Source organism: Meleagris gallopavo, chromosome 10 (assembly GCF_905368555.1).
Source record: "Meleagris gallopavo chromosome 10, MGAL_WU_HG_1.1, whole genome shotgun sequence".
Lineage (NCBI taxonomy): Eukaryota > Metazoa > Chordata > Aves > Galliformes > Phasianidae > Meleagris > Meleagris gallopavo.
Window position 1 is genome coordinate 1,714,244 of NC_139413.1, and position 71,050 is coordinate 1,785,293.

Here is a 71,050-nt window from a genome sequence, read left to right on the forward strand (position 1 = left end):
AGTTAGTGCTGGCAGTTAGTGCTGGCAGTGCAGTTAGTGATGGCAGTTACTGCTGGCAGTTACTGCTGGCAGTTACTGCTGGCAGAGCAGGCAGTGCAGGCAGTGCTGGCAGTTAGTGCTGGCAGTTAGTGCTGGCAGTGCTGGCAGTGTAGGCAGTTTCACCTCTGGGAGGTGCTCCCAGAGATTGCCTGGAGGACTCAGGGATGGCCATAGCTGTCTCTTCTCTTTCTCCTCTCTCGCATAATGAAAGGAAGAAGGGTGCTTCGTGGCCACCTCCAGAGAGTGCACTGTCATGGAACAGCCTGAGTTTTCTATGTCCTCAGGAACTGATGTGGGCAAAGGCTCCATCTGTCCTGCAGGCCCAGGACTTGCACCCAGAAGAGAAGCTGAATGCATTGCTTCTGCTTCATCAAACGGGGCAAGACGTGCACTCTGCAGGTCACTAGATGACCGTCCTGCAGGTCTTGTCTCAGCAATCTCTTCTACATCATGCTGTTCTTCCTGCACTCCAGCATCCGAGGACAGGAACTCTCCTGGCACAGGAAAGGGGCCCTCCACCCTCGATGTCGTGGTGCAGGTGTCCAGCATACCCTGAGCAGTGTCGGTAGCACTGGCACTGGCATTTGCTTCTTGGGGTCCTGCCTGCCTGAGCATGCTCACGTTGTTTGGCCAGGAGATGTTCCAGCTGGACAACATCTGCTCCTTTCTCGCCTCATCACAGATTCTCTGCTTGCAGAGCAGGCAGTTACTGCTGGCAGTTAGTACAGGCAGTGCAGTTAGTGCAGGCAGTTAGTGATGGCAATTTCTGCTGACAGAGCAATTAGTGTGATTAGTGCAGGCAGTGCAGGCAGTGCAGGCAGTTTCACCAGCGGAGGTTTAGGTTGGTTATCAGGAAATACTGTTTACAGAAGGGCTTGTTAGGCACTGGAACAGGCTCTCCAGGGAGATGGCTGAGTCACTGTCCCTGAATGTGTTTAAAATCCATTTGGATGTGGTGCTCGGGGACATGATTTCGAGGTGGGTTGTCAGAGTTAGGGTCGGATGGTTAGGTTGTGGTTGGACTTGATGTCTTGAAGGCCTTTTCCAACATGAGCAATCCTACGATTCTTCAATTTGCGTAACCTGAATAGCCCCACTGAGGGCTATAAGCTTTTCAGAAGGGAGAGGCAAAGTAAGAGGGGTGTGGGAATTGCTGCCTATAACAAAAAGACGACGGACTGCAAAGAGCTGCCTCTGAGAAATAGTCAGGCAAAGGTTGCGAGCCTGTGGGTTAAAATCAGGGTTGAGACCAACAAAAGACAGCTGGTGGTCGGGGTCTACTACAGGCCACCGAATCAAGGGGAGCCTGTAGATGTGACCTTCTTCCTTCAGCTGCAGGCTCTGATCCTACTGGGGGATTTTTAACCACCAAGATACCTGCTGGGAAACAAACATGGTGAGCTAGCTGCAAGTGATCCAGGAGACTCCTTGAGCCCAATAATGGTGACTTTCTGGTACAGGTCTTGGACAGGTTGACCAGAGGGGACCAGCTGGCCACCAATGGCTGCTGGACCTGGTGCTCAGCCATGCAGAGGAGGTGGTCAAAGAGGTTAAGATTGGAGGCAGTCTGAGCTGCAGCAACCGTGCCCTGGTTGAGTTTGTGATCTCCAGACACATGGGCCTGGCAAAGAGTGGAGTCAAGATGCTGAACTTCAGGGGAGTGAACTTCAGTGAACTGTTTGAGGAATGGTTGAATGAGATCTCCTAGGAAACTGTCCTTGGGCACAAAGGAATGGAACACAGCTGGCAGCACATTTAAGAACATGCTTCTGAGAGCACAAGAGCTCTCCATCCCCCAGAATAAGAAATCAGGCGAGGGGGCAGGAAACTAGCGTGGCTGAGCAGGGACCTGCTGGGAAGGCTGAGGGAAAAGAAGGAAGCAGTGGAAGTGGGGATATGTGGCCAGGGAGGAACAGAGGGATGTTGTTTGGATGTGCAGAGATGGCATCGGGAAGGCCAAGGCACGGACAGAATAAAGTTCAACAAGGGATGTGGGGAAAAAAAAAAAGAAAAAAGAGTTTGTTGAAGTACATTATGACATTATGAGTAGCTGGTGCTAAGCATGGAAGGAGAGATGGGCAATCCTAATAGCCCCAGAGCATATTCTGAAAATGTTGAGGAACCTTGATTCTTCTTGCTCCACTGGGCTCAGTTGGGCAAGACATAATTGGTATCTAAGACAGGTTTTTTATGGTCCCCTCGAGGAAGGTGGAGGACAATCAATTTGCATTTACTTGGAGGGAGTGCAATGCACATTCACCCGATTACCCCAGGGGTACAAACACTCGCGCCCACTCTGGCACTCGGAGCATAGGCACGGAGGCTGCAGAAGCTCACGTTGGACCACGGTGTCCGGGTTTATCTGTATATTGGTGACATCCGCATATGGGGGAATGATGATGTCCATGTAGGGAGGACCCAAGCCTGCGCAGTGTGACACCTGAGGAGCCCTGACCCAGCCGGGACACTCCTGGTCTCCTCTAGGCAGGTGCCTGGCCGTGCTCCCACCCCTACAGACACACCGGTGCTCTCCCACCAGGGCTGCCCCTTTCAGAGCCCCTCACCCCCTTCATCGCAGGCCACCTCACACACACACCGGCTCAGCCAGCTCACACCTTGCAAGCCAGAAATCACTCTGCCTGGCACGCCCACGCTCTCTGCACCTGCTGGCACCACGGACACACGGATTCATTGCCCCGTGCTCTGAGCCCAGAAGTTGCACTCAGAGACCAAATGCGCATGAGCGCACAGATCAAACAGCACTCAGCCAGGTTAGAATAAAGATAGCATTTAATCAGAATTCTATGTTGACGGGATGGAATGAGAATTCTACATTGGCGAGATGGAATCAGAATTCTACGTTGACGGGATGGAATCAGAATTGTACGCTGACGGGATGGAATCGGAATTCTACACTGACACGATGGAATCACACATCTCTGGGGAGCTGCCTGGTGTTGGCAGCCTCGTGCCTCTCCTCACGCTGTCCCCTGATGCAGCTGCAGGTGCAAACCCTGCGCAGAGCCCGGAGCACAGTCCTGATGACAGCTGGCATCCTGCGGCGAGACGCTGCGTGTGGTGCGGCAGCGGTACCTGTGGGGAACAGAGAGCTGTAGGCAAGGGGCAGAGGCAAGGCCCTGCTGCCACCCACCACCATGGAATTTCCCTGGGAGGACTGGCCGGAATATGGCAGTGCACAGAACGCTGCCGGTCTCTGTGCCACTTGGTGGGCATCTGAGCTTGACAGGTTCCTCTCTGGGATGGCTTTCTGCTCAGGGACGTACCTGGGCCATCCTCCGGTGCATCTCTGAAGCACACAGAGCTCTGTGCACTTTCTTCAGCCTCGGCAGAAACCTGTGTGGAGAGAACAAAACCACACCCCTGTATGCCACTGGCTGGTGATGGTGTGGGTGCCAGGGCCCCAGGGAAGGGATCCCCTTTCAAGGCCCCTTTGCTTGAAGGCAAGGCAGGGGTAACAGAGGGGCTGTCCACCCTAATGCGTGGAGCTGGCTGGAAAGGAGACAGCACCAGGAATCTCCCCACAGCGCACACTCCAGGCACCGCTTCTGCCTCTGCCTCCAATTCATGCCTGCTGCTGACCACGCACAGCTGGCTCACCTCATGCTGAGGGCCCACATCTTCTGCTTCCTCACAAGCTGACGCATGCTCCTCAGTCATGGGATCTGCAGCCACAGATGAAGCTGAAGACGTGGCCTCCACTTCACCAGATGACTCATCAGAGGTGCTGGATGTGATGCCGACTGCCTCTGCTTCAGCATCTTCCTCAGAGTCACATTCCCAGTCTTCCTCCACATTCTCCGGTGCTGAAGGGCAAGGACAAGAGGACGGGTGCATGCCCTCATCTCTCACCGCAATGTCTCTGGCATCCTGCATGTCCTCATCACTGTCGCTCTCATTACTGGACTCCTCTGGTATAACTGGCAGTCTAACAGGCCGCGTTCGGGTGTCACCAGAGTCAAGAAACCAGTCACTAGCCCATGATGTCTTGGGCCAGATGCCTGGCATGCCCGGAACAGTGCCAACATTATTGAATGTGTCACCTCTTGCCTGGAGCCTTTGCTGCCTGGGGCTTCTCACATCCCTTGGCCAGGAAATATTCCAGTGTGACAACATGAGGCCGTTTCTGTCCTTGTCACGAATTCTCCGCATTGCTGGGATCATGGGAGAGTGCCCATAGGGCTCCCTGTTGATCTCGCTGGGATCTGGGAGTCTCCGTGCTTCTCCCAGACCTTGTCCGGAGGATTCAGGTATGTCAGCTGATTCTTCTCTTTCGCCTCCCTCGCACACTGACAAGGGGAGAGATGCTGCATCGGCCTCCTCTGCGGGGCATGCGGCCTCGGAAGAATCTGAGCTTTCTGCATCTTCCAGCACTGATGCAGGCAGAGGCTCAAAGTGTCCTGCAGGCCCAGGATCAGCATCCAGAAGAGATGGTGAGCACACAGTGTCTGCCTCATCAGATGGGGCAAGAGAAGCAACCTGCAGGGTGCCAGATGACTGTCCTGCCCTTTCTATCTCTGCAGCCTCTTCCAACTCTAGCTGCAAGTCCTGGACTCTTACATCCCTGGCTGAGGAATCTGAGTTTTCCCCATCTTCAGGACCTGTTAGAGGCAAAGCCTCAAGGTGTCCTCCAGGCCCCGGGTCCGCAGCCAGAAGAGAAGCTGAAGGCATGCTGCCTGCCTCATGAGATGAGGCAAGAGATGCGCTCCACAGTTTGCCGGACGAACATCCTGCGGATTCCCTCTCAGCAGACTCTTCAAATTCTGGCAGCTCAACCTGCACTCCAACATCCCTGGTTCGGGAACCACCAGAGGCAGGAATCTGAGCCCTCGATGTCACGGAGCGTCCGCCCAGTTTTCCCTGAGCAGTGTTGGCAGCACGGGGCCTGGGCACGCTCACAGAGTTTGCCCGCCATGTGTTGCAACCGGACAACTTCTGCGGTGTTTGCGGAGGTCTCGGGGCAAGTACTGGGAGTCTGCTGCCTCTACCGCCCACGGCACACGCTCTGCCTCTTGAAGGTGTGGAAGAGGCTGCTGCTGGCAGAGCAGGCAGCTTACAGGCCCGAGAAGATGCTGCTGCTGCACACCTGGGTGCAGCTGCCGGCAGCCCTGGCTGCCTTAAGCGAGGCAGCAAGGGTGGTCGAGGCTGCCCGCTTCGCCCGCCGGCACCGCCGCAGGTCACCGCCGCCGGAAACTCCCGCCCGGCCGCCTGCAAGAGAAGCCGAGGAGAAAGGCCGAGTGAGCGCGGTGCTTCCCGCTCCCGCCGCACGCGGCACCGAGGGCAGCGCTCAGCCCGCGGGCGGCCGCCGCCCCGCTCCCCGCAGCCGCCCCGGCACAGGGCGGTCCCCGCGCGGCGCGGGAAGACGTCCGGCCCCGCCTCCCTCGGGCTCCCTACCTGTGCTCCGCGGCTCCCGGAGGTCCGCGAGCTCTCCGGGCCGGGCAGCGGCGGCAGACGGACGGAGCCGCGGAGGGACGAGCCCGGGCTCCGGCCGCCCGGCGGCACCACCTGTCGGGAGAAGGAGGCGCGGGACGGAGGCGGCGAAGTCGCCGCCGGCCGAGCCCGAGCGCCTCCCTCCCCGGCCCGGACCCGGCGCCGTTCCCGCACGCGCGGCAGCCCCGCGTCGGGCCGGCGCTCGTCCTTCTTCTCTCGCTCCTCGCTCATCGTCGCGTCCTCGCGCTGAGGCTCGGTCGCACGCACCCGGGGGAGCCGTCGCCTCCTCGCGGAGCCGCTCTCCCGAGAGTGAGCGGCACTCTCTCCGGGGGACTTCGGCCCCTCGAGGCGGCCCCGCGTCACAATGGCCTTCGGGCGCGACGCCGGCCCGCGTCACAAAGCCCCGGCGGGTACCGCAGCGCACTGCGGCAGCCCTCCACGCACGCCTGGGCGGCCGGCTGCCTGGGGCTCGGCGTCGTCCCGATGACGGCGGGCCAGGGGCGGCGAGTCGCCGTAGCGTGTGGGGGACAGAGAGCTGCAGGCAAGGGGCAGAGGCGAGGCCCTGCCTGCCCACCGCCGCTGCGGGTTTTCCCTGGGTCGGTGCGCCTGGATATGGCGGGGCATGCAGTGCTGCTGGCCTCCCTGCTGCTTCGTGGGCCATGTGAGCTGGGCAGGCCCTCCCTGGGATGGCTTGCACGCCCACGCTCTCTGCACTTGCTGGCACCACCGACACAGGGATCCATTGCCCCGTGCTCTGAGCCCAGTAGTCGACTCAGAGACCAAACGTACCTGAGCGCACCGATCAGGCAGCGCTCAGCCTGAACAGAATAAAGGTAACATTTGATCCGAATTCTACATCTACGGGATTGAGTTTTTCATCTCCAGGAGCTGCCTGGTCTTGGCAGCCTCATGCCTCTCCTCTCGCTGTCCCCTGATGCAGCTGCAGGTGCAAGCCCTGCGCAGAGCCCAAAGCACAGTTCTGATGACAGCTGGCATCTGGCAGTGAGCCACTGCGTGTGGTGCGGCAGCGGAACCTGTGGGGGACAGAGAGCTGCAGACAAGAGGCAGAGGCAAGGCCCTGCTGCACTGTACTCAGGTTTTCCCTGGGACAGTGAGCCTGGTTGTGGCAGGGCACGCACTCCTGCCTGCCTCCGTGCCAGTTGGTGGGACATCTGAGCTGGGCAGGCTCTCCCTGGGATGGCTCTCTGTCTGGGGACGTACCTGGGCCATCCTCCGGTGCATCTGCAAAGCACCTGGGGCTCTGTGCAGGTCCTCTGGCCTCTGCAGATTCCTTGCATGTGGTCTGGCAGCGGTTCCTGTGGGAGACAGACAGCTATAGGTAAGGGGCACGGTGGGCTCCAGGCAAGGACCTGCGTGCCCCCCCCCCACAGCTTTTCCCCAGGAGGGAAAGCTGTCCTGGGCACAGCAGGACGGTGTGCTTGGAGTGCTGCCAGCCTCCGAGCTGCTGACGGGGCTGGTCGGGCTCAGCAGGCCCTTCCTGGGAAGGCTCTCCATTTGGGGACATATCTGGGCCATCTTCTGACGTCTCTCTGATGCGACTGGAGTTCTGTGCACCTCTTCTGGCCTCTGCAGAAACCTGTGAGGCGAGAGGAAAACCAGCCCTGTAGGTTCCTTGCCAGCAACACTCCAAGTTCCAGGTTCTCTGCTCCTGGTTTGTCAACCATGCCTCTCACATGAAGGCAAGCCAGGGGTTATGGAGGGGATGTCCACCTTTCTGCATGGAGCTGGATGGAAAGTAGACAGTATCAGGCATCTCCCCACTGTGCACACTCCAGCATAGCTCCTGTCTGTGCCTTCATTTCACACGTGGTGCTGACCACAAGGACTTTCCTCACCTAGTGCTGATTGCCTTAATGCTCTTTGACATGCAGGTGAATGTCCCTCAGGTCTGGGTTCTGCAGCCACAGGGGAAGCTGAAGGCCTGGTCTTGGCCTCAGCAGATGAAGCATCAGGTATGCTTGGTAGGACCGTGGCTGCCTCAGCAGCTTCTTCCTCACGGTTGTCTTCCCATTCTTGCTGTACAGCCTGCAAGTATTGAGTTTACTACAGTAAAAACTGGAGAGTAAGGGCAGCCGTCAGTGCACTGTCTCTGGCATCCAGTTTGCTGCGATCTGTGCCAGCAGCATTGGAGTGTCGTCAGTGGACTCTCCCTGTGCATCCTGCACGCTGGGAATGTCCAGAGGCAGGAATCTGGCCATCAGTCTTGCTGTTGTGATGCAGATACCTAGCACGCCGCGTGCATTGTTGGCAGCATTGGCATCGTCATCTGCTGCTTGGAGCACGAGAAACCTGGGCGTGCTCACACTGCATGGCTCAGACAGGTTCCTACTGGACAACATCTGCTCCCTCCTTGCCTCGTCACGGATTCTCCGGATTGCCGGGTGAACTGGGGGACATCCATAAGCCTTCCAGTAGATCTCTCCGGGATCTTGCATTCTTGATGGTTCTCCCAGAGCTTGTGTGGAGGACTCAGGCATGGCCATAGCTGGTTCTTTTCTTTTCCCTCCCTCACGTGCCATCACGTGCATCGCTGGCCTCTTCTGGAGAGTGTGCAGTCTTGGGAGAAGTTGAGTGTTCGGCACCTTTGGTGTCTGAGGCACACGTAGGCTCAAGTTGTCCTGCAGGCCCAGGACCTGAGTCCAGAAAAGAATTTGAACTCATGGTTTCTGCCTCATCAGATGGGGCAAGAGCTGTGAAACAGCAAAGCACCAGGAACTGTCCTGCAGTTTTTCCCTCTGGAAGTGGGCTCTTCCAGCTCTCGCTGCACAGCCTGCACACTTGCATCCCAGGTTTGAAAATCACCAGAGGCAGGAAACTGGCCCCCAGCGTTTGCAATTGTAGTGCAGACGCCCCGCATGTCCTGAGCAGTGCCAGAAGCACTGGCACCATCATCTGCTGCTTGGGATCTTCGATGCCCCTGGCCCTTTTACACCGTTTGGCCAGGACACATTCCACCTGGACAACATCCGGTCCTTTCTCTCCGCATCACGAATTCTGCGGATTGCTGGGATCATGGGAGAGTATCCGCAGGCCATCCCTGTGATCCCTCTGGGATCTTGCAATCTTGGTGCTTCTCCCAGAGCTCGTGTGGAGGATTCAGGCATAGTGCTTGCTGTTGATTCACTTTCTTCTCCCTTGCACGCTCCCAAGAAGAATGGTGCATCGTTGGGCTCCTCTGGAGAGCTTGCAGCCTTGGAAGCAGCTGAGTTTTGTGCATCTTCAGGCACAGATGCAGGCAGTTACCTTGTTTGCTCTTTGCCAGGACATGCTTGCCTTCTTGAGCCCTTCTTTGTGGGAGGGGAACATGGGTGTAGAGGCTGCATCAGTGTCTGTGCAAGCCGTGGCCAGCACCTGGGCCATTCTTGCTGGTGTTCCCAGGCTGCTGGTGGGTGCATGGAGCTCTGGTACTGCCAGCTGCAATCCGACTGTCGGGCTTCTGGCTGCAGCACAGCCCAGGGACGCAGGGTAGCCTTGCTTGGGTCTGACATGCAGAGGCATAAAAATGGGTGATGAGTCTTGCAGGACTGGCACCCCGCTCTCAGCTCTTGGTGCCATCTCCTAGAGGTGTAAAGTTCCCGGAGGACTTGGAGAAACTTCTGGGAGTCAGCAGTGTCTAATGCCCATGGCATGCGCTCTTCCTCTTGGAGAAAATGTGGAGGCTGCTTCTTGCAAAGCGGGCAGCTTAGGGGCATTAGAAGATCCTGCTGCATGCCAGAGTGCAGCTGCCAGAATCATTGCCTACCTCAAGCGAGGCAGCAAGGCTGGAAGAGGCTGTCCACTTTGCCCACTGGCACTACTGCAGGTCAGCGACAGCGTAATCTCCCACCCGTCTGCCTGCAGGAGATGCCGAGAAGAAACACCAAGTGAGGTGAGCGTGGCCCTTCCCGCTCACGCTCCGCAGAACACCGAGGGCAGCACTCAGCCCAGGGGTGGCTGAGTGCAGAGGAGCTGAAGCGGAGGAGGGCTGGTCCCCACATGGCAGCCTCCACGGCCCGGCAGCCCATTGTGGCAGCTCTCCACACATGCCTGGGCAGCTGGCTGGGGGCCACCGGCGGCGAGTTGCAGCACATGGTGTAGCAGCGTGTGCAGGACAGAGAGCTGCAGGCCAGGGGCAGGGCGGGCCCAGGCAAGGCCACCAAGCCTGCCTGCCACCAAGCTCCGCAGCTTTCCCCTGGGAGGGGTGGCCCGGGCACAGCAGGACTCTGTACATGGAGCTGCTGGCTGGGCCGGTCGGGCTCAGCAGGCCCTCCCTGGGTTGGCTCTCACTTGGAGACAGAGATGGGCATGCTCAAGCTGTGTGGCCAGGATGCGTTCCTACTGGACAACATCTGCTCCTTTCTCGCCTCATCACGGATTCTCCGGATTGCTGGGTGATCTGGAGGATACCCAGAGGGCTCCCCGTTGTTCTCTCTGGGATACTGCCATCTCGGTGCATCTCCCAGATCGTGGGTGGACAATTCAGACATGGCCATAGCCGTTCCTTCTCCTTGTCCTCCCTCACACACTGACAGCAGGAATAGCGTTGCATTGACCTCCTCCGGACAGCGTCGATAGGATCTGAGCTTTCTGCATATCGAGGCACTGACACAGGCAAAGGCTCAAGATGTCCTGCAGCCCCAGGTTCTGCGGCCAGAAGAGATGCTGAACGCATGGTGTCTGCCTCACACATGGCACCGTGCGGCCCGACTGTGTGGAGAGGGAGGTGTGGTATGGAGGTGCCGAAGTTGCCAGCAGTGTCCCCTGCAGCAGTGACTTCAAAGGCCGCCAGCCTCCCGGCCAAACCCGGCCCTGCTCCTCTCCACCGTGGCCCTAGCAGTTAAGTGCAGTGCAGGCAGTTAGTGCAGGCAGTGCAGGCTGTGCAGGCAGTTATTGCTGGCAGGTGGTGCTGGCAGCGCAGTTAGTGCAGGCAGCGCAGGCTGTGCAGGCAGTTATTGCTGGTCTTTAGTGCAGGCAGTTACTGCTGGCAGTTACTGCTGGCAGCGCTGTTAGTGCTGGCAGTGCAGGCAGTGCTGGCAGTGCTGCAATGCAGGCAGAGCTGGCAGTGCTGGCAGTGCTGGCAGTTAGTGCAGGCAGTTAGTGCTGGCAGTTAGTGTTGGCAGTTAGTGCTGGCAGTGCCTGCAATGCAGGCAGTTCTGGCAGTTAGTGCTGGCAGTGCTAATAGTGCTGGCAGTGCAGGCAGTGCAGGCCATGAGTGCTGGCAGTTAGTGCTGGCAGTTAGTGCTGGCAATGCAGGCAGTGCAGGCAGTGCTGGCAGGTAGTGCTGGCAGTTAGTGCTGGCAATGCGGGCAGTGCAGGCCATGAGTGGTGGCAGTTAGTGCTGGCAGTTAGTGCTGGTAGTGCAGGCAGTGCAGGCAGTGCAGGCAGTGCAGGCAGAGCTGGCAGTTAGTGCAGGCAGTGCAGGCAGTGCAGGCAGTGCTGGCAGTTAGTGATGGCAGTTAGTGCTTGCAGTGCTGGCAGTGCAGGCAGTGCTGGCAGTTAGTGATGGCAGTTACTGCTGGCAGTTAGAGCAGGCAGTGCAGGCAGTGCTGGCAGTTAGTGATGGCAGTTACTGCTGGCAGTTAGTGCTGGCAGTGCAGGCAGTGCTGGCAATTAGTGCTGGCAGTTAGTGCTGGCAGTTAGTGCAGGCAGTGCAGGCAGTGCAGGCAGTGCTGGCAATTAGGTGCTGGCAATGCAGGCAGTGCAGGCAATGAGTGCTGGCAGTTAGTGCTGGCAGTTAGTGCTGGCAGTGCAGGCAGTGCAGGCAGTGCTGGCAGTTAGTGATGGCAGTTACTGCTGGCAGTGCAGGCAGTGCTGGCAGTTAGTGATGGCAGTTACTGCTGGCAGTTAGAGCAGGCAGTGCAGGCAGTGTGGCAGTTACTGCTGGCAGTTAGAGCAGGCAGTGCAGGCAGTGCTGGCAGTTAATGATGGCAGTTACTGCTGGCAGTGCAGGCAGTGCAGGCAGAGCTGGCAGTTAGTGATGGCAGTTACTGCTGGCAGTTAGTGCTGGCAGTGCAGGCAGTGCTGGCAATTAGTGCTGGCAGTTAGTGCTGGCAGTTAGTGCAGGCAGTGCAGGCAGTGCAGGCAGTGCTGGCAATTAGTGCTGGCAGTTAGTGATGGCAGTTACTGCTGGCAGTGCAGGCAGTGCTGGCAGTTAGTGGTGGCAATTAGTGCTGGCAGTTAGTGCTGGCAGTTAGTGCTGGCAATGCAGGCAGTGCAGGCAATGCAGGCAGAGCAGGCAGTTACTGCTGGCAGTGCAGGCAGTGCTGGCAGTTAGTGCTGGCAGTTAGTGCTGGCAGTGCAGGCAGTGCTGGCAGTTAGTGATGGCAGTTACTGCTGACAGTTAGTGCTGGCAGTGCAGGCAGTGCTGGCAGTTAGTGATGGCAGTTACTGCTGGCAGTTTAGTGCTGGCAGTTAGTGCTGGCAGTGCAGGCAGTGCAGGCAGTACTGGCAGTTAGTGCTGGCAATGCAGGCAGTGCAGGCAGTGCAGGCAGTGCTGGCAGTTAGTGCTGGCAGTTAGTGCTGGCAGTGCAGTTAGTGATGGCAGTTACTGCTGGCAGTTACTGCTGGCAGTTACTGCTGGCAGAGCAGGCAGTGCAGGCAGTGCTGGCAGTTAGTGCTGGCAGTTAGTGCTGGCAGTGCTGGCAGTGTAGGCAGTTTCACCTCTGGGAGGTGCTCCCAGAGATTGCCTGGAGGACTCAGGGATGGCCATAGCTGTCTCTTCTCTTTCTCCTCTCTCGCATAATGAAAGGAAGAAGGGTGCTTCGTGGCCACCTCCAGAGAGTGCACTGTCATGGAACAGCCTGAGTTTTCTATGTCCTCAGGAACTGATGTGGGCAAAGGCTCCATCTGTCCTGCAGGCCCAGGACTTGCACCCAGAAGAGAAGCTGAATGCATTGCTTCTGCTTCATCAAACGGGGCAAGACGTGCACTCTGCAGGTCACTAGATGACCGTCCTGCAGGTCTTGTCTCAGCAATCTCTTCTACATCATGCTGTTCTTCCTGCACTCCAGCATCCGAGGACAGGAACTCTCCTGGCACAGGAAAGGGGCCCTCCACCCTCGATGTCGTGGTGCAGGTGTCCAGCATACCCTGAGCAGTGTCGGTAGCACTGGCACTGGCATTTGCTTCTTGGGGTCCTGCCTGCCTGAGCATGCTCACGTTGTTTGGCCAGGAGATGTTCCAGCTGGACAACATCTGCTCCTTTCTCGCCTCATCACAGATTCTCTGCTTGCAGAGCAGGCAGTTACTGCTGGCAGTTAGTACAGGCAGTGCAGTTAGTGCAGGCAGTTAGTGATGGCAATTTCTGCTGACAGAGCAATTAGTGTGATTAGTGCAGGCAGTGCAGGCAGTGCAGGCAGTTTCACCAGCGGAGGTTTAGGTTGGTTATCAGGAAATACTGTTTACAGAAGGGCTTGTTAGGCACTGGAACAGGCTCTCCAGGGAGATGGCTGAGTCACTGTCCCTGAATGTGTTTAAAATCCATTTGGATGTGGTGCTCGGGGACATGATTTCGAGGTGGGTTGTCAGAGTTAGGGTCGGATGGTTAGGTTGTGGTTGGACTTGATGTCTTGAAGGCCTTTTCCAACATGAGCAATCCTACGATTCTTCAATTTGCGTAACCTGAATAGCCCCACTGAGGGCTATAAGCTTTTCAGAAGGGAGAGGCAAAGTAAGAGGGGTGTGGGAATTGCTGCCTATAACAAAAAGACGACGGACTGCAAAGAGCTGCCTCTGAGAAATAGTCAGGCAAAGGTTGCGAGCCTGTGGGTTAAAATCAGGGTTGAGACCAACAAAAGACAGCTGGTGGTCGGGGTCTACTACAGGCCACCGAATCAAGGGGAGCCTGTAGATGTGACCTTCTTCCTTCAGCTGCAGGCTCTGATCCTACTGGGGGATTTTTAACCACCAAGATACCTGCTGGGAAACAAACATGGCGAGCTAGCTGCAAGTGATCCAGGAGACTCCTTGAGCCCAATAATGGTGACTTTCTGGTACAGGTCTTGGACAGGTCGACCAGAGGGGTCGACCAGCTGGCCACCAATGGCTGCTGGACCTGGTGCTCAGCCATGCAGAGGAGGTGGTCAAAGAGGTTAAGATTGGAGGCAGTCTGAGCTGCAGCAACCGTGCCCTGGTTGAGTTTGTGATCTCCAGACACATGGGCCTGGCAAAGAGTGGAGTCAAGATGCTGAACTTCAGGGGAGTGAACTTCAGTGAACTGTTTGAGGAATGGTTGAATGAGATCTCCTAGGAAACTGTCCTTGGGCACAAAGGAATGGAACACAGCTGGCAGCACATTTAAGAACATGCTTCTGAGAGCACAAGAGCTCTCCATCCCCCAGAATAAGAAATCAGGCGAGGGGGCAGGAAACTAGCGTGGCTGAGCAGGGACCTGCTGGGAAGGCTGAGGGAAAAGAAGGAAGCAGTGGAAGTGGGGATATGTGGCCAGGGAGGAACAGAGGGATGTTGTTTGGATGTGCAGAGATGGCATCGGGAAGGCCAAGGCACGGACAGAATAAAGTTCAACAAGGGATGTGGGGAAAAAAAAAAAGAAAAAAGAGTTTGTTGAAGTACATTATGACATTATGAGTAGCTGGTGCTAAGCATGGAAGGAGAGATGGGCAATCCTAATAGCCCCAGAGCATATTCTGAAAATGTTGAGGAACCTTGATTCTTCTTGCTCCACTGGGCTCAGTTGGGCAAGACATAATTGGTATCTAAGACAGGTTTTTTATGGTCCCCTCGAGGAAGGTGGAGGACAATCAATTTGCATTTACTTGGAGGGAGTGCAATGCACATTCACCCGATTACCCCAGGGGTACAAACACTCGCGCCCACTCTGGCACTCGGAGCATAGGCACGGAGGCTGCAGAAGCTCACGTTGGACCACGGTGTCCGGGTTTATCTGTATATTGGTGACATCCGCATATGGGGGAATGATGATGTCCATGTAGGGAGGACCCAAGCCTGCGCAGTGTGACACCTGAGGAGCCCTGACCCAGCCGGGACACTCCTGGTCTCCTCTAGGCAGGTGCCTGGCCGTGCTCCCACCCCTACAGACACACCGGTGCTCTCCCACCAGGGCTGCCCCTTTCAGAGCCCCTCACCCCCTTCATCGCAGGCCACCTCACACACACACCGGCTCAGCCAGCTCACACCTTGCAAGCCAGAAATCACTCTGCCTGGCACGCCCACGCTCTCTGCACCTGCTGGCACCACGGACACACGGATCCATTGCCCCGTGCTCTGAGCCCAGAAGTTGCACTCAGAGACCAAATGCGCATGAGCGCACAGATCAAACAGCACTCAGCCAGGTTAGAATAAAGATAGCATTTAATCAGAATTCTATGTTGACGGGATGGAATGAGAATTCTACATTGGCGAGATGGAATCAGAATTCTACGTTGACGGGATGGAATCAGAATTGTACGCTGGCGGGATGGAATCGGAATTCTACACTGACACGATGGAATCACACATCTCTGGGGAGCTGCCTGGTGTTGGCAGCCTCGTGCCTCTCCTCACGCTGTCCCCTGATGCAGCTGCAGGTGCAAACCCTGCGCAGAGCCCGGAGCACAGTCCTGATGACAGCTGGCATCCGGCGGCGAGACGCTGCGTGTGGTGCGGCAGCGGTACCTGTGGGGGACAGAGAGCTGTAGGCAAGGGGCAGAGGCAAGGCCCTGCTGCCACCCACCACCATGGAATTTCCCTGGGAGGACTGGCCGGAATATGGCAGTGCACAGAACGCTGCCGGTCTCCGTGCCACTTGGTGGGCATCTGAGCTTGACAGGTTCCTCTCTGGGATGGCTTTCTGCTCAGGGACGTACCTGGGCCATCCTCCGGTGCATCTCTGAAGCACACAGAGCTCTGTGCACGTTCTTCAGCCTCGGCAGAAACCTGTGTGGAGAGAACAAAACCACACCCCTGTATGCCACTGGCTGGTGATGGTGTGGGTGCCAGGGCCCCAGGGAAGGGATCCCCTTTCAAGGCCCCTTTGCTTGAAGGCAAGGCAGGGGTAACAGAGGGGCTGTCCACCCTAATGCATGGAGCTGGCTGGAAAGGAGACAGCACCAGGAATCTCCCCACAGCGCACACTCCAGGCACCGCTTCTGCCTCTGCCTCCAATTCATGCCTGCTGCTGACCACGCACAGCTGGCTCACCTCATGCTGAGGGCCCACATCTTCTGCTTCCTCACAAGCTGACGCATGCTCCTCAGTCATGGGATCTGCAGCCACAGATGAAGCTGAAGACGTGGCCTCCACTTCACCAGATGACTCATCGGAGGTGCTGGATGTGATGCCGACTGCCTCTGCTTCAGCATCTTCCTCAGAGTCACATTCCCAATCTTCCTCCACATTCTCCGGTGCTGAAGGGCAAGGACAGGAGGACGGGTGCATGCCCTCATCTCTCACCGCAATGTCTCTGGCATCCTGCATGTCCTCATCACTGTCGCTCTCATTACTGGACTCCTCTGGTATAACTGGCAGTCTAACAGGCCGCGTTCGGGTGTCACCAGAGTCAAGAAACCAGTCACTAGCCCATGATGTCTTGGGCCAGATGCCTGGCATGCCCGGAACAGTGCCAACATTATTGAATGTGTCACCTCTTGCCTGGAGCCTTTGCTGCCTGGTGCTTCTCACATCCCTTGGCCAGGAAATATTCCAGTGTGACAACATGAGGTCGTTTCTGTCCTTGTCACGAATTCTCCGCATTGCTGGGATCATGGGAGAGTGCCCATAGGGCTCCCTGTTGATCTCGCTGGGATCTGGGAGTCTCCGTGCTTCTCCCAGACCTTGTCCGGAGGATTCAGGCATGTCAGCTGATTCTTCTCTTTCTCCTCCCTCGCACACTGACAAGGGGAGAGATGCTGCATCGGCCTCCTCTGCGGGGCATGCGGCCTCGGAAGAATCTGAGCTTTCTGCATCTTCCAGCACTGATGCAGGCAGAGGCTCAAAGTGTCCTGCAGGCCCAGGATCAGCATCCAGATGAGATGGTGAGCACACAGTGTCTGCCTCATCAGATGGGGCAAGAGAAGCAACCTGCAGGGTGCCAGATGACTGTCCTGCCCTTTCTATCTCTGCAGCCTCTTCCAACTCTAGCTGCAAGTCCTGGACTCTTACATCCCTGGCTGAGGAATCTGAGTTTTCCCCATCTTCAGGACCTGTTAGAGGCAAAGCCTCAAGGTGTCCTCCAGGCCCCGGGTCCGCAGCCAGAAGAGAAGCTGAAGGCATGCTGCCTGCCTCATGAGATGAGGCAAGAGATGCGCTCCACAGTTTGCCGGACGAACATCCTGCGGATTCCCTCTCAGCAGACTCTTCAAATTCTGGCAGCTCAACCTGCACTCCAACATCCCTGGTTCGGGAACCACCAGAGGCAGGAATCTGAGCCCTCGATGTCACGGAGCGTCCGCCCAGTTTTCCCTGAGCAGTGTTGGCAGCACGGGGCCTGGGCACGCTCACAGAGTTTGCCCGCCATGTGTTGCAACCGGACAACTTCTGCGGTGTTTGCGGAGGTCTCGGGGCAAGTACTGGGAGTCTGCTGCCTCTACCGCCCACGGCACACGCTCTGCCTCTTGAAGGTGTGGAAGAGGCTGCTGCTGGCAGAGCAGGCAGCTTACAGGCCCGAGAAGATGCTGCTGCTGCACACCTGGGTGCAGCTGCCGGCAGCCCTGGCTGCCTTAAGCGAGGCAGCAAGGGTGGTCGAGGCTGCCCGCTTCGCCCGCCGGCACCGCCGCAGGTCACCGCCGCCGGAAACTCCCGCCCGGCCGCCTGCAAGAGAAGCCGAGGAGAAAGGCCGAGTGAGCGCGGTGCTTCCCGCTCCCGCCGCACGCGGCACCGAGGGCAGCGCTCAGCCCGCGGGCGGCCGCCGCCCCGCTCCCCGCAGCCGCCCCGGCACAGGGCGGTCCCCGCGCGGCGCGGGAAGACGTCCGGCCCCGCCTCCCTCGGGCTCCCTACCTGTGCTCCGCGGTTCCCGGAGGCCCGCGAGCTCTCCGGGCCGGGCAGCGGCGGCAGACGGACGGAGCCGCGGAGGGACGAGCCCGGGCTCCGGCCGCCCGGCGGCACCACCTGTCGGGAGAAGGAGGCGCGGGACGGAGGCGGCGAAGTCGCCGCCGGCCGAGCCCGAGCGCCTCCCTCCCCGGCCCGGACCCGGCGCCGTTCCCGCACGCGCGGCAGCCCCGCGTCGGGCCGGCGCTCGTCCTTCTTCTCTCGCTCCTCGCTCATCGTCGCGTCCTCGCGCTGAGGCTCGGTCGCACGCACCCGGGGGAGCCGTCGCCTCCTCGCGGAGCCGCTCTCCCGAGAGTGAGCGGCACTCTCTCCGGGGGACTTCGGCCCCTCGAGGCGGCCCCGCGTCACAATGGCCTTCGGGCGCGACGCCGGCCCGCGTCACAAAGCCCCGGCGGGTACCGCAGCGCACTGCGGCAGCCCTCCACGCACGCCTGGGCGGCCGGCTGCCTGGGGCTCGGCGTCGTCCCGATGACGGCGGGCCAGGGGCGGCGAGTCGCCGTAGCGTGTGGGGGACAGAGAGCTGCAGGCAAGGGGCAGAGGCGAGGCCCTGCCTGCCCACCGCCGCTGCGGGTTTTCCCTGGGTCGGTGCGCCTGGATATGGCGGGGCATGCAGTGCTGCTGGCCTCCCTGCTGCTTCGTGGGCCATGTGAGCTGGGCAGGCCCTCCCTGGGATGGCTTGCACGCCCACGCTCTCTGCACTTGCTGGCACCACCGACACAGGGATCCATTGCCCCGTGCTCTGAGCCCAGTAGTCGACTCAGAGACCAAACGTACCTGAGCGCACCGATCAGGCAGCGCTCAGCCTGAACAGAATAAAGGTAACATTTGATCCAAATTCTACATCTACGGGATTGAGTTTTTCATCTCCAGGAGCTGCCTGGTCTTGGCAGCCTCATGCCTCTCCTCTCGCTGTCCCCTGATGCAGCTGCAGGTGCAAGCCCTGCGCAGAGCCCAAAGCACAGTTCTGATGACAGCTGGCATCTGGCAGTGAGCCGCTGCGTGTGGTGCGGCAGCGGAACCTGTGGGGGACAGAGAGCTGCAGACAAGAGGCAGAGGCAAGGCCCTGCTGCACTGTACTCAGGTTTTCCCTGGGACAGTGAGCCTGGTTGTGGCAGGGCACGCACTCCTGCCTGCCTCCGTGCCAGTTGGTGGGACATCTGAGCTGGGCAGGCTCTCCCTGGGATGGCTCTCTGTCTGGGGACGTACCTGGGCCATCCTCCGGTGCATCTGCAAAGCACCTGGGGCTCTGTGCAGGTCCTCTGGCCTCTGCAGATTCCTTGCATGTGGTCTGGCAGCGGTTCCTGTGGGAGACAGACAGCTATAGGTAAGGGGCACGGTGGGCTCCAGGCAAGGACCTGCGTGCCCCCCCCCCACAGCTTTTCCCCAGGAGGGAAAGCTGTCCTGGGCACAGCAGGACGGTGTGCTTGGAGTGCTGCCAGCCTCCGAGCTGCTGACGGGGCTGGTCGGGCTCAGCAGGCCCTTCCTGGGAAGGCTCTCCATTTGGGGACATATCTGGGCCATCTTCTGACGTCTCTCTGATGCGACTGGAGTTCTGTGCACCTCTTCTGGCCTCTGCAGAAACCTGTGAGGCGAGAGGAAAACCAGCCCTGTAGGTTCCTTGCCAGCAACACTCCAAGTTCCAGGTTCTCTGCTCCTGGTTTGTCAACCATGCCTCTCACATGAAGGCAAGCCAGGGGTTATGGAGGGGATGTCCACCTTTCTGCATGGAGCTGGATGGAAAGTAGACAGTATCAGGCATCTCCCCACTGTGCACACTCCAGCATAGCTCCTGTCTGTGCCTTCATTTCACACGTGGTGCTGACCACAAGGACTTTCCTCACCTAGTGCTGATTGCCTTAATGCTCTTTGACATGCAGGTGAATGTCCCTCAGGTCTGGGTTCTGCAGCCACAGGGGAAGCTGAAGGCCTGGTCTTGGCCTCAGCAGATGAAGCATCAGGTATGCTTGGTAGGACCGTGGCTGCCTCAGCAGCTTCTTCCTCACGGTTGTCTTCCCATTCTTGCTGTACAGCCTGCAAGTATTGAGTTTACTACAGTAAAAACTGGAGAGTAAGGGCAGCCGTCAGTGCACTGTCTCTGGCATCCAGTTTGCTGCGATCTGTGCCAGCAGCATTGGAGTGTCGTCAGTGGACTCTCCCTGTGCATCCTGCACGCTGGGAATGTCCAGAGGCAGGAATCTGGCCATCAGTCTTGCTGTTGTGATGCAGATACCTAGCACGCCGCGTGCATTGTTGGCAGCATTGGCATCGTCATCTGCTGCTTGGAGCACGAGAAACCTGGGCGTGCTCACACTGCATGGCTCAGACAGGTTCCTACTGGACAACATCTGCTCCCTCCTTGCCTCGTCACGGATTCTCCGGATTGCCGGGTGAACTGGGGGACATCCATAAGCCTTCCAGTAGATCTCTCCGGGATCTTGCATTCTTGATGGTTCTCCCAGAGCTTGTGTGGAGGACTCAGGCATGGCCATAGCTGGTTCTTTTCTTTTCCCTCCCTCACGTGCCATCACGTGCATCACTGGCCTCTTCTGGAGAGTGTGCAGTCTTGGGAGAAGTTGAGTGTTCGGCACCTTTGGTGTCTGAGGCACACGTAGGCTCAAGTTGTCCTGCAGGCCCAGGACCTGAGTTCAGAAAAGAACCTGAACTCATGGTTTCTGCCTCATCAGATGGGGCAAGAGCTGTGAAACAACAAAGCACCAGGAACTGTCCTGCAGTTTTTCCCTCTGGAAGTGGGCTCTTCCAGCTCTCGCTGCACAGCCTGCACACTTGCATCCCAGGTTTGAAAATCACCAGAGGCAGGAAACTGGCCCCCAGCATTTGCAATTGTAGTGCAGACGCCCAGCATGTCCTGAGCAGTGCCAGAAGCACTGGCACCATCATCTGCTGCTTGGGATCTTCGATGCCCCTGGCCCTTTTACACCGTTTGGCCAGGACACATTCCACCTGGACAACATCCGGTCCTTTCTCTCCGCATCACGAATTCTGCGGATTGCTGGGATCATGGGAGAGTATCCGCAGGCCATCCCTGTGATCCCTCTGGGATCTTGCAATCTTGGTGCTTCTCCCAGAGCTCGTGTGGAGGATTCAGGCATAGTGCTTGCTGTTGATTCACTTTCTTCTCCCTTGCACGCTCCCAAGAAGAATGGTGCATCGTTGGGCTCCTCTGGAGAGCTTGCAGCCTTGGAAGCAGCTGAGTTTTGTGCATCTTCAGGCACAGATGCAGGCAGTTACCTTGTTTGCTCTTTGCCAGGACATGCTTGCCTTCTTGAGCCCTTCTTTGTGGGAGGGGAACATGGGTGTAGAGGCTGCATCAGTGTCTGTGCAAGCCGTGGCCAGCACCTGGGCCATTCTTGCTGGTGTTCCCAGGCTGCTGGTGGGTGCATGGAGCTCTGGTACTGCCAGCTGCAATCCGACTGTCGGGCTTCTGGCTGCAGCACAGCCCAGGGACGCAGGGTAGCCTTGCTTGGGTCTGACATGCAGAGGCATAAAAATGGGTGATGAGTCTTGCAGGACTGGCACCCCGCTCTCAGCTCTTGGTGCCATCTCCTAGAGGTGTAAAGTTCCCGGAGGACTTGGAGAAACTTCTGGGAGTCAGCAGTGTCTAATGCCCATGGCATGCACTCTTCCTCTTGGAGAAAATGTGGAGGCTGCTTCTTGCAAAGCGGGCAGCTTAGGGGCATTAGAAGATCCTGCTGCATGCCAGGGTGCAGCTGCCAGAATCATTGCCTACCTCAAGCGAGGCAGCAAGGCTGGAAGAGGCTGTCCACTTTGCCCACTGGCACTGTTGCAGGTCAGCGACAGCGTAATCTCCCACCCGTCTGCCTGCAGGAGATGCCGAGAAGAAACACCAAGTGAGGTGAGCGTGGCCCTTCCCGCTCACGCTCCGCAGAACACCGAGGGCAGCACTCAGCCCAGGGGTGGCTGAGTGCAGAGGAGCTGAAGCGGAGGAGGGCTGGTCCCCACATGGCAGCCTCCACGGCCCGGCAGCCCATTGTGGCAGCTCTCCACACATGCCTGGGCAGCTGGCTGGGGGCCACCGGCGGCGAGTTGCAGCACATGGTGTAGCAGCGTGTGCAGGACAGAGAGCTGCAGGCCAGGGGCAGGGCGGGCCCAGGCAAGGCCACCAAGCCTGCCTGCCACCAAGCTCCGCAGCTTTCCCCTGGGAGGGGTGGCCCGGGCACAGCAGGACTCTGTACATGGAGCTGCTGGCTGGGCCGGTCGGGCTCAGCAGGCCCTCCCTGGGTTGGCTCTCACTTGGAGACAGAGATGGGCATGCTCAAGCTGTGTGGCCAGGATGCGTTCCTACTGGACAACATCTGCTCCTTTCTCGCCTCATCACGGATTCTCCGGATTGCTGGGTGATCTGGAGGATACCCAGAGGGCTCCCCGTTGTTCTCTCTGGGATACTGCCATCTCGGTGCATCTCCCAGATCGTGGGTGGACAATTCAGACATGGCCATAGCCGTTCCTTCTCCTTGTCCTCCCTCACACACTGACAGCAGGAATAGCGTTGCATTGACCTCCTCCGGACAGCGTCGATAGGATCTGAGCTTTCTGCATATCGAGGCACTGACACAGGCAAAGGCTCAAGATGTCCTGCAGCCCCAGGTTCTGCGGCCAGAAGAGATGCTGAACGCATGGTGTCTGCCTCACACATGGCACCGTGCGGCCCGACTGTGTGGAGAGGGAGGTGTGGTATGGAGGTGCCGAAGTTGCCAGCAGTGTCCCCTGCAGCAGTGACTTCAAAGGCCGCCAGCCTCCCGGCCAAACCCGGCCCTGCTCCTCTCCACCGTGGCCCTAGCAGTTAAGTGCAGTGCAGGCAGTTAGTGCAGGCAGTGCAGGCTGTGCAGGCAGTTATTGCTGGCAGGTGGTGCTGGCAGCGCAGTTAGTGCAGGCAGTGCAGGCTGTGCAGGCAGTTATTGCTGGTCTTTAGTGCAGGCAGTTACTGCTGGCAGTTACTGCTGGCAGCGCTGTTAGTGCTGGCAGCGCAGGCAGTGCAGGCAGTGCAGGCAGTGCAGGCAGTGTTGCAATGCAGGCAGAGCTGGCAGTGCTGGCAGTGCAGGCAGTTAGTGCAGGCAGTTAGTGCAGGCAGTTAGTGCTGGCAGTGCAGGCAATGCAGGCAGTTCTGGCAGTTAGTGCAGGCAGTTAGTGCTGGCAGTGCAGGCAGTGCAGGCAGTGCAGGCCATGAGTGCTGGCAGTTAGTGCTGGCAGTTAGTGCTGGCAATGGAGGCAGTGCAGGCAGTGCTGGCAGTTAGTGATGGCAGTTAGTGCTGGCAATGCGGGCAGTGCAGGCCATGAGTGGTGGCAGTTAGTGCATGGCAGTCAGTGTTGCTAATGCAGGCAGTGCTGGCAGTGCTGGCAGTGCAGGCAGTTAGTGCAGGCAGTTAGTGCAGGCAGTGCTGGCAGTGCAGGCAGTGCTGGCAGTTACTGATGGCAGTTAGTGCTGGCAGTGCAGGCAGTGCAGGCAGTGCTGCAATGCAGGCAGAGATGGCAGTGCTGGCAGTGCTGGCAGTTAGTGCAGGCAGTTAGTGCAGTGGGCAGTTAGTGCTGGCAGTGCAGGCAATGCAGGCAGTTCTGGCAGTTAGTGCTGGCAGTTAGTGCTGGCAGTGCAGGCAGTGCAGGCAGTGCAGGCAGTGCTGGCAGTTAGTGATGGCAGTTAGTGCTGGCAATGCGGGCAGTGCAGGCCATGAGTGGTGGCAGTTAGTGCTGGCAGTTAGTGCTGGTAATGCAGGCAGTGCAGGCAGTGCAGGCAGTGCAGGCAGAGCAGGCAGTTAGTGCAGGCAGTGCAGGCAGTGCAGGCAGTGCTGGCAGTTAGTGATGGCAGTTAGTGCTTGCAGTGGCATGCGGCAGTGCAGGCAGTGCAGGCACACAGTGCTGGCAGTTAGTGATGGCAGTTACTGCTGGCAGTTAGGCAGGCAGTGCAGGCAGTGTGGCAGTTAGTGCTGGCAGTTAGGAGGCAGCAGTGCAGGCATGCAGCTGGCAGTTATGCTGGCAGTTAGTGCAGGCAGTGCAGCAGTGCTGGCAGTTAGTGCTGGCAGTTACTGCTGGCAGTGCAGGCAGTGCAGGCAGAGCAGGCAGTTACTGCTGGCAGTTAGTGCTGGCTAGTGCTGGCAGTTGCTGGCAGTTAGTGCTGGCAATGCAGGCAGTGCAGGCAGTGCAGGCAGTTAGTGCTGGCAGTTAGTGCTGGCAGTGCAGGCAGTGCAGGCAGTGAGTGGTGGGAGTTAGTGCTGGCAGTTAGTGCTGGCAGTGCAGGCAGTGCAGGCAATGTGCTGGCAGTTAGTGCTGGCAGTTACTGCTGGCAGTGCAGGCAGTGCTGGCAGTTAGTGATGGCAGTTACTGCTGACAGTTAGAGCAAGCAGTGCAGGCAGTGCTGGCAGTTACTGCTGGCAGTTAGAGCTGGCAGTTAGTGATGGCAGTTAGTGCTGGCAGCTAGTGCTGGCAGTGCAGCAGTACTGGCAGTTAGTGCTGGCAATGCTGGCAGTGCAGGCAGTGCAGGCAGTGCTGGCAGTTAGTGCTGGCAGTTAGTGCTGGCAGTGCAGTTAGTGATGGCAGTTACTGCTGGCAGTTACTGCTGGCAGTTACTGCTGGCAGAGCAGGCAGTGCAGGCAGTGCTGGCAGTTAGTGCTGGCAGTTAGTGCTGGCAGTGCTGGCAGTGTAGGCAGTTTCACCTCTGGGAGGTGCTCCCAGAGATTGCCTGGAGGACTCAGGGATGGCCATAGCTGTCTCTTCTCTTTCTCCTCTCTCGCATAATGAAAGGAAGAAGGGTGCTTCGTGGCCACCTCCAGAGAGTGCACTGTCATGGAACAGCCTGAGTTTTCTATGTCCTCAGGAACTGATGTGGGCAAAGGCTCCATCTGTCCTGCAGGCCCAGGACTTGCACCCAGAAGAGAAGCTGAATGCATTGCTTCTGCTTCATCAAACGGGGCAAGACGTGCACTCTGCAGGTCACTAGATGACCGTCCTGCAGGTCTTGTCTCAGCAATCTCTTCTACATCATGCTGTTCTTCCTGCACTCCAGCATCCGAGGACAGGAACTCTCCTGGCACAGGAAAGGGGCCCTCCACCCTCGATGTCGTGGTGCAGGTGTCCAGCATACCCTGAGCAGTGTCGGTAGCACTGGCACTGGCATTTGCTTCTTGGGGTCCTGCCTGCCTGAGCATGCTCACGTTGTTTGGCCAGGAGATGTTCCAGCTGGACAACATCTGCTCCTTTCTCGCCTCATCACAGATTCTCTGCTTGCAGAGCAGGCAGTTACTGCTGGCAGTTAGTACAGGCAGTGCAGTTAGTGCAGGCAGTTAGTGATGGCAATTTCTGCTGACAGAGCAATTAGTGTGATTAGTGCAGGCAGTGCAGGCAGTGCAGGCAGTTTCACCAGCGGAGGTTTAGGTTGGTTATCAGGAAATACTGTTTACAGAAGGGCTTGTTAGGCACTGGAACAGGCTCTCCAGGGAGGTGGCTGAGTCACTGTCCCTGAATGTGTTTAAAATCCATTTGGATGTGGTGCTCGGGGACATGATTTCGAGGTGGGTTGTCAGAGTTAGGGTCGGATGGTTAGGTTGTGGTTGGACTTGATGTCTTGAAGGCCTTTTCCAACATGAGCAATCCTACGATTCTTCAATTTGCGTAACCTGAATAGCCCCACTGAGGGCTATAAGCTTTTCAGAAGGGAGAGGCAAAGTAAGAGGGGTGTGGGAATTGCTGCCTATAACAAAAAGACGACGGACTGCAAAGAGCTGCCTCTGAGAAATAGTCAGGCAAAGGTTGCGAGCCTGTGGGTTAAAATCAGGGTTGAGACCAACAAAAGACAGCTGGTGGTCGGGGTCTACTACAGGCCACCGAATCAAGGGGAGCCTGTAGATGTGACCTTCTTCCTTCAGCTGCAGGCTCTGATCCTACTGGGGGATTTTTAACCACCAAGATACCTGCTGGGAAACAAACATGGCGAGCTAGCTGCAAGTGATCCAGGAGACTCCTTGAGCCCAATAATGGTGACTTTCTGGTACAGGTCTTGGACAGGTCGACCAGAGGGGTCGACCAGCTGGCCACCAATGGCTGCTGGACCTGGTGCTCAGCCATGCAGAGGAGGTGGTCAAAGAGGTTAAGATTGGAGGCAGTCTGAGCTGCAGCAACCGTGCCCTGGTTGAGTTTGTGATCTCCAGACACATGGGCCTGGCAAAGAGTGGAGTCAAGATGCTGAACTTCAGGGGAGTGAACTTCAGTGAACTGTTTGAGGAATGGTTGAATGAGATCTCCTAGGAAACTGTCCTTGGGCACAAAGGAATGGAACACAGCTGGCAGCACATTTAAGAACATGCTTCTGAGAGCACAAGAGCTCTCCATCCCCCAGAATAAGAAATCAGGCGAGGGGGCAGGAAACTAGCGTGGCTGAGCAGGGACCTGCTGGGAAGGCTGAGGGAAAAGAAGGAAGCAGTGGAAGTGGGGATATGTGGCCAGGGAGGAACAGAGGGATGTTGTTTGGATGTGCAGAGATGGCATCGGGAAGGCCAAGGCACGGACAGAATAAAGTTCAACAAGGGATGTGGGGAAAAAAAAAAAGAAAAAAGAGTTTGTTGAAGTACATTATGACATTATGAGTAGCTGGTGCTAAGCATGGAAGGAGAGATGGGCAATCCTAATAGCCCCAGAGCATATTCTGAAAATGTTGAGGAACCTTGATTCTTCTTGCTCCACTGGGCTCAGTTGGGCAAGACATAATTGGTATCTAAGACAGGTTTTTTATGGTCCCCTCGAGGAAGGTGGAGGACAATCAATTTGCATTTACTTGGAGGGAGTGCAATGCACATTCACCCGATTACCCCAGGGGTACAAACACTCGCGCCCACTCTGGCGCTCGGAGCATAGGCACGGAGGCTGCAGAAGCTCACGTTGGACCACGGTGTCCGGGTTTATCTGTATATTGGTGACATCCGCATATGGGGGAATGATGATGTCCATGTAGGGAGGACCCAAGCCTGCGCAGTGTGACACCTGAGGAGCCCTGACCCAGCCGGGACACTCCTGGTCTCCTCTAGGCAGGTGCCTGGCCGTGCTCCCACCCCTACAGACACACCGGTGCTCTCCCACCAGGGCTGCCCCTTTCAGAGCCCCTCACCCCCTTCATCGCAGGCCACCTCACACACACACCGGCTCAGCCAGCTCACACCTTGCAAGCCAGAAATCACTCTGCCTGGCACGCCCACGCTCTCTGCACCTGCTGGCACCACGGACACACGGATCCATTGCCCCGTGCTCTGAGCCCAGAAGTTGCACTCAGAGACCAAACGCGCATGAGCGCACAGATCAGACAGCACTCAGCCAGGTTAGAATAAAGATAGCATTTAATCAGAATTCTATGTTGACGGGATGGAATGAGAATTCTACATTGGCGAGATGGAATCAGAATTCTATGTTGATGGGATGGAATCAGAATTGTACGCTGACGGGATGGAATCGGAATTCTACACTGACACGATGGAATCACACATCTCTGGGGAGCTGCCTGGTGTTGGCAGCCTCGTGCCTCTCCTCACGCTGTCCCCTGATGCAGCTGCAGGTGCAAACTCTGCGCAGAGCCCGGAGCACAGTCCTGATGACAGCTGGCATCTGGCGGCGAGACGCTGCGTGTGGTGCGGCAGCGGTACCTGTGGGGGACAGAGAGCTGTAGGCAAGGGGCAGAGGCAAGGCCCTGCTGCCACCCACCACCATGGAATTTCCCTGGGAGGACTGGCCGGAATATGGCAGTGCACAGAACGCTGCCGGTCTCCGTGCCACTTGGTGGGCATCTGAGCTTGACAGGTTCCTCTCTGGGATGGCTTTCTGCTCAGGGACGTACCTGGGCCATCCTCCGGTGCATCTCTGAAGCACACAGAGCTCTGTGCACGTTCTTCAGCCTCGGCAGAAACCTGTGTGGAGAGAACAAAACCACACCCCTGTATGCCACTGGCTGGTGATGGTGTGGGTGCCAGGGCCCCAGGGAAGGGATCCCCTTTCAAGGCCCCTTTGCTTGAAGGCAAGGCAGGGGTAACAGAGGGGCTGTCCACCCTAATGCATGGAGCTGGCTGGAAAGGAGACAGCACCAGGAATCTCCCCACAGCGCACACTCCAGGCACCGCTTCTGCCTCTGCCTCCAATTCATGCCTGCTGCTGACCACGCACAGCTGGCTCACCTCATGCTGAGGGCCCACATCTTCTGCTTCCTCACAAGCTGACGCATGCTCCTCAGTCATGGGATCTGCAGCCACAGATGAAGCTGAAGACGTGGCCTCCACTTCACCAGATGACTCATCGGAGGTGCTGGATGTGATGCCGACTGCCTCTGCTTCAGCATCTTCCTCAGAGTCACATTCCCAATCTTCCTCCACATTCTCCGGTGCGGAAGGGCAAGGACAGGAGGACGGGTGCATGCCCTCATCTCTCACCGCAATGTCTCTGGCATCCTGCATGTCCTCATCACTGTCGCTCTCATTACTGGACTCCTCTGGTATAACTGGCAGTCTAACAGGCCGCGTTCGGGTGTCACCAGAGTCAAGAAACCAGTCACTAGCCCATGATGTCTTGGGCCAGATGCCTGGCATGCCCGGAACAGTGCCAACATTATTGAATGTGTCACCTCTTGCCTGGAGCCTTTGCTGCCTGGGGCTTCTCACATCCCTTGGCCAGGAAATATTCCAGTGTGACAACATGAGGTCGTTTCTGTCCTTGTCACGAATTCTCCGCATTGCTGGGATCATGGGAGAGTGCCCATAGGGCTCCCTGTTGATCTCGCTGGGATCTGGGAGTCTCCGTGCTTCTCCCAGACCTTGTCCGGAGGATTCAGGCATGTCAGCTGATTCTTCTCTTTCTCCTCCCTCGCACACTGACAAGGGGAGAGATGCTGCATCGGCCTCCTCTGTGGGGCATGCGGCCTCGGAAGAATCTGAGCTTTCTGCATCTTCCAGCACTGATGCAGGCAGAGGCTCAAAGTGTCCTGCAGGCCCAGGATCAGCATCCAGATGAGATGGTGAGCACACAGTGTCTGCCTCATCAGATGGGGCAAGAGAAGCAACCTGCAGGGTGCCAGATGACTGTCCTGCCCTTTCTATCTCTGCAGCCTCTTCCAACTCTAGCTGCAAGTCCTGGACTCTTACATCCCTGGCTGAGGAATCATCAGAAGCTGAAAACTGCCCCTCAGCCCTCGATGTCGCAGTGTGGACGCTCAGCGTGCCCTGAGCACTGTCAGCTGCATTGGCACTGTCTTCTGTTGCGTGGGGCCTTAGCAGCCTGGGCACGCTCATGTTATTTGGCCAGGAGATGTTCCAGTTGGACAGCAGCTGGTCCTTTTTCGCCTCATCCTGGATCCTCCTGATTGCTGGCTGAACTGGAGGATATCCATATGCCTCCCCATAGACCTCTCTGGGATCTTGCAACCTCCGTGATTCTCCCAGGGATTGGTGGGAGAACTCAGGCATGGTGGTAGCTGTTTCTTCTTCTCCCTCAACTGCTCTCCAGAAAAGAGGTGCTGCATTGGCCTCTCCTGGAAAGTATTCACCCTTGGAAGAAGTTGAGTTTTCCCCATCTTCAGGACCTGTTAGAGGCAAAGCCTCAAGGTGTCCTCCAGGCCCCGGGTCCGCAGCCAGAAGAGAAGCTGAAGGCATGCTGCCTGCCTCATGAGATGAGGCAAGAGATGCGCTCCACAGTTTGCCGGACGAACATCCTGCGGATTCCCTCTCAGCAGACTCTTCAAATTCTGGCAGCTCAACCTGCACTCCAACATCCCTGGTTCGGGAACCACCAGAGGCAGGAATCTGAGCCCTCGATGTCACGGAGCGTCCGCCCAGTTTTCCCTGAGCAGTGTTGGCAGCACGGGGCCTGGGCACGCTCACAGAGTTTGCCCGCCATGTGTTGCAACCGGACAACTTCTGCGGTGTTTGCGGAGGTCTCGGGGCAAGTACTGGGAGTCTGCTGCCTCTACCGCCCACGGCACACGCTCTGCCTCTTGAAGGTGTGGAAGAGGCTGCTGCTGGCAGAGCAGGCAGCTTACAGGCCCGAGAAGATGCTGCTGCTGCACACCTGGGTGCAGCTGCCGGCAGCCCTGGCTGCCTTAAGCGAGGCAGCAAGGGTGGTCGAGGCTGCCCGCTTCGCCCGCCGGCACCGCCGCAGGTCACCGCCGCCGGAAACTCCCGCCCGGCCGCCTGCAAGAGAAGCCGAGGAGAAAGGCCGAGTGAGCGCGGTGCTTCCCGTTCCCGCCGCACGCGGCACCGAGGGCAGCGCTCAGCCCGCGGGCGGCCGCCACCCCGCTCCCCGCAGCCGCCCCGCCACAGGGCGGTCCCCGCGCGGCGCGGGAAGACGTCCGGCCCCGCCTCCCTCGGGCTCCCTACCTGTGCTCCGCGGTTCCCGGAGGCCCGCGAGCTCTCCGGGCCGGGCAGCGGCGGCAGACGGACGGAGCCGCGGAGGGACGAGCCCGGGCTCCGGCCGCCCGGCGGCACCACCTGTCGGGAGAAGGAGGCGCGGGACGGAGGCGGCGAAGTCGCCGCCGGCCGAGCCCGAGCGCCTCCCTCCCCGGCCCGGACCCGGCGCCGTTCCCGCACGCGCGGCAGCCCCGCGTCGGGCCGGCGCTCGTCCTTCTTCTCTCGCTCCTCGCTCATCGTCGCGTCCTCGCGCTGAGGCTCGGTCGCACGCACCCGGGGGAGCCGTCGCCTCCTCGCGGAGCCGCTCTCCCGAGAGTGAGCGGCACTCTCTCCGGGGGACTTCGGCCCCTCGAGGCGGCCCCGCGTCACAATGGCCTTCGGGCGCGACGCCGGCCCGCGTCACAAAGCCCCGGCGCCGGGCTCCCCTCTTCCCGCTTCCCTCGGCCATCTCCGCGGCCGCCCCCGGACCTTTTCCGGCGGCGCCGTCGTCGCCGCTTACGGGCTCACCTTCGGCCGCGCCGTCCGGCGCGGAGCGGCCCCCGCCCTCGTCTCGTCGCTCAACCCGACTACACCCGGCCCGAGCGGCCCGTCCGCCCCTCGGTCCCGTCTTCGTGTTGCCGCTCTCCGGGCCCCGCTTAGAGCTCGGGTGTGCCGCGCTCTGTGGAGCGGTCCGCGCTGGAGTAGCTGGAGGCTGCAGGCCGTGGAGAACCGCCTGGGGAGCGGAGTGCGGGACACAGGTGAGCTGCCTCTAGAGAAGTGTTGCCAGTAGTGTACGTGATGTGGCTCTACTTGCCTCATTTGCACGTACATAATGGAACGATCTGTGCTGGAATGACTTTACTCCGTGGCTTTGATCCAGATTGCAATGAATTTTGACGAATTGCAGTCTGTGGGAAGTCCTCACTGGCACGCTTTGGGAGGTAGTACATCCCAGAGGAGCCGCTCTGTTCTGGAACTGGGGAAACAAGTGAGGATGTACCGGTGGCAGAGCTTCATAGCCTCACTGCAGTCCTTCAGTTCCCAGTTTCTGCAATCAGAATATTTCTTAAGCATCTCATGATTGCCACAAAGCACATACATTTCAGGATATTTTTGAAGAAGTTTCTTTGCCCATATAGACTGGTATTGAATAAAAAGTCATCAGCTAAGTGCTGGTAAGTGCTTGTAAGAGTACCTGCTTCTCACTGGAACTGTTTTTTCATTGTATCTCAACAGTCACATAGTTTCTTGTACTCAATTTTCTTTACTTTGGGCAGCTAGCATTATCTCAGCTGGTCTGCTTTTACCAACATGTACGTGCTGCACATCAGCCATGTTTTTGCAGTTATAAAAAGTTTATTTACCTTATGTTTCTAAACTCCCTTGAAATATTCATCACAATGAGATCTCCCTGCAGCCTTCTCTTTTCCAGGCTGAACAATCCTGGAAAATACATGTATGTGTGTATATATATTCAAGTACATATATATATATATATATTTACAAAACAAGTGGTGAGCCACTCAATTTCTCACCCCCCACCAAGCTATGCCCAGCCTGTCCTTGAGCATTGTCTGCCACCTCCCTGGCCAGATCCTCACAGTTCTGTTGGTTTTTTTTTTTTTTGCATGATGTCATATGGTATGAATGCACCTTCCTGTTCCTTGTCCCTTCCCAGCTCTCTTTCTGGCAGGACAGTAGGAGAAGGTGAGGAACTGAAACATCCTTGACTCTGTATAGCACTGCTCAGCAACAACCAAAAACCTTGATATGCTATCAACGTTTTTCTCCTGAAGCCAAAACATAGACACTATTAAGAAAATCAACTTTGTCCCAGCTGAACCCAGTACAGGTGTTGTAAATGGCTGTGCTGGTATCATGACCCTTGCACATAGCCGTCTCACCTTTGACTCTAATTCTAACAACACATCAGACAAGCGTGCATAGATATTCCTGATGAAGATTTACTGTTTTCACTGTTTTCCTGCATTGCTGTCACTGTCTCCTAGACCAGAAATGTTTCAAACCAAAACAGCTAATTTCTGAATCTATTACTCCCCTGCACATCCCTAAGTTACTGCAGCAATCATCCTATCATCCGTAGCTTTTTGATAATTTGTTCCATTGCAATTCTCTGTGCTTCTTTTTTCTCCCAATCTGTACTGGAATCATCCAGTTAGTAAGACTTGGGCAGACATAACTAAGATGTCACTTAATTGAGGTGGGTTTCAAGCCGTGGAGTTTATCTTCTCTTGGACAGTTAAAGATGGAGGGTTTTTATATAAAACTGATTACGTTATCTGTAGTTCTGTTTTTATTTTTCTTATGCAAATCTGGTGGTGCTGCTAACAGAAAATTTGACTTTTGTGGAGTATTGAGTGATAGGGGAATTAACATTGCAGGAAAAACAGAATCCATTTTTTTCAACACGAATAGCTTTAATTTGAAACGGGGAAAATTGGATAATGTTGAAATATTAGACAGATCTATAGATTTTATTTTGTGTTCTATTTCCTTGTAATCAGCAAGACAGTTTGTTTCTTTAATGAAATAGTAATTGCAAAGGCCTGATAGAAAAATAACTTTCAATTGTGATGGAAATACTGCATGCAAGAATTGGCTCACGTACAACAAGAACAGCAAAATGATATTTATTACTAATATCATCTTTAGCATGGAAAGACAACAAATAATAAGGTCCAGATTATGGACCCAGTGACGCTTTGCATTCTATGTAGATCCTTTAGCTTATCCCATATCTCAGCTGAGAAAGAGAACAATAATAGTTTAGCTTCTTTTTCTGCGTGTTAGCAAATATCAGAGTCAGGACAGACGGAAGCTTGGATTAACTGGAAGTTATCAGAAATAGCCTAGAACTCAGCTGGGCTTATGAAATTTTTACTATTGTTATACAGAGCACACAAATTTAGTTCTTACATAAAGTTTTTAATTTTGCTTAAAATATGTTCAGTATAACATTTTCAAACTACATATTAAAGGATTAGATAAATGCCATAATCGAGTATATGAGTCATATTACCTTGTACTCTATAAAATGATCAATTTTGTCAGCTGGAATGTCTTAGGAAAAGGTTCTTCTTAATTTTAGTCTAGACAAATCAATGGGAGGAAAGGAAAGTTTGCTTTTCCAGAATAACAGAGGGGAAAGTTCAAGAACAAAACAAATGAACAAAAAAGCAAGCTAAATCTATCAAATCCAAAAACATGATAAATTAAAACCTACACTACTGAAAACATGTGACATGAGACTGACTTCATCTCTGCACTGAAAAATTTACTCTTTTTCTACTTCCTTCTTAAATTCCTTATTTTCTTGTACCGTGTTCTCAGCCTTAAGCTCAAAAATTATTTTCTTTCTTAAGGGAAAATTATTTATACAAATTATATAGCAATAATGGCTTAGAAGTAGAAGTGTGGTCCTGCTCTGGTTCCTGGTAGAAGACTTTACTTGCTGAATAGTTTATTACAGATAAAAAGATAATTATTCATAATGTTGTTTGAGGGGAAAAAAAAAAAATCATTAGGAGTGAGAGAATAAATTACTTTGATTCAATTATAGAGCTGTTCTCCACTAAAAATTCTTATGTGACATAAATGTTGCTGAGCATGACCTGGGACTATTTTTGAAATATATATTAGTATGAAATTATTATTATACCATCTAATGAAGTTTCTTTTATGCTCTGTAGATCAAATATGTGCTGAAAAAAAATCACAAACATGCTAGAAATGGTCATCAGTTGAATGTTAAATCCTCTTAACAAAGTGTAGAACTGGAAAAGATTGGCAGATGACATCAGCAGTTTTGCTGTCAGTGGAGGTTATGATAAAACCATGCTAATGTTTGCTGCCATTTCATGTTTCCATTATATGAGGAACAGAGAAAGAAAAATTGAGTTGTTGCCAAGAATTTGCGTACAACCATTATTTTAAAAGTAATATCATAAGAGATTGAAAGTGGGAGGAGTTTGCAAAAAGTTGAACCAGTAACGAGATGCTGTGAAGGGAAAGAATAAAAAGAACAAAATATTTGCAGTATATATCTGTCATTGTCAGAGTGCAGTACTCTTTAAGGGTATGTTTATTTATTTGGTTGATTGTTGGGTTGTTTGGTTATAGGTAGGTGGTTTATTACCAAATTCATTCATTTGAGGTTATTGGACATTACATGTTGGAAGTTTTAAAGAAAGTTACTGTAGATTTTCTAAATCCTTATCTTTAAAATGTATTTTTCATATATTTCTTCCTAACTATGGTCATAATTCAGTCATTTAATCATATGTCTTACAGGAGGCCTTTTATTACTACCAGAGCCAACAGTAAAACTCCTAAGGGATATCTAACTTTAGTCATACAGAAGAGAGATATTTGTTATCAAAATTGTCTGGTTTGTAATTGTCTAAGCTTCATCTCCTTTTTATTGAGGAGTGTTGGAATCTTGACAGCACATTTCATCCTGTTTATCCTAGGCATATTCTCTCGGCAGCACAAACCACACTTGGGAGATTCTTGAATGTTCAGTTGAGCTCAGGAGTAGCTCTGATCACTGCTGTGAAGCAGATAATCAGAGAACCTGTGGCCCAAGGAAGCCCAGCACTGATTTCTGTATAGGGCCATTTACATTACTTCAGTGGTGAAAGAGTTTTCTAAAACTTGCTATTTTATGCATTAAGACTTTATAACATTAAGCATTTGAAGCAGTTTGATAAAGATGAAGGTCACTAATGGAATAGCATAGGCCCTGGTGTCATAAACAAAGCAATTTTCTTTTCCTTAATAGGCTGGTAAAAAAAAAAAAAAAAAAAAAAAAAAAAAAAAGAACTGAAAAGTAATAAAATTTAAGTGATATAAAGCCAGACAAAGAAGAGAAAGTAACAGGAAACATCAAAACCACGACTGCATTTCAGTGACATTCATGTTGGCTAGATTGGACTGAAAACATCATTAAAGATGTGGGCTTTATGATTCCTATTGGGAAATTTAAGATTGGTAATTTTAGTAGGAAAAATGTAAGAAATTAATTGTACTAAATGTTACTATGTGGTATAAAGAGCTGATATTAAGCATAAATTATACAACCGGATGAAGTATCCTCATATACATATTATATTTAGCAGTACTATATAATAGTAAACATAAGATAAGTAAATAATAGCATTTCTGTAGAATGTGTGATAAATTATTGTTCAGTATGTTTCAAGTTAAAAAGATTAAAAAAAAAAATAAATCAGCGTATAATAAGGTAGAAATTTGAAAGGTAATACATATTATTCCAGAAATAAATAATTGCCCCATTGAAGCCAACAGGGGAAGCCATCAGCAACGGTGCTTCCCTTGTTGCATCAGGAAGGGGTTCCTTTATCTGATCTCTGCTGAACAAATATTGTCACATTGCAAGTGAGAGACAGCTGCTTTTACTTCTACTGTTTAAGCAAAGGCATTGCATGGTGAGGGGGTTACATTTTATCCTTATTGAAAGCTACAAGAAGCAGTCTGCTTCAAGTAACCAGACTGAGTGTAAGAGATTATTTAATTTTCATTGTCTCAAAGCTTGCTGGTGACACAGATGGACTTGTTCAAGTCCAGGCAAGTCCTGGGCAAGGGTTGTGAAATCCTTTGTCTGGGGGACACAGATGGGCAAGGCCGGGGGCAACGAGAGAGAGATAAGCTGCAGCTTAACGGCCGTAAAGCGGTCTGTTGTGTGGACTCCAGGAAGATGGCCATCTCAGGAGGTGCTGCACATGACTCTTACCCAAGCTCCCAGGAATGCCACGTTGGCAGAAGAAGGATAAAAGAGGAATCAAAAACCATGAGGGTAGAGGTTTTTCTGGCAACAGATTCCTCATGAAGAAGAAGAGGTTTCTGCCATGAGAAGCCTCACGACCTGCCTCTCTCCCTCCTGGACTTGCTCTGTTCTCTACCATGATGCTGAAGGAGAACAAAGGTGTCTGCCATCAGATCCCTCACTACAGAATTCCTGCGTGCTGGCGGACACTGCTGAAACGTACCACCAACTCCTCACTGTGCTCACATCCACTGTTCTGGTCTCCATCAATGTTCAGCAAGCATCGATGCTATTTTTCCCACGTGGAGGAATGCAGCTCCACACCTTTTCTTCCTACACACTTCCACAACAGACATCATTCTGTCAGCTTCCCCCTCTGCTGCTCTTTCTTACACGGCAGTAAAATGTTGCAGAATTTTGGTGGGAAGGTTCAGCTTCTGCTGCTGTACCACTATCACCCACTTCTGACATTGCCAACCAACATCATAAAATAGGATACATTACTTTCAGAGCATCCCTTATATTTTTCTTTGACTATAAGCTGTGGTATGATTCTTCATGAGCCCCAATAATATTTTATACAAGGTGAGAATTTGAGCCAATGACTTCATTTAATTTCTTTTTTTTTTTCAAGGAGAAAAAAGAAATGATGAATCTTAAAAAAAATAAATAAATTGTAATGAAACTGCAAATTAATTTCATTTCAACTGTTTTACTGTTTATAAGTCATGGATGAAATAAGTCAGAAAAGCAAGATGTTCAATTATTATAATTATGTCCCATCCCTGGAGGTGTTCAAGGCCAGGTTGGATGGGGCCCTGGGCAGCCTGGGCTGGTATGAAATGTGGAGGTTGGTGGCCCTGCATGTGGCAGGGGGTTGGAGATTCATCATCCTTGAGGTCCCTTCCAACCCTGGCCATTCTGTGATTCTGTGATTCTATTATCATCTAGGATCTTTCAAATAGTAAGTACCTGTCAGACTGTATACTGTAATAGAATTTTCCATTAGCCAGCAAATCCCTCTTATGACTATTTTTCTTATTCTATTGTCCTGTGAGAAATGCATGCAAAATTTTTTTGTTATCCAATGCTTTCAGTAATATTGCCATATTAAGGGTACACAAAGTGAGAGAAAGGAGGGGTAGGTGAGAACTACAGTGGCTTTATAAATTTAGCTTTTCTAAGGCAAAAGTCTGGCAGAATTATTAGAAAACAAATGTATATATTTTATACATATCATCTTTTGAGATTGTGGGATCTTTTTTCTGTAAGTCTGCATCATGGCTGGTGTTTTCTATTTTATATTTATGTGCTTGACCACAATGTCAGAAATTAACTTGTAATAGTGAACTTGCAGTACAACTAAATCCTACGGATGGACAGAATCATGCTATTGTATATAAACGTCTTTGTAATTTTCCAGAGGTATGTTTTTAAATTAAAGATTTAGCAATATGCACACAGAAATCCTATTTCCTGCTTATATAGTGCTTAAGTCATACCAAAAATTCCATGCTTTATCCAGTCTTCCCACCAGAGGAGAGAAGAAAATTTGATTGCATCTGCTCTCTTGAATAGGTTGGTAGTATTGCTACTGTGTGGAAATGTGACTGATACTTCTTTAGCCCACGGTAGATCACGTTCAAGGATTAATGGGGTTAAATGAGGGTTAAAAACAGAGTATACCTCTGGAGATAGTTCTGTGGTTTTTTTCCCTACACAGCAATATGAAAGCTGGAAATGGCTAGGACTAAGCAACAGGTATGTGTGCCTAGAAAAAATTAAATAATACAAGTAAAAAACTGATCATTTTTAACAATTCTCTCCAGTAATTAACAACAATTTCAAAATTCCAGGCAATCAAATCACTAGATTGAGTTTCAAAAAAAAAAAAAAAAAAAAAGGAGAGGATGAGGAGGATGAGGATGAGAGGAAGGAGGAAACCAGGATGCAAGGAGGCAACAGCCAGTGAGCTGTCAGTAGAGGACATTTATTATCTGTGTGATGAGGGGCAACCTGTCAGGCAGCTCAGCAGCACCCTTTGCTCAGCTGGATGGGGCAGAGAATAGAGAGGAAAAAAAACAAAGTAGGGCTTGTGGGTTGAGACTAGCAATCCTATCAGCTGTGTAGAAAAGGAAGAGTAATGGAAAATAACAATAGTGATGATAATAATATGTATATGTGTATATTAACAAAACTAGTGATGTGCAGTGCAACTTCTCATCCCCACCCAGTTTAGGGCAGCTGTCAAGGTTCTGTCCCCTCCTGGTGTTCCCCCCAGCACCCTCACTGGCCAGATGGGAAGCTGAGAAACTGAAACGTCCTTGGCTCTGTACAGCACTGCTCAGCAACACCTAAACATCAGCATGTTACCAACATTGTTTTTCTCCTAAAGCCAGAACACAGCATCATACCAGACACCATCAAAAAATCATCTCTGTCCCAGCTGCAACCAGCCAGACTGACTGAAGTATAAAATCCAAACTACTGTCTTGGACAAATGTATCACTTGCTATTTCAAACTTCTTTCAAAGTTGGACACAATTCGTGCTGCTAAATCTGAGAAAGTCAACAGAAGCAGCAGTCTTAAGAGCAATTTTTAAAATTTTCCTAGCACTAATTTGTTATTTTTCATTATATCCTCTGGAAGCTAATTTTATTTTGCCCTATAATGTAGTACTCCTTAGTTCATGCTGTTCATGTTTTCTGTTGGTGGTGATTTTTTGGGGCATATGTGAGAGGATTGTCCTTGCTGTGAATGACAGCTATATTTTATTTTTGATTGTTAGAAAACATATTCTCCTTACACTCAATATAATAGAACATTATACACTACAATATAATAGAAAAGCAGTTTTCTTCCTTATTAGGTACAGCACTGTTTCCATTGACTGCAAAAGAAGGGAGAGAATAATAAAGGAAGAGACAAAAATAAGGAAGAGAGAGTGAACCAAAGCTTCAAGCAAAAATCAGTGCATCTTAAGTTGAATCGTAAGTGTGAATGCACTGAAAGCTAATTGCAGTGTGATTTCCTTGATAAAAGAGCATGCTGAAACTGTTGAGAGCAGACTAATTTAGGGCATTAAAATTCTGATTTTACTATTAAGATTGTCACTTTGATGTTTGACAGCAAGATTCAGGAATTTCCTACTAGCCTTATTTTGTAACACTATTAAGTACCTCAGCATTAGGGATGGTGTTCTATTAATACTATATAAGTAACATGACTTTTTTTGACAATACTTGATAGCTAATAAAGATGGAAAAATTTGGATTATTTCTCCCCATTCTGTATTCAAACCTGCCCATTTTGACACTAGATGTCTTCGTTCCAACCTCCTGCATCAGTATCTTCCTTCTTTCCTTTGTTTCTTTGTTCCTTCCTTTATTCGTTCATTCCTTCCCTGCCTCCTCTGAACAGTCTCAAAGTCAGCCTTCCTCTCCCTTTACTAAATGCAATGGCTATAAAGATTATATATATATATATATATGGTAATATGTATATATATGGCAACAATATGCTGCCATGGGACTGCTTTGCAAATTCCTTCACAAAGTTTATCTCTTTGTAAAATGTAAATATATCTGGTTGGTAGAGTATATCAGAAATATGTCTAATCTTCATCCCTTAAAATATTGCTCTCTTTGTTTATTGTTTGTTTTGTTTTTCCTCTAACAAGAAGGATATGCAATTCATTAATAACATCAGCTAGAGTTGTCAACCATATCATATAAAGGGCAATAAATATATAAATTTAAGAGGCTGTAAACATCCTATAATAGAAAAACTGGTCCAAACCATTCCTGCATCTATCTACATTGTATATATTCTAAAATTCTTTCTGCAGGGGATTTTTTTTCATCGATGTAGCAAAGAAACCATATTGTATATGGATATTAGAAAGATAATTAATACTGATAATGATTGCTAGCAACAGGATGGCTTTTCCACTGGCAAAAAATGTCCAAGTTTAACAATAACAAGGCCTAGTGGAAAAGACTATACAGCTATTTTCAGTACAGAAGGGCATCCACCACTGCTCTGGGCAGCCTCTATCCAGTGCCTCACCACCCTTATTGTAAAAAAAACTTCTTTCTGATATCCAATCTAAATCTCCTCTCTTTGAGTTTGAAACCATTTTCCATTGTCCCATGACAACAGAGCCTGATGAGGAATCTGTCTCCTTCTTCCATATAGCCCCCTTTTAGATACTGAAAGGCTGCTTTCAAATCTCCTCAGAGCCTCAGATTATGTGCAAGTAATCATAGCCAACAAGGAAAATTCTCAGCTGAGATGGTACTTGAACAGTATACAATTTTTACAGGCAATTTGGTTCGTATAAATTTAATTGGGAGATTTTTTATTCAGATTGTACTCTGCTATAGTCTTTCACATCCTTCCAATTAGAAAGTATTTCCTATCAATTAGTTCAAATGTTTATTGGTATAGTTCGATTATGTCACAGTTTGGCAATGGGTTATAGATTATTCCGTACTGTTTTACTCAGTCTTTTATGACCATTCCCATAGCCCAATTCTTAACTCTGAGCACCGTTTTTCTCTTACAGTTTCAAAAACCTTAGTTGATTTCTCCAAAACAGCAATTTTGTCAGTATTTTTATTTTTTAGCGACTTCTAAAAACTATTGTACTGAACATTTACAATTTAAAGATAAAAAGAACGTACTGAATCACGCATGGGATTCTGTATTAAAGGCACACTGCAAATTTCTGTGTTTGATTCAACACCTTATGCTTTCCATGGAAGTTTCATTGTTCCACACTGCAGTTCCACAGAACCTAGCCCCCAGGCTCAGCTGTGAAATCCATCTTTTCTGCAGAACACGTGTGATGTAAGGATGGATTTCACAAGCACGTGAACCATACCTCTGTCCTTCACAGAGGATTACTTCATGTAATTTCTGGACATGCAAACTAGAATCACGAAGTGACAGAATAGTTGAGAATGCCAGTCACCTCTGGAGGTCATCTTGTTTAATCCTGCTGAACACTTAGGGCCAACTGAGCAGGATGCCCAAGACCATGTTCAGTTCTGAATATCCGCACAGGCTGAGATTCCACATCCTGTCAGCACAACCTGTTCCAGTCTGACCTCACTCACAGTAGGAGAAAAGTTATCTTACGTTCAGAGGAAATGTTCTGAGCTTCAATTTGTGCCCACTGCCTCTTCTCCTGGTCACCGCTGACAACTGTGCTCCATCTTTTTCACATTCCACTCCTCCATTCTCCTGGTGATCTTTGTGGCCTTTTGCTGAACTCTCTCCAATAAATCAATCTCTCCCTTCTGCTGGTGAGCCCAGCATCCCAGATGTGTCTCAGCAGTGTTGAGTAGAGGAGAAGATCTCCTCCTCAACCTAGATCCCCCAGTTGCCCACTAGATGCCCCAGCTCCTCTTCTGCAAAGCTGCTTTCCATTCATGGGTCTTTCACCCTGTACTGGTGCATGAAACTATTCCTCCCTGGGTGCAGTATTATTCATTTCCCTCTGCTGAACCTCATTAAGTTCATAACCCATTTCTCCTGCCTTTCCTCTGAATGGCAGCACACTTACATAGTGTTTCAGCTGCTCCTCCCAGTTTTACCTCATCCGCAAATTGTCTGAAGGTGTATCCTGACCCATCATCAAGTTTTTGCCAAGAACTGACTGCTGGGGCATATGCTACCAGGGACTGGCTTCCAGATGAACTTCATGTCATTTATGACAACTCTTGGAGCCTGGCTGCTCAGTTAGTTTGCAGCCCACCTCAGTGCCCACTTATCTAGCTTGTAAAAAAAACTTCATGAGTTTGTCTGTACATAATGCATTGGTGGGAAATAGTGCAGGCACATTCTTAAAGGATCTGTACTGGTAAAATACTAAGGTCTGTGTTTCAGAGAGATCTGTACAGTATTACACTCACCAATCATACAGGAGTCCATGACAAAAGGTTGCAATAACGTTAGTTGGGATTCTACAGCTGAATTCATTCATTTCTGCTCAAGTCCTTAGAGTGACTACTTTCCACATAGCTTGGATTGTGATTATTAATGTCTATATTTAACCTCAAAAACAGTGATTACTTATAATTAACCTTTCTACATTACTACTTTTCCTTCCTTATGTTGTCAAGGAAGACAAGCATATCCTATACATGGATGATAATATTCTGTTTATGAACAAGCACTAGAACATTTTAATTAACTTCCTTCTAATTTAGATGGAGGAAAAATGGATTTTAGATGTCTACAAAATTCTGCTCTATTTAGCTGAAGAAAAAAAAATCAAAGACCAATACCATAGCTTTGGATATATATATCTAATACTTTAACAGATGTCGTCGATCTACTTTTTTTATGAGTTTCAGTGCATGCTTCCCTGAATTGATTATCTCTTGTCATCAGTTTTATTCTTCTATTCTGGATATTCACATTAATATATATATATATTACAATGTATAATTATAAAGTAAAGGGTATCCTTAGGTTCTGAATAGTACACTAGTTATAAACATCCCCGAACCTGGATCCAACTTTTCTTACATAACAGCAGCATTTCATTTTGAAGATCAATGTTCTCAGAAGCTCTACACAAAATATTAAACCAAACCGACACAACATGAAACAAGTACCAATGGCATTTTGCATATATATATAATCTGTATTTCTCTCCCTACTCCTAACTCATGATTATTATCTGAAACTAAAATGTAATTTATGTTGTAATTTATTAAATAACGGGCTCTTCTTTAAGAAAAAAAGAAAAGTGTTTTACAAAGAGAATTCACTCGGAATAATCTATATAATAATCTGCTACAAACTAATAATTCTGTGTATCAAAGAATCTCTCCCAAAACTTGGTGATGCCTTTACATATAATGATTCAGCTCACAAAAGCCATAATACTGTTCAAAGCTTTTCAGCTGATACTTCCTGGGAAAGTTCCTCTGAAAATGATATTTAGCTATGTGTAGAAGGAAAAGAAATGAAGACAACTTAGAAAAATGAAAAATTCATTACTTAGAATAAAGAAAAAAGAATTGCAGAATCTCCACTAGTAATAAGAAAATCTATCAAAGGAACTGGGACTGGATAAAGGGAGCCAAGGATGCCAATCATCAAATGGAGATTCAGAAGACAAAGATGTTTATTAATTTTTTACCCTAAAGTTGTATCTGTAGTCAGGAACCATTTTGCTTTCATATAACTCTATTTTCAACCTAATTTCTTTGTCAGTCATGTCTGTCTTATGGATTATACTTTTGTATAGAGGTATAATATTGCTACACTTAATGATCTTATAAATATATTTTTATATACTCTCAAATCAATACTTCAAATAATTTTTTCACTGCTGATGCACTTTGGGAGGAGCAAAATGCATGGACCACCGTGCATCAAGATAATATCATTTTTATCCAGCTGATCCTGCTCAATATATATCTCAATTAAGGAGTTTTTTCTCCAGGAAAAAATGAGCATGCTGATATGACATGATGAAACTGAAAGTTATTGCTGAATCCGCAACAAGTTAGATGTAAAACTGATAATTCTCTTTATTCTTGTTGCAGTTTTGTCTGATAGGAAGCTAAGTGCTCCCGGTGTGACAAGAAAGGGAAACAGAAAAGGGTAATACGCATAGGTTGAGAAAAAGACAGATTAGTAGGACAGAAAAGGGAGGAGGAATAATAATAATAATAGAAATTACAAAACAAGCCCAGTCCTGTCCCAAGCTGCAGCAGCCCCGTCAACCAACTCCCCCCAGTTTTATTGTTCAGCATGACTCCACATTTTATGGGATATCCCAGGTTCTGTCCTCTTCCAGTTCCTTGCATCCCTCCAGCTTCCTCACTAGTAGTACAGGACAAGGAGCTGATACATCCTTGATATGTCCTCCGAAATACTATATCTATTTTGTACCTACTTCATATATTGGAAAATTCTTTAAAAGCCTCAGTTCTCAAGTTGGTGAGAATCTTTTTAATAAGGTCCTCTCTAAAATAATTTAAAACCAATTGGTAGACCTCTTACTCGTACGAGAATTTCACTTATGTATGTCATTTATCTATGACACTTATTCCCAGAAAGAGTTTATAGGGTTATCTTTGCTCTTAATCATGCATTTCTGATAGGACAGACTTGTAAATTAATCCACTGCATTAGTAATTTTTAAGTTCAACTTCAAGTTCTGATTTTTGAACATTAGTGAGTAAATTTGAATTAGTATGAAAATGCTTGCATGTCGCCTTGCACAGCTCATCGTGATTTCTCTATTTTTACTAGTAACTACAAGCTGGATGCTTATTAGCTTAATACTCATTTGAAATATGTACTCAATATTATTAAACGGCCAATAATTGTAGAGGTTTCCCTGGGCAACTTGCTCTGGGTGTCCCTTCTTGTGGGAGTGCTGGGGGTTTAGAAAGGATGGACACAGAGTTCCCTTCAGACCTTAAGATTTTGTCCAGCACTCTGCTGTGCTGCACAAATGCACCACTGAGGAGATGGTGTCAGAAATTCTTTGCACTCGTCCTGAAGTATGCAGTTTAGAAGGAGAATAGTTCACTCCATTCCTGCGACCGCAGACCTGTCTCAACTGATCCTGCCATAGCTGTACGATATCCCCATCATCCACTCTGCTACAATCACCATCTTCATCACAGGGAATCCGGATCCATCTGACTTAAAGCAGCTTAAAGTAGTTGCTCAGTGTTTCAGGCAACATTCATGACAGCTGAGTGTCTTTTATTCCTTATCTGCTTTTGCCAGTGTGATAGAAGTAACTGTAAAAAGCTTTTGTTTTCATGTTGTCAACTCGGTGCATAGAGTTATCTCAATTTGGGCTTGTATTTCTTTTGAGCTCATGCATTTCTTTTGTCTGAGAATCCCAAAGTTCTGTTGGATTTATAATTACAGTCTTATGTAAAATAATCTTAAATACATAAATCTTTGCTGAAATGTTGGTCAGCCAGCCTGGCTGAAAAAAGAGAACATTTCATTCCAAGCATAAAAATATGTTTTAATTAAACCTTCTAAAGAATTGGTATGTGTGACAGTTTGTATATCTATTCTATTCTCTTAATAGAAACACAATATCACAAATAGTGGAGAAGTGAGGTTCTAAGCCGCACATATAACACATATGTTGTATTTTAAAATCACGCCTGTACAGTAAAAAGAAAGCTAATGATGGAATAAATATGGTGTTATATGACAAAATAAACAAAGCATGCCACTGCAGTGTTTCCCTTTTCTTCCCTTGCAGAATGCATGGAAGCTGTGTAAGGACTATGTGTGTTACAGCTGGTACATTTGGTAGCATGGCAGTGTTTCCCTTTTCTTCCCTTGCAGAATGCATGGAAGCTGTGTAAGGACTATGTGTGTTACAGCTGGTACATTTGGTAGCATGGCAGGGGTCCCCATGATTACTCCCCTCCACCCGTATGTGTGCAAGCATGTTTCATCAAAATTTTTGAGCTAGCCTTGTCTACTTTTAGCCTTTAAATTCTCCTTGGCTCAGATAACATATCCGCCTGTACTGAAACTCTTACTTGATCAGTCCATTTTATGAATGTTTTACTGTTGGATTACTTATCAATGAAGAAGCAACTCCTACAGTTGTATCCTAGCATCAGTAAATCCTCAGGATCTGTTGATCTTTCTGTTAAGGTAGATTTGTCTCTGAAAAGACACCGTCCTCTTTAAGCGTATGACTGTACACTTCTTCCTGTAAGGCTGGTTAGTGTCTCTTCATATGCATTTCCTCTACTGTAAGGAGGCTGTGCTGCATCCAGTCTGAGAAGAAAGCGGAAATATTGTGAGATCTAGGGGTACTGGTTAAGCTCAAATAGACAACTACACTACATACATGCACTCGTATCAGCTATTAAATCATAACAGGAGAAACATCAGAAACTCTGAGGAACAATGTGTAAGTCTCAGTTTTTTAGCACAGTAGATTTAGTGACAGAGCCAAAAGGTGCCCTTTCCCTTCCCTTCTTCTCTCCCCAGAACCAGCAGTGTGCGTTTCAGACACGCAGCTGCATAGCCTGCCTTTCCTTTCCCTATTTTATGATTTCTGAATTTGCCTGTACAGCAGAGCCCTCATGCACTGTCACAAATGGGGACATATCTAGTGTAACCATCAAATACCATTCTCTTTCTCTGTCTCTATTATATTCAAATCGCTGTGTGAAATTTTACAGTAACTCTAACGTATACTTCAGCATGGTGTGTTAAAAATTCCTTTCATTTCATTTCCGTTCGTTTTCTTTTTACACTGAGAAAATGAATGGGATTTATTTGAGGATGAATTTTTGATTACCAGATAAGATTTTCTGATGACAGAGCGCCTCTTCACTGAAATCGTAAAGTAAGCTAGATTAAAAGCACATGAGTCTGAAATGTCATAGTTCAGGATAAAGATTTGCTGGCTAAAATTATTCAAACTGCAATGAAGCAACCTTCATTTTAGTTGCAGAAATCTCTGAAGTCCTCTCCATAGTCTGAATTAGAGCATTTTTCAGAGTTGATGGCTGCTTTGGTCACAGCTAGGAAGTAGAATGGAGATATGCCTTTGAGTGAAAGGAGTGATGCCTCACTAATTCTTAATTTCATTTTTTTGGAAGAAGAAAGCGGACAAAAGGATCTAGAAAACAATTAAAGATCAATAATTATTAAAGATCAGTACTTTTCAACAGGCTTACAAGACAATGTGTCTGATGGCATTATTTTCCTCTTTGTTGCACAAATATTCAAACCAGAAAGCAAGGTTAGAAAAAAAGAATCAAAATAAATGGAGTTGATGATACTACAGATCTTTCTATTTCTTTGGTAGTCATTACCACAAGTAGCTTTTTTTTTCATTTTGATGATCACAGTAGTCCAAAAGTGTTACCAACAAAGTATAGAATATTTTTTTCACTCTATCTATGCTTATTTTTATATGTATGAGTAATTCTGTTGAATTCTATGAAACATTTGAGTTTTCCCTATATCACTTCAGCTTAGAACTTGTGAATATAAAATGTGGATTTACCTATTATGTTTAACCTGAAAAACAAACATTTTTTATATGGCTGCAGATCTTTACACCATGAACCTTGAATGGTTGAGTAAGCTAACTGTATCTAACAGTCTGAGTCTACTTAACTCTATGTAATGCAGCAATAATCCAGGGACAACTGCCCTTTTTCTCAAAAAATATAGTAGCAGTATCCTTTTGGCTTTTCATAATGGGAATGGGTATGGACTAAATTACTTCCTCTTGTCTTAGTTTTTTCCTCTCAATTCTTAAACCTGAAAGCATTATCTAATTTTATATGTGCATATATTTTAACATATGCATTGTACTGGATATGCCTGGCAAGGTTTCAGCAGCAAAGCAGCTGATCTCAGTCTCTGTGACAGCAAAGCAGGGCCTGCCCTATTTTAGACACAGCTGGTTCCAGGCAGCCCTGCAGCCACCCTTCCACAGCCACAGCTGAGGATATCTATGACAGTGTTGGTACTTCTGGAAAAATATGACTAAGAAAGGGCAAGACACTGCACAACAATGAGGAAAAAATGTATGAGGAACTGCTCTGAAATACCGAGGTGATAGAAGTAGTAAAAAATGAAGATGAAGAAGGAGAGGTAGCGCTCTAGATGGTGGAGAAGAGCCCTGAACTTTGGTCACAACAACCCCATGCATTGCTACAGCGGGACAGCTGCACAAAGGAAAAGGATCTGGGATGTTAGTTGACAGCTGCTGAACATGAACCAGCACTGTGCCCAGGTGGCTTGTGTCAGAAATGGTGTAGTCAGCAGGAGCAGGGAGGTGATCGTCCCTGTACTCAGCACTGGTGAGGCTGTACCTCGAGTGCTGTGTTCAGTTTTGGGCCCTTCGCTACAAGAAATAGGCCCTGGAGCGTGTCCAGAGACAGGCAATAAATCTGATGAATGGTCTGAGACACAAGTCTTATGAGGAGCGGCCGAGGGAACTGAGATTGTTCAGTCTGGAGAAGAGGAGGCTCAGAGGAGACTTTATTGCTCTCTGCAACTACCTCAAAGGAGGTCGTGGTGAGGTGGGGATCAGCCTCCTCTCTCAGATAGCTAGTGGTAGGATGAGAGGTTGTCTTAAGTTGTGCTAGGGGAGGCTCAGGTTGGATAATAAGAACGGTTTCGTCTCAGAAAGAGCAGTCAAGCTTTGGAACAGGCTGCCCAAGGAGGTTGTGGTGTCACCATCCATTGAGGTTTGCAAGAAAAGAGTAGATGTGGCACTTGGGGGAAAGTTCAGTGGGCATGGGGGAGATGGGTTGACAGTTAGAGTAGATGATCTTAGATGTCTTTTCCAACCTTAATTATTCTATGTTTCCCTGCAGACACACACTGGAAGGTGGAAAAAGTGTTAGGAGTAAGAAGTGGCAGAGAGGAGGTCAACTGGAGGAGGTCAACTGGAATGGCCATTTCCTGGTGAGTTCTGGGGCAGGAGGAGACAGAGGAGTTGGCAATATGGAATTTCATGTTTGTTTCTCAGCACCCGACTCTATTTTAATTAGCAATCAATTAAATTAATTTTTCCCAAGTCAAGTCAGTTTTGCCTGTGACAGTAGGCAATAACTGATCTTGTTCTTATTTCAGCCCATCAGCTTTCTCCTCTTACCTTCTCCACAGCCTGCCCTATTGTGGAGTTGGGAGCAGAGCAAGATAAGCTGAGTAGGTATCGGGCAGTCAATGAAGGTCCTAACACTGCAACCGTGGATAAAGGGTATTAATTAAAAGTTTCAAATATTTTACATGTTTTTTATATGGAATAAATTTTACAGTATACTTCTCTGGCCTGTATTAATCCTACAAGTGGAAGACACTTGATGTATAAGGAGAACTGCTTCCAGTTAAACACTAGATCTTTGTAAAGACAACAATCTCACTGAGTCTACTATTCTAATGCAGGCTGCAAACATTAGAAGACATAACTGTCTAATATAAAAGTACAAAAACAACAAATTAAAGCATCTGAATTTATGGCTTTTAATATAAGCTTCTTACCATCTAGACGAACAAAGCAGCACAAGCAAAATTCTTGGGTAGGCTGGCAGTTTGCTTTATATCTGAATTTTCAACATTTTCTCCTCCTTGTTATGTAAAATTATTAACTTTCTCCAGAAATTAGAAAATACAAACCTGTACAATGCAGCTAAACCTATGTGATGAGAGAAAAGTAAAAAAGAAAAAAAAAAGCTGTTACATGCACATTCATTTGTTCCAATTCTTCTTTAACAGGTAAAAATTTGAGATGCAATTGTCTACATGAATGTTATTGCCAGCATGGGCAAATTCTTGCATTCACAGGCTGCCTTTAGGATATCATATGTTAATTATAATTGATTTGCATATCACTGGCATTGCTATAGAAAAAAGAAGTAAAGTGGTGAAGTGGATCAAGTCACTTTGCTGGAGTGTGAAATTAGCCAAGCCAGAGCAGAAAAATAAAATAAAACTCAGCACAATCTAAATAAATAAACAAGGAAAGAGAAAGTAATTTCTAGAATAGTTTCTTTATTAGCAGAATATTGAGTATATTTTTAATCTAATGAAAACAAAGTGTTTTATTCAAAAAGGAGTAAACTCCTGTATCTGAGGTTCACAGTGTCATGGTGATGTTGCTTCCAGTATGTTCTTTCCATGGTCACTTTGGTAAGTTCAATGCCTGTTTTACTTTGCTATAGCTGTGTTTATACAGCGCAAGGATAAGGTGTTACTCATTATGACGTTACTTATCATGAGGAAGGTATCAAAGTCTAGTTCTCTGTGAGTACATTCATTCTCTTTATGGAGTAGATTTTAGGAAGAAAAAAAATCAAACCCACTGAAAGAACTAATTCTGATAATGTTTTACTTCATGATCGCTCCCCTATTGCTTTGAAAGTGAGGTGTTGTGATTTTTTTGTTTGTTTGTTTGAGTACGAGCTTCTTTTCACCATCTGTTTTTATTTTGAGGAATGTCTCACTACCTGACAATCATGGCTTTTTTAGTACTGGCTTACATTTCTTTTTGTAAAATAAATACATTGAGTCTGAACAAGCATAAAGATGATACTTAAGTAAGGATTTGCTCCATTTAAGCCAAACTTATCAGCTCTAAGAACATTTGAATTTTTATGCTACAGTTTATTGCAGTGGTGCCATTTGGACTGTTAAAGTTATTTCAACATTTCCATTACCAGGACCCTGTTATCTGATACTGGCAATTCAGCCAAAGAAACCTTCTACAAAAATATCCACAGTTCTGGGCTGGAACAGTTACCTAATTTCACTCTGCAGCAACACAGTTGGCTAAAATGAAGTCAAAATCAAAGTATTCAGAAGCTGTAAAACACATAGCATTTAATTATCTTTGTATTCTGTGCTTCTATTACTAAGACTCCTTTTCTCTGTAGAACAGGAATCCTTTAAATGAGTGAAGGTCACTGTAGGAATGCACACAAAATATATATCTTTTATTTATTTCTTTGTCCTATTGGGATCTACTGCTCATAACTTGAAAGACATATGAACACAATTAAAACTTCTGGTATATCAAACCTTATGCACCATAACACTATTATTACTGTTACTATAAAGTGAACAGTAAGAGGATAGTTGCATTTATTAACATATATGTTTCATATCTTAACATATACATATTATATATTAAAAATGACAATAGAAAAGTACAAAAGACATATTACAATTGTGTAGCTATGTCTGTGACAACAGGTATCAGATATATCACGGATAAATTATTAACTTAATAAAGATTTTTGTGTATCCACCTGATATGTTTGTCTGTTCCTTTGTTTTCTTTTGTTTTGTTTTCTACATGTATTATATATTTTTTTTCGTTGTTTTTCTTCCACTCGCAGTAGCAAGATATTTCTGGTGGGAGGCAGAGCTTTGGTCTATATTGTTGTGATGTTCCTTAGTCTCTTTTATCTTTCACATTGCCTTTGGGTAACATTGCCTCCTGGTCCTTTACTAAGAAATAAAAGGCATAGGAAACATAGCATCTTCCTTTTCACATCCCTTGTGCAGAGAATACACTTTTAGTTCAGCATGCCAGGCCGTTCTCAGAAGGTAATTTAAACACTGAAACTCAAAAAATCCTTGGAACCTGTTTTTGGTATGCATTGATATCATATTAAAGATCTAACATTGTAAGTTATAGCGATGATAACTGTTTATACATTCTAGAATGGATGTTCTCTGTGTTGCTTTCTAGAATCTTATTCCCTGTGTTTGTGTTGCCATGTTTTGTTTGCTGGAAGGACAAGACACAGGAAGGCATCATCATGCACTGATAACTACACAGAAAAAAAACACAGATTTATGAGCCCAAAAGTTGCTGCAAAAAATACTCCACAAAGTCCAAAGTCAGTCAGCCAGAAAAATCAAAAAAGATCAGGTTGAGCTCAGTATAGCCTCAGTGCCTTCAAAAGAAAAGAAAACATATAAAACTCCCAGCTGAAGGCAGACTCAGAAATGATCTGAAGTTGGTACTTTCTTTTAGGTTCTGCTTTGTTAGTGTAAAGCTCTTTGTCTTGTCAAATCTTTGGTATACCTCATTGTTTTTATGAACTTTTCCTGAAGCAACTGAAGAAAAATGGAAATAAATAATCACGTCCTTATGAGAACACATAAATGCTTAAAATTATGATGAAAATATTCTGTATTGAGAGCATCTGGGATATATAATGAGCCATGTGAGAATAAGAATAGTTCTGTTGGAAGGAACATTCAAGTGTAATTGAGTTCCACTATCTGACCTCTTCAGGTCTAACCAAAAGTTGAAGTGTGTTATTGAAGGTATTGTCCAAATAAATCTTGAATATTCACAGCTGTAGAGCATCAGCCACCTCTCTAAGAAGCCTGTGCTTCCCAGAGGAAAAAAAAATTTCCTACTTTCCAGTCTGAACCTCCCCTGGAACAGCATGGTGCTGTACCAGAGCATCCTATCAATGAGGGCACCTCTCAGCCTCCTTTTCTCCCAACCAGACAACCCAAGTGCCTCAACCCCTTCTTGCAGTACATGCTTTCAGCCCTGCCACCAGCTTTGCTGTCCCCCTCTGGATGCTTTCAAGTACCTTACCATCCTTTTTATGTTGTGGAGACCAGAACTGCACGCAGTACTCAAGGTGAGGCTGCACCAGTGCTAAATACAGCAGGAGAATCTCTTCTATCTCTTCTTTGACTGGCTGGCAATGCTGTGTTTAATGCACCCCGAGATGCAGTTTGCCCTCCTGGCTGCCCGGGCACACTGCTGGCTCATGCTGAGCTGCTGTCACCAGCACCCCCAGGTATCTTTCTGCTGAGCTGCCCTCCAGCCACGCATCTCACAATTTGCTCCTGTTTTCAGGTATTGTTCAATCCCTGGTGCAGAACCTGGCATTCTCCTCTGTTGAATGCCATACCATCGCTGATTGTCTGGTGCTCCAATGTATCTAGATATCTCTGCAAAGCTTCTCCAGAGAGTCAAAGCACCTCCTGATCCAGTATCATTAGCAAGCTTGCTAAGAAAGCATTCAATTCCTGCATCTTTCATATTCATCATGTCATTTGTCAGACTGTTACATATCACAGATTTCATCCACAAACTAAGGAAAAGCTGAAAAACATGAACTGGAGTATTTTTTGTCATTTATTAATATACAATGAATGAATTTGCCATTTTAATCGTAGCTTGATTATCATCATATTAAGAAATTAAAATAAAAATCCCAGCTGACAGATGATAGTGATTTCAGACCCCAACTGATACTTTTGTAGGATAAGAGTAACATCTTAAATCTAATGTGTGCATTGCATAGTTTTAATGTCTTCTTAGATGATACCTTAATTTCCTTTGATGAGAGGAGTGATTCTTATTCAAGGGATTTGCAATACAAAGTATTACTTAATTCATTCTTCATATCTAGATGTATCTGTATTAACTGTTCTCTGACATATGTAAAGAATATGAAGAGCTGATGATAATCCATCTTTATTACAGATATAGCAAGTATGGCAAGGAGTTATGCCAGTGTCTTGGTATACAAATGGAAGTGGTATTCCTAATGTATTTAGGAAACTTTTATACCTAGCTGATAAATCTTTTCAAAAAATCAGTATTTTTAATACTTTGTAAAAAATTTGATAATTTACTTTAGTAAAATAATAATTATGCACTTTTTCTTTTTTTTTTTTTTTTAATTGGAATAGGAAAATAATAGCTAAAGCAATGAAAATCTGAATGGTACCCAGATTTTATTTGACGACATTGCCACACCAGCCAATGTTCCTGAACACCCTGCTGAATCTGATGTGTGTTGTTTTACAACCAAGGATTAATACTAATGCTTTCTGTATTTGTTAACTTCAGCGAAGAATTAAGAGCAAAGAGTGCACAAGGATCTATGTATAGATTGCATTATATTTCTGCCTCTAAGCAAACTGGAAATGATTTGAATTAAGAATCATCACAAACTTTGTTTTCCCATTCCTTACTCCCTTTTACATTTACATAGCATAAAATAGAGTTTCAGAGGAATCGTAGAAAAGGAGAGACTTATGCTCCTTTCTCACCACCATATGCAGTTGTTTCTTTGCTGGTTTTCAGGTGGCTCTGGTGGAAGATGGATGGTGAGGGATTGCAAATACAATTTTTTAAAGACCTTGTTTCCTGCTGCCAAGTGAAATAGGAGTGTTAAATCAGTATGAGTTGGGCTACTTTAGTAGGTGGTCCTACTTTATTCCTAGGACAGAAATACAATAATTTAAATCATATGTACAGTACTTAATTTGTTTCTTGTAAATATTCAAGCTATAATTAATTTTTATTTTCTTGCTAGCCTACTGTTTATAATTGCACCTACTGTTTATAATTTTTGATTGTCGAGTTCTGTTTGTTTGTTCCTTGTTTTCTGAATATGGGGTTGATGGTGTTTGTTCCACATGATAGATAAGATCTGTGCTGAATGTATCCTAACATTGTGCTGGATGGATACAGCATCAGGCATGCTGTTCTGTAGTAGCAAAAATATTGAAGTTATTTGTTTAGGTGTTGATCCCAGTTGTACTGACGTAAAATCCACAATTTCATTAAAAGGGAACACAGAATATTCCATACAGTTTTTTATAAGAATAGCATAAACTCATTGCTTACTCCTTCATTTTGCTAGGCTGAAGCCTAAACAGCAGATTTTCTCTTTGAAAGAAGAGAATCATCGAGTCTTCAAAAAGTCCTGACTTTTTGAAGAGTCATACACAGTAATTGAACCTCTGTGGGATTATCCCATTGTTATCCAATGAAATGGGAATGCATGACGCTGGAGACCACTTCATTTTATTTTACTGTCAGAAGTCAATTTTATTTTATTTTACTTTTTATTGAAAACTTTCTGAACAGCTAAAGAAATGAACAGCTCCACATTTTATTGCAGAACAGTCTCAATGACTATTCCCGTCCGTAGAACATATGCTAGATACGAGCAGCTCAGGCAACCTCATTGAAGGAAAAATAATTATTTTGCTCAGTATTTTATTGCATTTTTTCTCTGTATTTAAGAGGAATGTGTTAAATCTAACTACTGCTTTAAAAGAAAACTGAAAGATTTTTTTTTTTTTAGAATGCTCATAGTATCATAGAACTGTAGAATCATAGAATGTCTTGAGTTAGAAGTGACTTCAAAGATCACGTAGTTCCAACACCCTGCCATGGGCAGGATTGCTGACCATGTTGCTCAGGGCTCCATCCAACCTGGCACTGAACACCTCCAGGGATGGAATTTTTCCCACTATTTGTTCCACTGTCTCACCACTCTCTGAGTGCAAATTTTCCCTCTGACAACTAGTCTAAATCTCCCTTAAGTTTAAAACCATTCCCCCTTGTCCTATCACTATCACACCATGTCAAAAGTTGGTCTGCCTCCGTTCTGTAAGCTCCCTTTAAATATAGAAAGGTGTCAGTGAAGTCTTCCTGGAGTTTTCTCTTCTCTGGGCTGAACAAGTCCAGCTCCCACAACTTTTCTTCATAGGAGAGGTGCTCCAGCCCTCTGATCATCTTCATGACTGTCCCCAAGACCCATTCCAACAACTTTACATCCTTCCTGTGCTGGAAGCCCAAGGCTTAGATGCAGTACCCCAGATGGGGTCTCACAAGGGCGAAGAGAGACAATCTCTTCCCTTGCCACCCCTCTTTTGGTGCAGCAAAGGATACACGTGGCCTTCTATCCTCTCTCTGCAAGATCCTAATACGTAGTCTTGTTATTTGCCTTGAAGTGATTTCTGTAATTCATACTGCTAGCAGTAGAATGGAAATTAATTACATAAATATGCACTGAATATTCTGCAAAGAAAAAAATGTGATGTGCATATATGTGCAGGAGTAACAGTACTTTTCAGGATGGAGTTTTGGTGGTGGTTGGGGTGTATTTCTGCCCTTTGTTCTTGACTAAGTATCATTCGTAGTTAAGAAATAACAGGTATTGTTCTATTGCTTTATTCTTAAATTGAAGTACATGTGTTTTTCATATAGCTCATAAAGAATTGTACAGAAAATACTGTCCTCTGACTACTCGTGATGCACCTGCCACATTTCTGCTTACTGCAGCAGGCACCACTTCACAAAAGCTCCCATAAAACTGTGTTTGTTATTTCAAGCATCCCGTGGGATAGATTAGGAGTCTGAAAGATCATGGTAGCTACTTGTGATGTTCCCAGCAAGTGTGGCATCTACATGCCTAATCCTCAGTGTCATTATCTGTAAAATGAGGCAGTGGGAGGCTCAGTAAGGCAGCAGCATTACTTCTTCCAGCACTTCTACAGGTAAGACAGAAAAACGTCTTGCAAAAAAAAAAAAAAAAAAAAAAAAAAAAGAATTGAACACAAAGGGTGACTTAGAAACTGGTACATTTCAGACATGAATTACAAATCTAGGACAGTGTCCAAGAGAGGCATATGCATCAACACAGCCTTATTTTTCAAATTGGTATTCAGATATTTTTAAACATATTTGCTGAAGTTCATAGTCCTCATTTCATTTTAGCACACTGTGAATAAGTTACTGCCTACCAAATTATTCAGTTTGATCTTTAAGTCCTTTTTACTGTCCTAAGGCTTAACTTCCAATCAGTGAGTCTGTGATTCTGTGATTCTGTGATAATGAGTATGACATTCTAAATAACAATGATTTGGAATTAAATGCATCATAAAAGAATAGTTACAAAAGTAAACAAGAGATGAGATAAGTAATTCACCATTATCAAGTTTGAAGATCTTGGAAAAAGTCTTCTGAAGTCCAGACTTACTTTTGTTATTTCCTGTCACGTAACAAAACTGTCTTTTATTTCGTATTTGCAGGTATAAGCAGTAGTCTGAAATTGATCTCTGACTTCTCAAAGAGTCCAAGCAATACATACAAGTGTACTAATGTGATATTCTGCTGGAGAACACACTCGGACTTTTCTATATATGGATTAGCAATTCTATTATTGAAGTGTTTGTTTTCTTTTCTTTTTAGTATTTCAAATATTTCATTTAGTATCAGTGATACCTTGGCCTCATTCCTGGGCTGGCTAAGCTACAACATCTGTACAGTCCCAAAGCCTTCAGTGTGGTGAGTGCTGAATAGCTGAATTTAAGGCATACATCTGAATTCAGAAAATGAACCCAAAAATGAAAATGAGATTTCTGCTGTGTAGGTGCCCTTAACGAGCTGACCAAGGAGGCCAAGAAACAGAAGAGCAAACAGAAGATGATGACATAGCACTAGTCAAGTGGAACCATCACCTAAATGTAGATTTTACCTCCTTTTAAAAATATAAGTTATTTAAATAATGAAGTATTCTTAGATTTAATATACCTTTGTATTATGTACCCCTTTGTATTAGGGGTGATTCATGCAATCCCTGTGTGAGGATGAAGATGAAAAAGAGGTATGTCTGAGGTGAGAGCAAACACTGATATACTATTTATGTTACTAAATATGCTGAAGAATGACCTTAAAGCAAAAGTTTCCAAACAGTTAAAAAATAATAATAATAATTAAAGCCAGTTGTATAGGACTTTTTTCTGCATGTTAGCCCAAGGAACACTGACTATGCTATTGTGAGACATTTAAATTCTGAAGGATAACTTTTGGCAAGAACTTATCATTAAGTTCCTGTGAAATTAAATACATCTGCATCTAAGTGAAGAAGAGAAGTCAATATTGGACAAATAGAAACTTGTTAGAAACATAAAATAACATTAATTTAGAATTACATCGCACTGCTGAAAGTCAAAACAATACGATTCACCAGATCCAGTAAGAGTAACTGCCATTTCATTACATTCTTAAGAGTCAGGCAACAGTAATTCTATATATCCATTTCTTAACATAGACTATGAAAGGAACATACTTAATAACGTTTTTGTGACAATTTCAATGCATTTTTCATGTAATGATTATAATTTCATTGGGAAAGTTTTAATGGATTATATGGAGTATATAAATTAATTTGAAATCATCTTAGATAAATGTAAAAGAATGGGATATATGTTAATTCTTCCATATCTTAATCGTGAAAATGTCCAGATAAGAAAAAAACCAACATGTGTATAATATCTAGCTGAAGTAATTCAACAATATTTTCATGCTCCTTATGTTTTTATTTCAAATATAATTCTTTTTGCTCCTCTGGGGAAGAAAAAAAAAAAAGTAATTTGCTTTTAATTCCATAAAAAGTGATATCAACAATATCTCCAAGCCTTAAAAAGATTTATCATATTGGAGAAAAAGATCTCGGAGCATTAAACTGAAAGCACCTTTGAAAGATAGTCCTGTAGTACAAAGTTAATTCAAGTTAAGTAGGAAAAGTGTACTGAGCATTACATTTTGCTTTGATAAAACTTTTCCTTTAATTAATTCATCAGTCATTCCATTAAGGAAAACAATTTGCTTAATTCTGAAGAAAAATACAAATACTGTTAGAGAGTAGTATTTATGCACCATGGAACCTTAAGCCTGTTGAGAATAAAAATCAATTTTTATTAGAGCATTCTTCCTTTGATGTCTCACCGCAAGAAGAAAGAGCTCAGGAAACCTTTTTGTTGAGCTCTGAATTCAGCCCAGTGGCAGTTTTTGTATGGTCTGGGTCAAACAAACAAACAAAGAAAACCCACTGGAGGGTCATAAAAAGTACTAAAGATAACATCCTGCAGCAACGGCACTGTCAGAGGGGCACCGAAATCATTTCAGTTCGGAAAGACAAAGGGAGAGGCACAGAGCGGTGCAGTGATCACAGCAAATGCAATTGCTGAGGAAGTGCGAATGTTCAGACGTTTAGCTGCTTTGTAGGATCCTTCACTGCTTGCGAAGACCTCTTTTTGACCAGCCCGTTTCAGACACTGTGTGACTGACTTGAAGTCAATACTAACCTAGATTTTATTGTCTCTGCATTGCCTACGTTTCAGTTGAGATTTTAAGTCGGCCTGTGTCAAACTGAAGATCATGAAGTCCTGGTATCAAATTATTAGTTGCTGTTAATAAAGAATAGCTTTTTCACATTACACTGAAACTGACTTTTTTTGTTGTGTCTTTTGCTTTGTTTTGTTTTACCTCAGGGTTTTTCTTCCGATGCAGCTCAGGTGCCCCTTGATGGCTGTTTTTGTGAGAGGCTGGAAGCCTTGTTTCTGCTCTTTTTACTTAAATGCCGTCCCTAGAGAGAATAAGGTGCTATGTTAGAGGTGAAAGGAAATCTTCTTAGCAATCATAGAATCATAGAATCACCAAGGTTGAAAAAGACCTAAAAGATCATCCAGTCCAACTGTTCACCTATTACTGATACCTCCCACTAAACCATGTCCCTCAACACAACATCCAGTCTTTCCTTGAACACCCCCAGGGTTGGTGACTCACCACCTCCCTGGGCAGTCCATTCCAGTGCTTGACCACCCTTTCTGAAAAGTAATACTTCCTAATGTCCAGCTTGAATCTCCCCTGCCGTAGCTTGAAACCATTCCCTCCGGTCCTATCACTAATGACACGAGAGAAGAGGCCGACCCCCAGCTCACTGCAACCTCCCTTCAGGTAGTTACAGAGAGCAATGATGTCTCCCCTGAGCCTCTTCTCCTCCAGGCTGAACATTCCCAGCTCCTTCAGCCTCTCCTCATCGGGCCTGTGCTCCAGACCCCTCACCAGCTTTGTTGCCCTCCTTTGAACACGTTCCAGGGCCTCAATGTCTTTCTTGCAGTGAGGGGCCCAAAACTGGACACAGTACTCGAGGTGTGGCCTCACCAGTGCTGAGTACAGGGGAACAACCACCTCTCTGCTCCTGCTGGCAACACCGTTTCTGATGCAAGCCAGGATGCCATTGGCCTTCTTGGCCACCTGGGCACACTGTCAGCTCATGTTCAGCTGAGCATCAATCAATACCCCCAGGTCCATTTCCTCTGTGCAGTCCTCTAGCCACACCGCCCCAAGCCTGTAGCGCTGCATGGGGTTGTTGTAGCCAAAGTGCAGGACCCAGCATTTGGTCTTGTTGAACCTCATCCCATTGGCTTCAGCCTGTCCAGATCCCTCTGTATGGCCTCGCTACTCCCAGGCAGATCCACACTTCCAGCCAATTTGGTGTCATCTGCGAATTTACTGAGGGTGCACTCGATGCCCTCATCCAAGTCATCAATAAAAATACTGAAGAGGATAGACCCCAGCACCCACCCCTGGGGAACACCACTCATGACTGGTTGCCAGCTGGATGTAACTCCATTCACCACCACTCTCTGAGCCCGGCCCTTCAGCCAGCTCCTTACCCAGCCAAGAATGTACCCATCCAAGCCTCGGGCTGCCATCTTCTGCAGGAGAATACTGTGGGATACAGTGTCAAAGGCTTTGCTGAAGTCTAGGTAGACCACATCAACAGCCTAAGTATCATTCACAGCTAAGTATTCATGTTAGCATTCCTCACAAGTACGTAATCCTGTGCGACATGTATCATTTTCTGTCACTGATCATGAGCTGCCTTTGGTAATTCATTGTAGGAACATACAAGGAGAGGAAGAATGTGCTTGCATTCAAAGATTTTTGCCATGTTTTTAAGTGGTGGCTAAGGAAACAAAATCAATACATTTAGAGTCACTATATGTGAAATTGATTTGTCTGTCATCCGAAATTTGGGAAGAAAATTCTCTAACCCCAGTGTGGTGTTAGAAAGAGACATTCCTTTATTTCTTATGACGCATACCAGGTGATTTGACAAATCAAGCAGACGCTCCCAGAATTTCCTGACTGTTCTGTGTTCCAGATGTGTCACTGACTGCTTCTGCACAGCGCTGCTGCAGCCTCATCCCAGACAGTGGGTGCAGTTTTGGGTGCCACAATACATGAAAGACATAAAACGATTAGTATCCAAACTGGGGCAACAAAGATGAAGAAGGGTCTGGAGGGAAAGATGTGTGAGGAGGGGCTGAGATCCTGTGGTTTGTTCAGCCCAGAGCAGAGAAGGCTGAGGAGAGGCCTCATGGCGGCCTACAGCTCCTTACAGATAGCAATGGGAACAGCGCTGAGCTCTGCCCTTCAGGACCCAAGGGAACAGCATGGAGCTGCAGGGGATTTAGAGATCTGTATGAGATGTTCCATTTTCATTTCCGCTTCCAGTGTAAAGCCAGTGGAAAATAGGCTGAAAGAAAAAAAAAAAAAATAAAAACAAAACACTGCACATTCGTTTGTTCAGGAACAACTTCTCAGAGAAAAATTAGTTGTGATGTGGCAAGCATGGTTAAAGCAAATGACAAAACACAGCGCATATGTTCACATTTTCCTCATTAGAATGAATTTGTGTGCAAAAAAGAGTTGAAGTAAAAAGCACAGAAACTATAAACCTTGTTCTAGGCAATTAGAAGTCAATAAGGTTAAAGTAGAAGCCTGTTACTGACATTCATGAAGTAAACGCACATCTCAGTTTTATACAGTTATTTTAGGTTGTTTTTCAAGATCATGCATTAAAGCATTTTTTTTTTTTAAGAGCTTAACTTTTAGCTTTTGAAAAAGCATTTATTTTATTGGGAAAATGCATTAGTCCTATTGAGTAAAACACATAGTTTCCTACAATGAAGAGTTACTGTCATCAGCAGAGACACGGTGTTCCATACATTTAGTAGTGAGGCACTGTTTTTATTTGAGAGATGTATGCTAGAAATTGTATGGTAAAATGCTCTAGGAAAGAGGGAAACTTTGGGCTGCAGTTTGGCAATCCATGTAGATGGAAAGAAATTATGCTCAACAACAATACATGTTGCTATAGACAAGTTTTAAGATTAAACACATCTGTAGACACTAAATTACTGCTGTGGAATTTCTGCTTTATCTGTGAAATAACAGTCAGTAATATGGAAGACAGCTTTTTTGAAAGATTTTCAAATATATTTCAAAAAAATAGGAAACAATTAATCCAGAAGTAGCGTATTAAGTTTGGTGGTTGTGACAAATGAATTATCTTTACTGCCAGTATGTGTTTCTTTGTCACAAAGATAATTTGTTTATATAGAGTCTTAAGATTCGGCTAGAAATACTCTTCATTGTACCAAACTGATATTTTCAACTTTTTTTCTAGCCCTGGTTTAAACTGATATGACACTAGCACTGTTTAAAACATTAGTATTGATTATGTCACTAATAGAGACACATATCCGATAATGCACCCAATTATAAAACAACATACTTGATATACAATCCTGATGCTCCACACGATGCAGTAGATGAATCATGATCTCCCAAAGTACAAACCAAGCAACTCCTGCATGCTTGAGAACTTGGCTTTTTTTTTTTTTTTTTTTTTTTTCCTCCCTCTGAACCTGAGTTATAATAGAGGATGTTATATAAATGAGATAGAGATGTGTCTTATTTGTGCAGCTGAAATGCTTGGAACAATTTAAGCCTCCACTGCAAAACTGATTGTAGTGTAATGAGATTTCTGATGTTGAAAATAGTTTCAGTAATGCTAGAAAATACATTGTCATTCTGCATTTATGCTGAAGAGGAAATTAAAATTGTAAGTGCTCACCAGATGCAATTTGTGACAGAAGAATGATGTGGCATGAAGTTCAAGAAGGCATGGCTGCAGAATGGGTTAAAGCGACTGGGATCTGGAGTGCCAGAAACAGAACGTGTAAGGGAGAGAAGATTCCTTCACTGATAAGATGAGAAATATCTTTTGTCTTGTAGAAATCAAGGCCCATCTCTAAATAGCAAAACTGAGCTGGAGGATGAACCCAAGGCCAAGCAAAGGGGATTCTTGCACACACAGAATCAGTAGTGGGAAAAGGAAATGGGTCATTTAATTTGCCTCAGGGAGTACAATAATTCCTCACCAGTTTGGTGTCAGAAGTGGTGTTGCTGCTCTTTGTATTCCATGTGCCACAAGTAGGGTGCATGACTGGGAAATAATAGGAGCAATGAATGTGCCCAAATTTCCCATAAATGAAAGGTGTGAACCTGTGCCAAGACAGAAATGCACTTTGCAGACCTGGATAAGTATTCCTTTGGCCTGGACAAATTACCTTTCTGTGAGTATAGTAAGAAGAATAATAAGATGAAAAAAAATCTTGATTTTGTGGGACAAGAAGATAAACTATCACTAGCAGAAATCTAATATCTCTAGCTTATAGGACCAATAATGCAAAAAATGAAAAAACAAATTGGAAAAGTGGAAAAACAAAAGTAAAAATCCTTCTAAAAATTCAGTTACAGCACCTAAATCCCTCCATTCAGCCAACCGTTGGGCTGAAACATTTTTTGGTCCCTAGCAGTTGAAGAGGCTGAAGGGGGTTTGGCTGTCTGTGCTCATGTTTGATGTCAATCCAGGGTGTGGACGCTACTGACAGCTGTGCCCCCAAGCTTGGGCAGAGACCCTGAGACCGCAGGCACTAGCTGGGCTCCATTGATTGAGCAGGAGAGGCCTGGGCTTGCTGGCTGGAGGAGGAGGCGGTGCTGCTGACATCCTTTAGCAGCTTCATAGCCAGCAGGATCTGATCGAGTTGAGTATTGCTGAAATTACGTGAGGAAATTGCACCCTCAGCAAGTTTGCAGATGACACCAAGCTGAGAGGTGCAGTCGATAGATTGGAGGGAAGGAAAGCCATCCAGAGGGATCTGGACAGGCTGGAGAAGTGGGCCCATGAAAATCTAATGAGTCTCTCTGGAGATGTTGAAGGCTGGGTTAGAGGGAACCCTGGGCAGCCTCGTCCTGTGACTGATTCATTGGTTAGCAACTCTGCCTGTGGCAGTTCCCTTAGCTCCATAAAACTGCTGGGGAAGTGGGGTTGCTCAAGCTCCTGTGATGTGCCCAGGGACTTCTAACTAGCTAATATTTCTGAGAAGATAATAAAAGAAACTCCTATAGCTTGAAAAACTTCCACCCTTGTTTCATGCTGTAGCTCACTTGATCATTTCACACTAATCATACTGTAAGAGCCCAAGAGACAGGAAACACCCTTTAGAGAACCTTTATTGCTGCAAATTTCAGACAAAGTGACCTTGGGAGTACAGCTAGAATGTAAGATTAACCTGCTTTTTCTCTTGTTGCTCATTCAGCAGTCCACATCAGAGAAGAATAATCACAGTAACACAATGGGATATATTTGCTCTTTTTTTTTTGTCCGTGTACATATTTTTAAGTTATTTGTCTCTTATTAACATTACTTTGGAATAGGATGAAAATAGTGGAATGCTTTAATGAAGTCAATGAGCGAATGACTACGTCATTAAATGCTGGTATTTCTGAAGGTACAGTGCAAAAAATTGCAGCTACTGACATTCATCTACATTTGCTGAACACTGATGGAGACCAAATAGTGGATGTGAGTACAGTAAGGCATTTCAGCAATGCCAGCAGTGCCAGTGTGTCACCTCCACTGGTGCAGATTTTTACAAGCATGGCACATGAAGGCTCTTATTCATATCCAGTGAAAATGCACAGCTAATGTTTTGTGACTATGTTGATAAACAGCATTTTGCAGCTGATTGCTTGCTCTATCAAATAGTGTTACTGTGCTCTTTGTATCTGTTGCAGCTTCCCATTGTGTTCCCATTCTGCACGTAAAAGTAAACAAATAATGATTATTTTTAAACACTCAATAATCTTATAGACTACTGAAAGTGAGTAATTGAATTGCTGAAGTCCAGTCAGCTACAGTCCTTCTCATGACATGTTATGCACTGCTGCCATGCAGTGTTCTGCATTTAGGAGTCTGGGATAGCCACAGCGGACTTTCGTGCTGTAAATCCAGCCTAATTGCCACTGTAATAGAAGTCTACTAAGAACCAGCAAAAAAAACAAACAAAAAACACAAAACAAAACCCGAGAATTTTCAACTATGAAAGTAGTTCTTCTCTCCCTGTTCAACGGATTTCTTCACACTTCTTTTATGCAAACAGATGGCTCTTAACTGCAACTATCAGGTGTTACATTCACAGCATGGATCTGAAATTCCTGATATGATAGTGTATTGCATAGATTTCACAGGCAAATAAATTACAAAATGTGAAGTCACCCTGAGTTCTTAACTTTAATGAGTGACTATAAGCTTCACAACTTAGTTGCTGGAAACAAATCTTTCACTGTCAAATTTTATATTTTTGATAAGAAATGTCTTCTGTGCAGCTTCTAGGAACATAACAAGGACTCAATCTGTTATATAAATAATACACGATAAATACTTTTAATGCTATAAATGCTTCTGTGTGGGCGTAACAGATCTTATGTGAGATCCCACTTTCTGAAACTTTCTAGTGCCTCAATAACTAAATCTTGAAGTTTGTATAGTGTATTTTTAAAATTCATTTGTAGTGTAAAAGCATATGCACAAATATTAACTATTGCCAAACTATTAAGTCTCTTTAATAACATTTATTTTATTGTATTATTATTAATCAGGTGATTCCAATATTCTTGCTCGTTTACTTCAGATTTTTTTCCACCTCCTCTTTGATTCCTAACTTCATTCTGTATTCTTTTTCCTCAATCTATCTGCCTTAGAACTGTAGAAAATAACATATGAAGTTAGATGATAGGCATAATGTACTGGAACATCCAGAAATATTGAGGAGTATAGATGTGTGCACAGCATTTTTTGTCACATGTTCATATTTAAACCAATTCATTGTAGATGTTAGAAGAAATGTCAAAGAATATGAAGAAATATCTCACTGTTACATAAAGATCAACAGAAAATTCTTCACTGTTTTCCCAAATACTCTAAGATAATCTTCAGCAGATCAAGTTGATTTCTAATGTATCTAAACACTCTGCCCCGTGTTTTGGTTTTTGATGTTTGTTTTGTTTACTTGCTTTATTGTTCTATTTTCCTATTCAAAGTTGAGATATTTCCTCCTGATTTATCAGTTTGGCCAATTATGTTGAAGAACTTGATACTTCAGAAAAAAGTTATTTAAAAAGGAGTTCTGTATTTTGGCCTTCTTTGTTACCTTTACTACTACCTTGCTTTTAATCTTGATCAAATATTTTTATTTCAATCAACACTTTATGCTTCTTCTCTTACTTACTAAGGATTTATTTCTTTTTAATCTCACTTTCATTTGTGTCTCAGGTTTTGCCCTCACTAATCTTTATGTTTTTTTTTTTCCCCCATATACTCATTTTTCTATCCTTGGGAGTTGGGTCTAGCTTACATTTTGTCTTTGCCTCTGCCATACATTTGTGGACACTGAAGAGATTATTTAGCAAATTAATTTCATACTACCAACATTTTCATTACAAAGTGGTGAGATCTTTCTGTGTCCAGTGATTTGTATATCTTTGGCCATGCCTGGCTAATCTTACGATCTTCTCAAATAGAGTAACAGCATTGGTGAAAAAAGGAAGAGCAACAGATGTCATCTACCTGGACCTGTGCAAGGCCTTTGACATGGTCTCACATCACATCATTATCACTAAATTGGAAAAGGAGTTGGTTGAAGGTCACAGCCACAGGGTTGTGGTAAATGGCTCTATGTTCATGTGGAGCCTGGTGAGGTAATGGGGTCCTCCACATGTTCATCATGGGACAGGTTGCTCTTCAACATCTTTGTCAATTACATAGACAGTGGAACTGAGAGCATCCCCAGCAAGTTTGCAGCCAACACCAGTCTGAGTGGTGCAGCTGACACAACAGCAGGGAAGGATGCTATCCACAGGGACCTGGACAGTTTTGAAAAATGGACCCACGTGAATCTCATGAGGTTTAACAAGGGCAAGTGCAAGGTGTTGCACTTGGACTGGGGCAATTCCAGATGTTTATATGCTAGGAGAAGAACTTCTTGAGAGCAGCCTGGCAGAGAAGGACTTAGGGGTTCTGGTGGATGAAAAGCTTTACACAAGGCAACAGTCTGTGCTTGCAGCCCAGAAAAACAGTATTCTGGGCTGCTCCAAAGCATTTGTGGTCAGTAGGGTGACAGAGGTGACTCTTCCTCTCTACTCTGCTCTTTTGAGGCCCCATCTGGAGTACTGCGTTCAGCCTTGGAGCCCCCACCACAAGAAGGATGCAGAGGTGTTGGAGTTGGCCCAGAGGAGAGCCATGAAGATTGTCAAAGGGCTGGAGCACCTCTCTTATGTAGAAAGGTTGAGGGATCTGGGCTTGTTTTGCTTGGAGAAGAAAAGGCTCCAGGGAGACCTCACTGCAGCCTTCCAATATTTTAAAGGAAGCCAAGGGGAAACAGTTTTAAGCTAAAGTAGGGGAGATTAAGATTAGATACTAGAAGGAAATTTTTCACTCAGAGGTGAGGTGCTGGCACAGGCTACACACAGAAGCTATGGATATCCCATTCCTGGAGGCATTCAAGGCCAGTCTGGATGGCCCCTGGTCAGCCTAATTTAGCAGTTTGGCCACCAGCCTTCAGCTGGGGGGATGCAATCTGTATGATCTTTAAGATCCCATCCAACCCAAACTATTCTACAATCCTGTGCTCTTTCAGTCATGAAAAAGCATGTCTGAAAAAGATCTCAGGGTGTTATCATGTTCATTCCTTTCCTTTACACTGAGTTCAGTTCTATATACCTGATTTTGGACAAATTCTTTCAGTATATTCAATAAGAGGGAGTCTATTTTATTTAATTTATTTCCTTGTTAATTTCCTTCTCTTTTTCTTTCTTTTCTTTCAGTGTCTTAGCTTTGTCTTTCTCACTTTAGATTACCTTCAGTTCTGTCTATTTGAACACAGAAAAATGAGTTCTTCCCCCATCAAGCATGTCTGAGCAGTGTTAAAAACCACATCAAACATTTTCTTAAATTTTTTATTTTCTTCAGTCATTTCTCCTGATTCATGTTTTCCTGACCTCTGCTTATTTTTGTCCTCTCTGATTTTGCCTAATTCGCAGTTGCTCAGCTATGGCTTTATGCTGGCTGAGTATAGAAGAACTGTCTCGTGTGTGTTTAGTATTCATCTTTATACTTTCTATATGAGGTCTGCCTTTCCTTTGCAATGACATTATTGTCTCCTGTTCTGGTTGTGATTGATTTTAATTTTGACTGATGATAAACACACAAAGGCATTAAAAAAAAAAAAAAGAGAGGAAAGGAAGTGTGAAGAAATCTATATTAATCTACTTTATGACTTCAAAATTCCTATTATTGTTGCTGTTGTCAATAATGTATTGCAATAGTCTTAAAAAATATTTTCTTTACTCAAAAAATTCGTTCCTAAAGAACTGCTTTCAGTCACTGAAGTCAATTATTTTTGGTTAATTATCTTTCCAGGGAAACCAAGGCTTATTTTCTGATTTGAACTTTGCAGCATTTCTCACACTTCTTGCCTTGCTTCACTGAGTCATGTAACTTGGCTGTGCTCAAACTGCAATTAAAAAGAACTTTTTTTTTAGTATAGTGTCAAACGAAGATTTTGTCTCAATTAAGCGCTAATAGAGCTTTTTAATGTATTGAAGTGTCTTTGTCATAAGTCTTAGCAAAACACTTGCCACAAGTCTTAGCCTGCTGTGCCCTCGAGGCATCAGCTCCACCATTGTAACAAATGACTGACCACACTTGGAAAAAGTGGCAGAGGCTCATTGAGAGTAACATAATGTGAGTGTGTGTCATTCCTGCAAATACCTTGGAAGCTCTTTTGAGGAGTCTCTCTGCCTTCTGTTACCAGAAACTGCTAACCTGATGATTCACTGTCCATTATTAGTTCTCATGTACCTGTACGAAGTTAATGAAAAGGAGAGTTTGGAATCCAACTGTGCTAGTTTCATTTTGTGATATTCTTAATGCAGTACCGAGCCTACAAAACAGTTTTGAGACAGTTGGCTACTTAAATTTACAAAATGGGGAGAACAAAGGAAATCACACAGTCACTGTACAGATAATCAGTAGAGGGATAACACAAATGTTTGGCCGTAAGATCTGTTGATGGATAATTGTATTGTTTATTAAATGTTGCTGATGCTGAGGGAACACCTAAAAAATTGGATGCCTTTTTCTATTCTATAACATTAAATGTTATATTCACATTTATATGACTTTTCTAACTGTCTGTATTATATGGCAATAAATCTGTAGCTTCAAAAAGGAGCAATATTCCCCCTGAAATATATTTTTCCATTTATTTGAAAAGAAAAATAATTCAGCCATTTCATGAACAAATTTCATAGGTAATTACTATATGTGAACAAATTATTTTCCTCTCGGTTATCTGTTGCTATTAGAACGGTTAATAATTTATAAGTACCATTATGCACTGATATTCTTAGAGCTCTCTATTAAACACTGTCAACATAAAACTAGCAAATGATCATTAATGATTTGTTAAGTGCTAAGAATAAATTAATAAAGAGTTCTATTTTACTTTTAAAAGCTATATTTATTCCTATGAAATTCAGCAGGAAAGGAAATAATTACAAAACAAGAGCCTCTTCTGTGCAATACCAGGTTATCTACATGATTACTCTCAGTTAGTTAGTTGGTTATTTTTCTGCTTCCCGTCTTATCATTGCTGTTTGCCCGCTTTGTTATGTTTTAGAGTCATCTTTATGTGGTGCTTTTGAATTGCCAGAAAATTAGTTGATGTGAGAACAACTGTAAAGTATCTATTTTATAGTAACTATTTTATAGTTGGGCTTGGCAATGCCTGTAACTTCTATGGACTGGATTTACTTGAGAAATATGATTTTCTTTTCTTCCCATTGTTGTGTTTTATGTTCTGTCTAAGGACTAAATAAATCAAAGAGAAGGATCAGGAATTCACTGTTGCCCTGCTGTTGACATTGTGCCAAGGTGGGTAGATGGTAAAACTCCAGATTTTTGCTCATCCCACTCAGATTTTGAATCCCATTCTGCTGCCAACAGCAAATCCTGTCCTCTGCAGACCTCCTAGACCATGTGTGATTTAGTGATGGACCAGTGAAGGGCAGGGAAGAGCTTTAATCCACTTTTCTGATTGCTGATGATTTAAGAGAGGGTAACTAGATTTTTCCAGTGCTAGAGCATGAGTAAGATATGAACAATATTATTTCTGAAGTGGTATATTTTTGTTTTAACCACAGTCTAAGTTGGTCTGTGCAGAATTATAGAGCTCTCCTGTGTTAAAAATAATCATATCACAGCGTTTGGCCAGACACTGTGCAGCAACTTATTTCTAGACATTCAAAGACGTGATAAAATGTGTACTGATTTAACTTGCAATTGTCTAGTATAGAAATGTCACAGTACAATAGTCCTGATTTAATGCACTTGTACGTGTACTGTACAGACAGAATACTCCGGTCTGTGATACAGATAGAATAATTTCATTCCATGCCCAAGAGTGCATGACTCATTGGTTTTAACCAGTTCTTCTGCATCAATCGGTGTGCTTGTTTAAAGTGAATAGTGCAATTGAGAGGGTGCTCTGTTAACAGAAATCCCACTGCTTTTCCTTTATGCCTCATCTTCGCTGGGGCAAAAATATCTGACCTGACAGAGAAGGAAATGTATGGTTAAACTGTTCAGTATTGTACACTGTACAGAACCAGATGCATCCCTCTGGTCACGACACTCAGAAATGCAGTTTGAGGGGAAAAAAGATGCTTTGTCTGAAATACAATTGCTTTGTATGCTTTTATATTTCCTAAACTGTCATTCGCAGTGAATATAAATGCTACCATACGCTTCTATTCTTTAAAGCCAGAAAAAGAAGCCAGCACCTGCCTGTTTTACATGGAATAGATGCTAGCTTACATTAATCCTGCTTCACCCATGTAGAGCCACTTATGTAATGATTTCCGCTGAAGTCTTTTAACGTGTTTGTGAAGAAATGCCTGCTGTGTAACCACCCAGGGAAAACAAAGAATGGAAGAGTGACTCTCTCATTTCCCATTTCCAAAGTCCAAAGAATAAATAAGAGAAAAGCTTATGTTTCTCTGTGTGCACATCTTTGGTAATTTATAATTATTTTAAATGAGCAAAAGGGCAATGCAGGATATGTCTGACAGTCTTCCTGGTTTCAAGCCTTCCTTGCTCCTGTGCATTCTTTCCTCATTCACTGTCTAGACAATACTGGAAGAGTAGCCACATTTCTCTTTGCAGTAAATATCAGAATGGTAAAGCAAACAGGCTGGATCACTGACTGGTTACTAATCAATAAAGTAAAAGATTGAAGGAATTTAATGAAGACCTGGAATTATTCTGAGTTAACATACTTAGTGTCATTTTTGTAACTCTTGCTTTCCTCTGGATGTAAGTTGTCAGTGAGCAGTTATCAGTATTTTAACCTTGATTTTAAGATTCAAAAAATAAAGGAGATGAAGGATTATTTCTGTCTCACCCACTCTCACAAGAGCGAACAAATATTTCCCCCTCCCATAAATTGTATTGAAAATTATTCATATTCACTACTTATGTGTCCAGCCAGCTCAGATCTTTTTTTAAATACCGACTTCCTTGATAAATTTTATTCATATAATACTACTGCTCATGTTTAGTAACAACAACAATGGTGATATCACTCATCAACATTTTTTCTTTTTCCAAATGATAATGAAATCAAGGTTAAAATATTGGTCTAGATATACTGGTCAGCCTGGGGCAGAAAAGGCTCTGGAGGGCCCCACAATACTGCCCTGCCTGCAGACTGGGGATGGATAAAATGGAATCAGGCTCTTCACAGAGGTGCATGGAGGGAGGATGTGAGACAATAGACAAAAACTGAAAAAAAAAAAAAGAGATTCAGACTGAATGTAGGGAGAAGATTCCTCACCATAAAGACTGCTGAGCAATAAAAGAGGCTGCTCCAGAAACAATCTGGCCTGACTCATAATCTCTGAGCAAGAAGTCAAGCAGAGACTTCCTGAGGGCCCTTTCCACCTGAATTATCCTATGAGTTTATGACATCTTTTATCTTAAAACACTCTGAAGCTACTGGGGAAGTCTTATG

At 46.6% G+C, this 71,050-nt stretch overlaps 2 protein-coding genes across 2 annotated transcripts; both read right to left on the reverse strand.

Annotated features, from left to right (window-relative positions):
* Positions 1-2,968: 2,968 nt before the first annotated feature.
* On the reverse strand, positions 2,969-5,718 carry LOC146543676 (uncharacterized). The gene is made up of 3 exons (XM_085231802.1): positions 3,658-5,718; positions 3,324-3,393; positions 2,969-3,132 (listed from the first exon to the last, which is right to left on the reverse strand). Exons 1-3 carry the CDS (start codon positions 5,716-5,718, stop codon positions 2,969-2,971), a joined length of 2,295 nt encoding a protein of 764 aa, XP_085087928.1.
* Positions 5,719-14,956: 9,238 nt separating this feature from the next.
* LOC109369123 (uncharacterized) lies at positions 14,957-30,131 on the reverse strand. The gene is made up of 9 exons (XM_085231803.1): positions 27,675-30,131; positions 27,341-27,410; positions 26,992-27,149; positions 25,137-25,277; positions 24,177-24,740; positions 19,581-20,129; positions 15,646-17,844; positions 15,312-15,381; positions 14,957-15,120 (listed from the first exon to the last, which is right to left on the reverse strand). Exons 1-9 carry the CDS (start codon positions 30,129-30,131, stop codon positions 14,957-14,959), a joined length of 6,372 nt encoding a protein of 2,123 aa, XP_085087929.1.
* Between the last annotated feature and the right edge of the window lie 40,919 nt (positions 30,132-71,050).

What these genes read in the sequence shown, in the direction of transcription:
- LOC109369123 (XM_085231803.1), bottom strand. Translation starts at nt 30,131, where the DNA reads ATGAGCGAGGAGCGAGAGAAGAAGGACGAGCGCCGGCCCGACGCGGGG. An exon ending in TCTGGGAGCACCTCCCAGAG is followed by an intron (nt 20,130 to 24,176) that starts GTGAAACTGCCT and finishes TTCTGAACTCAG; the next exon opens with GTCCTGGGCCTGCAGGACAA. An exon ending in CAAACTGGATGCCAGAGACA is followed by an intron (nt 17,845 to 19,580) that starts GTGCACTGACGG and finishes TCGCGCCCGAAG; the next exon opens with GCCATTGTGACGCGGGGCCG.
- LOC146543676 (XM_085231802.1), bottom strand. Translation starts at nt 5,718, where the DNA reads ATGAGCGAGGAGCGAGAGAAGAAGGACGAGCGCCGGCCCGACGCGGGG. An exon ending in ATGTGGGCCCTCAGCATGAG is followed by an intron (nt 3,394 to 3,657) that starts GTGAGCCAGCTG and finishes CTCTCCACACAG; the next exon opens with GTTTCTGCCGAGGCTGAAGA. An exon ending in TGCACCGGAGGATGGCCCAG is followed by an intron (nt 3,133 to 3,323) that starts GTACGTCCCTGA and finishes TGTTCCCCACAG; the next exon opens with GTACCGCTGCCGCACCACAC.